Raw genomic sequence first — 72,089 nt, 5'->3', positions numbered from 1 at the left:
TAAAATACCCAAACCTACTGGATATAAACAAGATAATTAGATACAAGGAATTAGTAAATGAACAGGGAAATCTGAAAACAAAACTAGAATTGGAACAAGATATTGGCAGAGAGATTGACTGGTGGACATTTACACAAATTCAATCTAAATATACAGAGGACAAAAAATTATATGAAATACAAAAAGAGCCGCAAGAATTGGATAAAATTATACATGGAACAGAAATAAAATTAATTAGCAATTTATACAAATACCTATTGAGATATAAATTGGAAGACGAGGTTGTCAAAGACACAATGATTAGATGGGCAAAAAAATTTGGATATAATATAGAATTGGAGAAATGGGAAAAAATATGGGAAATAAATATAAAATTGACTATGTCGGCGGCATTCAAGGAAAACCAGTTGAAGATGTTTTACAGATGGCATCTTCCACCAGCAAAGCTTGCCAAGATGTTCTAGAACAATTCGCCGACATGCTGGAAATGTAAAAAAGTACATGGAACATATTATCATTTATGGTGGACATGCCCAGTTGCGAAAAAATACTGGACTACAATAAGAAAATGGATCGAAGAAATAATAGACCAACCTGTAGACTAGAAACCAGAGATCTTTTTGTTGGGTATTTTAAACAGAAAATATAGTTAAGAAATATGGTACTTAATTTTACATATAATAACGGCGGCAAGAATAGCATATGCACAATGCTGGAAAAATGAGAATATACCATCAGAGGAAGAAGTAATAAGAAAAATCCTGGACTGTGCTGAGATGGACAAATTAACAAAAGAAATAAAAGAAAAGAAAGACACAGAGTATTATCTAATATGGAACAAGTGGTATGACTGGTTGGAGACTAGAAATAATAGAGGAGAATAAATATGGAAAGGTCAAAAGTGAAAATATGTGTATAATAATGTATAATAATAATAATATGAATTATTCTTAGTAAGAAGTAGAATATGAAGGAAGAAAAATGTAAATAAGAAACAACGGGGCAATAAGGACAAATAGTCTAAAGAAGAATAAGGGGGGGGGAATGTAAATAATAGAAGATTACCTTTATGTAATCACTGTAAAAAAAGGGGGGGGGAGGAGTATATACTCTGTGTGTGTGTGTGTTATGTTTTGCTTTGTTTTGGTTTGTTTTGTTGGTTAAAAATAAAATAAAAAAATAAATTAAAAAAAAGAGGTAGGGAGGGAGGAGGAAAGAGAGAAGAATAAGGAAAGGATAGGGGAAAATGGAAAGAAGGAAGAAAGGAAGGAAGGAAAGAAGGAAAGGAAAGAACAAAAGAACAAAAGAAGAAAAAGAGAAGGATAGGGAAGTGCTGGGGAAATGGAAGGAAGGAAAGAAAGAAGGAAAGAAAGAAAGATGGAAAGAAGGAAAAGAGAAGGATAGGGAAGGGATAGGAAAAAGAGAAGGCAGGAAGGAAGAAAGGAAAGAAAGAAAGAAAGAAGAAAGAAAGAAGGAAAAAAGGAAGAGAAGGATAAGGAAGGGATGGGAAAAAGGAAGGAAGGAAAGGAAGGAAGGAAGGAAGGAAGGAAGGAATATGAACAAGAGTAAGGGAAGAAAGGAAGGAAAGAGGGAAAAAGAGAGTGAAAGAAAGGAGGGAAGGAGGGAAGAGAGAAAGGAAAGAAAGAAGTAAGGAAGGGAGAGAGGGAGGGAGGGAGGGAGGGAGGGAGAAGAAAGTTCATGGTTTGTTCTGAGCTGGGTTCCAAAGAGCTCCAGGACAAATTGCTAGAAAGAGAAGATGGTTTTTTGGATAGTGTTACAGACAGAATAGCTATCAAAAGCAGCCACAGGTTGAAAAGGCAGTTACAGTAATCTTCTTTATATATTTGTTGCTTGTTTGTGAAGTGTGTGGACATGCTTGCTGGTATATTTGCCTCAGAAAAATTTGCAGGATCCAGTGTTAGTGTATATGTGTGAAATGCAGTTTTCTCACCTTCCAGAATAAATGGCTATGTGTCCAGCTGTTGAATTTTGGATGTTGAATTTCCCTTCGTGTGAGTTTGTGTGGGTAAAGGATTTCCATATCTTGAGGGGATTAAATTGCCAGTGTTTGCCAATTTCCTAATGGGAGATGCACTTAGTTGGTTTCAACTTACAGTATATGTCAATACAGAAAGACTTTTAGGCGGTGTTTTGTGTTATTGATTGTGGTTCAGTAAAAGCTCTGAAGGTGTCCAATGTTTGTGAATGAAGTGGATGGCATGGGGGTATATGTGCATCTTCATCAAGGAAGGGAGGGAGGGAGGAAGGAAGGAAGGAAGGAAAAGGGAAAGAAAAAAGAGGGAGGGAGGGAAGGAAGGAAAAAAGAAAGGAAGGAAGGAAGGAAGGAAGGAAGGAAAGAAGGAAAGGGAGAGAGAGAGAGAGACAGTAGGGGAGAGGAAGTAAAAAAGGAGGGAGGGAGACCGAGAATAAAGAAGGCAGACCAAAACAGGGACAGAGAGAGGAAGGAAGGAAGGAAGGAAGGAAGGAAGGAAGGAAGGAAGGAAGGAAGGAAGGAAGGAAGGAAGGAAGGAAGGAAGGAGAGAGAGAGAGTAGGGAGGAGGAAGTAAAAGAGTAGAGAGAGAGACAGAGAAGAAGGAAGGCAGAACAAAACAGAGAGAGAGAGAGAGGAAAGAAGGAAGGAAGGAAGGAAGGAAGGAAGGAAGGAAGGAAGGAAGGAGGGAGGGAGGGAGAGAAGGAAGGGAAATTAAGAGAGAGAGAATAGGGGAGAGGAAGTAAAAGAGGAGGGAGGAAGAAGGAAGGCAGACCAAAACAGGGGGAGAGAGGGAGAGGAAGGAAGGAAGGAAAGAGGAAGGAAGGGAGGGAAGAAGGGAAGGAAGGAAGGAAGGAAGGAAGGAAGGAAGGAAGGAAGGAAGGAAGGAAGGAAGGAAGGAAGGAAAATGAAGGGAGGGACAATTTTGTCCATTCTTCCTTGGGCATAAATAGAAATCCAGAAATCTGCTCCAAGTCTTTAAATCGTCCAGATCTACTTCCCCAAAAGAAATTCTGTGAATGGATTGATTGATCCTTCAGAATGACCACTCATCACCTAGAGGAGAAATAAAATGTTGACGCTGCTGCCTCTGAGCAGTCCAGTATCCTTGACTTACGACCACAACTGAGCCTAAAATTTCCATTGCTAAGCAAGACATTTGTTAAGTGAATTTTGTCCCACTTTCTTGCCACAGTTGTTAAGTAAATCATTGCAGTTGTTAAGTTTTAACCTAGTTGTTAAGTGAATCTTGTTTCCCCACTGACTTTGCTTGTCAGAAGGTCGCAAAAGGGGATCACGTGATCCCGGGACATGGCAACCGTCATAAATATGAACCAGTTGCCAAGCATCTGAATTTTGATCACCTGACCATGGGGATGTTGCAACGGTCGTAAGTGTGAAAACTGGTCATAAGTCGCTTTTTCAGTGACGTTATTTTGAACGGTCCACAAATGAATTGCTGTAAGTTGAGGACTACCTGCATTTGAATGTAAAATCTGTTAGGCATTTTAGGGGATCCTACACTTATTTTCCTGCACCCATGAGAATCTATCAACCTTGCCTCCATCCGTGGTGTCCCTCCTGTGGCAAGGCCACTTTCTGTGTCTACTCTGAGTTAAAAACACCTTCTTTTAAATCAGTGGTTCTCCACCTGTGGGTCGGGACCCCATTTGGGGTCGAACGACCATTTCACGGGGGTCGCCAAACAACGCAGTCCGCCATTTTTTTCCCCTTTTCCTTAGCTGTGCTCCTCCCTTTTATTCTATTGGCTTCTGAAAGCCAATAGAAGAGACTCTCTTGAATAGAGTCTAATTCTATTGGCTTTCAAAAGCCAATAGGAATTGTCCAGGCTGTGTCTGCCCTGCTGAGCCCGCCAAAAGTCCCATTCTGCAAACGGTGCTGCACCAGTTGAGTAGTCCTCGACTTACGACCGGTTGAGTAGTCCTCAACTTACGACCGGTTGGGAGTCGCGGCATTAAAAAGGTTGAGAACCACTGTTTTAAATCAAGTCAGATAGATAACTCAATAGAAATGGTTTCATAACAAAAAATATATTTCAAACAGAAAGATTAGAAAGATCACTTGCATTCATGCTGTGGTTGTTACTTCTGGAAAATACATCTTTTATCCATTCCTACAGGTAAAAAAATGATGCTCTCTTCCATACCATCTTTATAACGGCTCAGGCTCATCAGGTGACATCTGAGGAACATGCTTCTTTCAGACAAAGATATTCCAATCTGGCTTGTGTCCAGGAATTCTCCCAATGCCCTTTAGAAACTCATCTTACTGACCCATCAACATACCCAGCATTTAACCCAATAACTGCCAGATGTTTTAACATACTGAAACATGCTCACTAGTTAGGGTTACATAGACAGTGGTTCTCAACCTTTTTAATGCCGCGACCCCTAACCGATCGTAAGTCGAGGACTACTCAACTGATGCAGCACCGTTTGCAGAATGGGACTTTTGGCGGGCTCAGCAGGGCAGAGACAGCCTGGACAATTCCTACTGGCTTTTGAAAGCCAATAGAATTAGACTCTATTCAAGAGAGTCTATTCTATTGGCTTTCAAAAGCCAATAGAATAAAAGGGAGCAGCACAGCTAAGGAAAAGGGGGAAAAAATGGCGGACTGCGTTGTTTGGCAACCCCCGTGAAATGGTCGTTCGACCCCCAATGGGGTCCCGACCCACAGGTTGAGAACCACTGACATAGAACTATACGAGTTTACATAGAGCTATATGATTCAGAACAGTGTCCTCAGTTAGCAGAAGCAAATTCAAATCTTAGCCCAGCACTTCTTCTCTCAGAAAAAGAAGTTGGAATTTCAATGCTCCCCCCTTTTTTTTCCTCCCTTGCCTGACTTTTCTACTCCGCTTCCCCATCTTTTCCGCGATTTGCTTTTGCGTTTCCCTTGCATTGTATATTGTAACCAATAAAACTTTCAAAAGGGAAAGAAAAAAAAAATGGAAGCCACTAAATATTGGCCTTTTTTCCTGAATCTTCGAGGAAAGGAGTAAGTCACGCTAAGCCATCGTGAGCTGCCCTTCAAGGTCTCCATCTCGATGTGGTTACCTGGACGAGAATAAAGCCTCTGTAGAGATGCTTAAAAAATGTCCGTGGAAACGGATGAGGAAAATAAAATTTAAACGCTTGAGTAACAACAGAGTAATAGAGTAATACACCTTATTGTCAATTTTCTGTGTACACAAGGGCACACATTAAAATGAAATTCCAATGTCCAAAATGGCAATAAATGAGTAACCGAAGTTCTTGCTCTTTTGCTCAAGATTTCCTAGGGAAGTAAATTTATTCCTTGGGTCTTTCAGAAAAGTAATGTTGCATCCACTTTTGGCCACCATGATCTAAAAAAGATGTGGAGACTCTAGAAAGAATGCAGAGAAGAGCAACAAAGATGATTAGGGTGCTGGAAGGTAAACATATGAAGAACGGTTGCTGGAATTCAGATTGTCTAGTTCAGGGGTCCCCAACCTGCGGGCCGTGGTCGGGTAGTAGACTGTGGCCTACTGGCCACTGGGCTATGGGACAGGCTGGCCAGTGTGCATTCGTTTGGCTGCACACCCCCTAAATTGTGCTAGCGCCATAGCCGTGGGGCGCAAAAACAGAACATCACACCACAGGACACAAAAATGGGCCACCAATGCTGCAAGGCGCAAAAATGGATGCTGCCATGCCATGGGACGCGGAAATGAGCCACTGCCACACCATGGGACATAAAAGCAGGCCACCGTTGCATTGTAGGGCACAGAAACAAGGTGCTGTGCCACACAAGAACGGGGCAAAGTTAGCAAGCATCCTATTTGTGACATGCGTGTGCTCATGGCCCATGCCACACATGCACACATGCATGTAAAATGCTTGCCCCTCCCTTTTCCTCTGGTCTGCCAACTGACAAAGGTTGGTGACCTCTGGTCTAGTTTAATTAAAAGAAGGATAGGGGTGACAGGATAGCAGTGCTCCAATATCTGAGGGGCTGCCACAGAGAAGAGGGAATCAACTTATTCTCCAAAGCGCCTGAAGGCAGGACAAGAAGCAACGGATGGAAACTGATTAAGGAGAGTCCCAAAGATGCATTTTTAAGGAAGTAACTGGACTTTCTTGTTTTTCTTTTGAAGATGTTTCGCTTCTCATCCAAGAAGCTTCTTCAGCTCTGACTGGATGGTGGGGAATAGAAGGATTTATACTGCTTGCAGACCGCCGGTCATTTGCCTTCTTTTAGAGCAGTGGTTCTCAACCTTTTTAATGCCGCGACCCCCAACCAGTCATAAGTTGAGGACTACTCAACCGGTCGTACGTCGAGGACTACTCAACTGGTGCAGCACCGTTTGCAGAATGGGACTTTTGGCGGGCTCAGCAGGGCAGAGACAGCCTGGACAATTCCTATTGGCTTTTGAAAGCCAATAGAATTGGACTCTATTCAAGAGAGTCTATTCTATTGGCTTTCAAAAGCCAATAGAATAAAAGGGAGCAGCACAGCTAAGGAAAAGGGGGAAAAAATGGCGGACTGCGTTGTTTGGTGACCCCCGTGAAATGGTCGTTCAACCCCAAATGGGGTCCCGACCCACAGGTTGAGAACCACTGTTTTAGAGGGTCATTGAGGCCACTTGAAGGTTTACCTGTGTCCTCAGGGTCACCTGAGTGATGCAAATGGGTGTAGAGCCATCTTGGTTGAAGGATGTTTTTCTGCCCAGGATCCCTTTCCTGTTGAAGACAGGCTTTTGGGGATGAGTCTGTGTGGTCTGCACCTCAAACTGAAGCGCCAATGGTTCCTGGAGTCTGCCATGTTTTCTGGAAATCCATTCAGCCTTCTGCGAACATTTGAAGGGTGTTCATCCCAAAGTGCGTAGCTAAATGATCACTTTGCGCTCCAGTCTGAGATGCAGACAACACAGACTCATCTGCAACAGGGAAGGGGCCCAGGGCAGAAAACTTCCTGCAGCCAAGAAGGCTCCATACCCATTTGCACCACTCAGGTGACCCTGGGAACACAGGTAAAACTCCAGGTGGCTTCAATGACCCTCTAAAACAGGGCTTTTCAACCTTTTCACCCATTCTACCACTTTTAGGATATGGCAACATCCGAGTACCACCAGTCGCCTAGCGAGGTGTCAAAAACTTGATGACCAAAAAAAAAAAAAAAAGGAAAAAAGTGATAAAGTACAGGTAGTCCTCAACTTACAGCAGTTCGCTTAGTGACTGTTCGAAGTTACAATGGCACTGAAAAAAGTGCCCCCCCAAGCCACAGTCGAGCAAGACATCTGCCTGCCCACCCGGCGGTGCTCTTTCTCCTGTCTGAGGTTTTCATTGTTGTGAGCATTTCTGTTGAGGATTGGCAGTAGGGGTGGGGTGGGGGGGTGTTTGGTTTTTATTTCCCCCCGTCTGCTGGGTGGTTGCAGCAGGTTTTGGTCACTTCACATGACCCTGGGATACTGTGACTGTCATAAATATGAATCAGTGGCCAAGCATCTGAATGTAAATCATAAGACCCTGGAGAGGCTGCATCCACCCCCCAGGCCTTGTGTTTGACATGTCTGTGCTAGAGAATTCCTGGAAACCTGGCACTCAGACAAATCAGACATCAACAAGCACATAGAGACAAATGACGTCTAGAAGGATTCAAAAGAGGCACTCAGTAAGCAAAAAAGGAAACAAAAAGACCAAAACCTCCTTGCAGGCAATCAATGTCCATAAGAACAGAGAGTAACACTAGACCAACAATCAAAAAGTAAACAATACTCCAATCAAGAAACTCAGACAGACAAGCTAAAAAACAACAGCATGGTCCTTTGGCTCTCTGACCTTGGAACTTTTCTTGCAGATGTTTCATGACCCATCTAGGTAACATCATCAGGGCTAGAAGGGAAGGAGGAAGAGGAAGAGGAAGGGGAGGAGGAAGAGGAAGAGGAAGGGAAGGAGGAAGAGGAAGAGGAAGGGAAGGAGGAAGAGGAAGAGGAAGAGGAAGGGGAGGAGGAAGAGGAAGAGGAAGGGGAGGAGGAAGAGGATTGTGAGGTCCTTAGTGCTCTCTGAGCTTGGTTGTTTTCTTGCAGATGTTTCATGACCCAACTAGGGAACATCATCAGGGCTAGAAGGGAAGGGGGCTTGTGGGGAGGAGGAGGAGGAGGAGGAGGAGGAGGAGGAGGAGGAGGAGGAGGAGGAGGAGGGTGGAAAAAGAGGAAGGGGAAGAGGAGGAGGATTATGAGGTCCTTGATGCTCTCTGAGCTTGGTTGTTTTCTAGCAGACGTTTCATGACCCAACTAGGGAACATCATTAGGGCTAGAAGGGAAGGGGGTTGTGGGGAGGAGGAGGAGGAGGAGGAGGAGGAAGAGGAAGAGGAAGAAGAAGGAGAGGAGGAGGAGGATTGTGAGGTCCTTGGTGCTCTCTGAGCTTGGTTGTTTTCTAGCAGATGTTTCATGACCCAACTAGGGAACATCATCAGGGCTAGAAGGGAATGGGATTTGTTGGGAGGAGGAGGAGCAGGAGGAGCAGGAGGAGCAGGATGATAGAAAATAGCCCTTACATGTCAGTTTCTGGGAGAATATCTGAGAATTATAACTCAATTCAGCTTGGTTCTAGCAAACTGGTTGTTTTTTTCCCAAGTTACAGTTGATCCTTTGTGATTCCACATTCACCTGAATAAAACATGTAATTTGTGCAATGATTGTAAAGTGCACAATTAAAAGCTGGGGGTGGTGGGCAGTCAGGAAGAATCAGGGATGATTTGGATGTGGGCGGTCCACTGAGACGATGCTGATGGGGTGCAGGCGACCTGCTAGCTGTATCAGCAGCTACAGGTAGAAAAAAAAATACTAGGAATATTGTGTGAAGTTACATGCAACTATTAATAAAGGAGAATATTTGCAGCTGGTACACCGTGAGCTTGATTGTTTCCTTGCAGACGTTTCATAGCCCAACTAGATAACATAACCAGTGTGAGGGAGTGTGGGGTTTTCTCCCTTTTTATACATAGTTGCTTGTCCAAGCAATGTTGGTGGAGCTTTTTCCTTGATAATTCCTTGATTAAAATATTGTTTTCTGCTTGGTTGTTTGTCTAATGTTAATCCCTGCTTATCTGGGCTTCTTTTTGACCTTGGTTGTTTTCTTGCAGACAATTCATGACCCAAACTAGGTAACTATTTTGCAGACTACACATGGTGCAGCAGCCATGAAGGCCTAGATCAGGGGTAGGCAACCTTGCCTCTTTTATGACTCGTGGATTTCAACTCCCAGAATTCCTGAGCCAACCATGCTCAGTCCATGAGTCATAAAAAAGCCAAGGTTGCCTATCCCTGGCTTAGATGAAGATCTTCAGATGTTATCACATGTCCTACAAAGATCAGAACAAGATAAGCCTTGGTGTTTCCCATGACACTTAACTGAAGTGAAAGTTGAACTTCAAAGAAGCAGAACAACATTAAGATCTTTGAACTGTGGAGAAGATCCCTGAGAAGAGATTCAAAAAACAAATTGGTGGATCATTGAACAAATCAATGCAGAGTTTTCACTCCAGGCACAAATGAGTAGACTCAAATTATCCTAGTTTGGTCCTCACCTAAACTCTCTGGAGAAGGAACTAATGGTGGGAAGGATGGAAGGAAAGAGAAGAAGACAGAATCTGCGGAAGATGGATGGACTTAGTTACTGTGATGATGGGTGCCCTATTGGTAGATCTGAAGGACCAGGTTGGGAACAGGTCAACCTGGAGAACTTCTGTTTGGACAAATCAAGACTTGACATCAGATTGATGGCCAATAACCAATCCACACGGGAGAAAACCCAAACAACCAAAGACCTACATACAAACACCCGCGAAAACCTCAGAAAACATATATATATATATATATATATATATATATATATATATATATATATATATGATAGGAAATAAAATGATCACCAGGGTAATAAAACTATAAAATTTATTTAATAATAAATAAATAATAATAAAAATTTATTTAATAAATTTTATAGTTTTATTACCCTGGTGATCATTTTATTTCCTATCATGAACACTCCCAGGGTTCACGTTTTTAATTTTCTTAAACGCGAATATATATATATATATATATATATATATGTAGGTCTTTGGTTGTTCGGGTTTTCTCCCGCGTAAAATTGGAAGTGTCTTGGCGATGTTTCGACGAAGTCCCATTCGTCATCTTCAGGCTGGTGTTTTCAGCTTCGTGCTTCGAGCGAGCATTGCTGCTCGAAGCACGAAGCTGAAAACACCAGCCTGAAGATGACGAATGGGACTTCGTCGAAACGTCGCCAAGACACTTACAATTTTACACGGGAGAAAACCCGAACAACCAAAGACCTACATACAATAAGTGCATGCATTGAAGAACATAAGAACTCAGTCAAAAAAGAGGAACCAACATCTTCCCTGGTCCAACACCTTAAAGCCACAGGACATGAAATTGACTTTAAAAATACCAGAACCATTGCCAAAAGTGAACATTTTAATAACAGAATACGTCTTCCTCCTCCTCCTCCTCCTCCTCCTCCTCCTCCTCTTCCTCCTCCTCCTCCTCCGCCTCCTCCTCCTCCTCCTCCTCCTCTCCCTTCTAGCCCTGATGATGTTTCCCAGTTGGGTCAAGAAATGTCTGCAAGAAAACAAGCAATCTCAGAGAGCACCAAGGATCCCACAGTCGTTGTCGTCGTTGTCCTCCTCCTCCTCCTCCTCCTCCTCCTCCTCCTCCTCCTCCTCCTCCTCCTCCTCCTCCTCTTCCTCTTCCTCTTCCTCCTCCTCCTCCCCCCCTTCCTCCTTCTAGCCCTGATGATGTTTCCCAGTTGGGTCAAGAAATGTCTGCAAGAAAACAAGCAATCTCAGAGAGCACCAAGGATCCCACAGTCGTTGTCGTCGTTGTCCTCCTCCTCCTCCTCCTCCTCCCTCCTCCTCCTCCTCCTCCTCCTCCTCCCTCCTCTTCCTCTCTCCTCCCCCCCTCCTCCTCCTTCTAGCCCTGATGATGTTTCCCAGTTGGGTCAAGAAATGTCTGCAAGAAAACAAGCAATCTCAGAGAGCACCAAGGATCCCACAGTCGTTGTCGTCGTTGTCCTCCTCCTCCTCCTCCTCCTCTTCCTCCTCCTCCTCCTCCGCCTCCTCCTCCTCCTCCTCCTCCTCTCCCTTCTAGCCCTGATGATGTTTCCCAGTTGGGTCAAGAAATGTCTGCAAGAAAACAAGCAATCTCAGAGAGCACCAAGGATCCCACAGTCGTTGTCGTCGTTGTCCTCCTCCTCCTCCTCCTCCTCCTCCTCCTCCTCCTCCTCCTCCTCCTCCTCTTCCTCCTCCTCCTCCCCCCTCCTCCTCCTTCTAGCCCTGATGATGTTTCCCAGTTGGGTCAAGAAATGTCTGCAAGAAAACAAGCAATCTCAGAGAGTACCAAGGATCCCACAGTCGTTGTCGTCATTGTCCTCCTCCTCCTCCTCCTCCTCCTCCCTTCTAACCCTGATGATGTTCCCTAGTTGGGTCATGAAATGTCTGCAAGAAAACCAACAAGCTCAGAGAGCCTCAAGGACCCCATTGTTGCCCTACTTCTTCTCCTCCTCCTCCTCCCCTTCAAACAATGGATGATGTTACATAGTTGGGTCATGAAATGTCTGCAAGAAAACCCAGATAGTGTCTTATATCGATCCCAGCTGATTTAATGTTCTCCCTAGAGAGACCCACCCAATACCCCACTGCCATCTCTCTCTCTCTCTCTCTCTCTCTCTCTCTCTCTCTCCCTCTCTCTCTCTCTCTCTCTCTGCAAAGTGTTCTTATTGTTGTGTAAATCCAAGAATCATTTTTAAATCTTTGTTCTCCGTTGAAACAATTTTTCGTCTTACCTTCCTTATCTTTAGTTTTTCATGAACGCCCATTTTCAATGGCTAGGGAAGGGAGGGAGACCAGTAGACACCATTTGTGTCTGCCACAAAAAAGGGGCCAAAATCGCAACATTTCCATTGCCACATAGGAGAGGAGGCCGACATACGCAACACTAAGCATCCTTTGTCTGTGAGGTTGCCAGCATCGTCATCAGCACAATTACAACCACAGCAATAAACTAAGCCGGCTTGTTTGAGTTCATAAAATTTCATCATCCAGAACTCGTCTTGAGTACCATCTGTGTTGTGCATGAATTTATGCGCACCTTAAACAGGTAGGCCTTCAACCTATCCATATGCAGCTGAGGAGCAGGAATACTAAATCGGCTTTTTCACAACTTTGGAGGGACATTTTTGCATAAAAGCCATCCCTCGGTGGGAACAGTTTGGCTCCTGGCCTTCACTTCGCTCGAAAACAAATGTGGTCCAAATGTTGTTGTTGTTGGCAAAACACAGAGAGACCCGTGTATGTTTTCGGAGTGGAGAAATTTGGAAATAGTCCCACAACTGCTAAACAGGTCATTTGAATCACGCTCATGTTTGGCAGTAAGATACCGGCCCAGGTTCAGCTGCTGCATGCAAAACAGCTCCCTAACGGAATAACAGAAGGGTCCCTGGAGGTCATCTAGTCCAGCCCTCTGCTCAAGCAGGAAACCCCATCCCATTTCAGACAAAATGGGATGTTCAATCTCTTCTTAAAAACCTCCAGGAATGGAGCACCCACAATAGATTAACAGAATAATAGATTGATAGGATAATGGAACTGCAGAACCACAGAATAGCAGAATAACAGAACAGCAGAATAACAGAATAGCAACAGAGTAATAGAATAACAAACAGAATTACAGAATAACAGAAGAGTTGGAAGGGACCTTAGAGATCATCTAGTCCAGGGCTTTTCAACCTTTTCACCCATTGTACCACTTTTAGGATACGGCAACATCTGAGTACCACCAGTCGCCTAGCAAGGTGTCAAAAACTTGATGACCCCTCCCCCCAAAAAGGAAAAAAGTGATAAAGTACAGGTAGTCCTTGACTTACAACAGTACGCTTAGTGACTGCTCGAACTTACAATGACACTGAAAAAAGTGCCCCCCCAAGCCACAGCCGAGCAAGACACCTGCCTGCCCGCCCAGCGGCGTTCTTCCTCCTCTCCGAGGTTTTCATTGTTGTGAGCATTTCTGTTGAAGATTGGCAATGGGTGGGGTGGGAGGTGTTTGGTTTTTATTCCCCCCCCCCCCGTCTGCTGGGTGGTTGCAGCAGGTTTTGGTCACTTCACATGACCCTGGGACACTGTGACCGTCATAAATATGAATCAGTTGCCAAGCATCTGAATGTAAACCACAAGACCCTGGAGAGGCTGCAACATTTCAGCTGATCGGCACTTCTGGGCTCAGCAGAATCACCAGGATCAGTGCTGCTTTCCAGCTGATTGGTGCATCTTCAGGGCTCAGCAGAAGCACCAGGATCAGCTCCGGGCTCCAGCTGGAGCCTGGCGCTGATCCTGGTGCTTCTGCTGAGTCCTGACAGCCCTGCAGCTCCAGCTGTCTCTCGCTCAGGCTTGTGCGGTGCTGCTACCGGTTCAGCTCATTCCTCTCCCCCACTATCACTTTTCTAGGATGGTCGCGTACCACCTACCAGGTGCCAATGGACCACAGCTGGTACCCGTACCACTGGTTGAAAAGCCCTGACCTAGTCCAACCCCCTGCTCAAGTAGGAAACCCTACACCATTTCAGACAAATGGCTGTCCAGTCTCTTCTTAAAAACTTCCAGTGTTGGAGCATTTACTGCTTCTGGAGGCAGGTTGTTCCACTGGTGAATTGTTCTCACTGTCAGGAAGTTTCTCCTTAGTTCTAGGTTGCTTCTCTCCTTTCCGTCCATTGCTTCTTGTCCTGCCTTCAGGGGCTTTGGAGAATAGCTTGACCCCTCCCCCCTTTTCTTTGTGGCAGCCCCTCAATTATTGGAGCACTGCTATCATGTCACCCGTTGTCCTTTGCTTCATTAAACTAGACATACCCAATTTCTGCAAGGCTCCTTAAGTTTTGTTGTAGTGAGAAACAGTGGTCAAGCATTTGGATGTATTTCCCAAAATTTAAGGTTGTCATTTCTCATCAGATTTGACCAAAAATCTTAGGAAAATAACAATGTCTGTTCATAATAGTCTGAATATCTGGGGGATAACACTCATCCCCCAATATCAAACAGGCCCTGATCCAATTTCAGGTAGTCCTTGATTTACAATCATTTGTTAGTGACTGTTCAAAATTACAACTACATTGAAAAAAGGGATTTAAGAGCAATCCTCATGCTTAAAACTGTTGCGTAGGGGGTTGGACTAGAAGACCTCCAAGATCCCTTCCAACTCTATTATTATTATTATTATTATTATTATTATTATTATTATTATTATTATTATTATTATTATTATGGATCATTGCCCAGTCAGCCAGATGTTCAGACTGGATTTGGCATTTTTGTCCACCTATTATTATTGTTGTTGTTGTTGTTGTAATATATTTTATTGATTTTAAAAAAAACATAAATCACTTAATAATTGGTGAACAGTGTATTGTCTGGGTTACATTTGTAAAACAATCATTAACAATTAATTTCTATAATCCATATTCCACATAATAATTTTAATTGATTTCTTCTTTCCCCAAAATATCCTCTTTTGCAAACATTGAATTAATACAATTCTTATGTTTTGATACAGTAAATAGCAATTGAGTATATGATTTTTTCCCCAATATTCCTAAAAATAATAATCATATCAGTATAATATTTCTTTTCTATTCAGTCACTCTGGTTGCCTTATCATAGATCCTCTTACAGTCCTTATTTTAGTTTATTTCTCCCACCAAATTCTAGATATTCTTACTGGTAAAGATTATTATTGATCATTGCACAGTCAGCCAGATATTCAGACTGGATTTGGCATTTTGTCTACCTATTGAGTCCTTAACAAGGACCTGGGATAGGCAGATGTGGATGTTTGATGTTATCGTTGCAGGATGGAGGCAGCTCCTAGTAAGGCCGCCTTTTGCAATTGACTAATGGCAAATTTGTCAATGCCGATGGTGTCCAAGTAGTGCTCCAGTTGTTTTGAGATTGCACCCAAGGCGCTTATTACTATTGGTACTACTCTTGCTTGCTTTTGCCACAGTCTTTCTATTTCTATTTGTAGGTCTTTGTATTTTGTTATATTCTCCAGTTCTTTCTCATCTATTATTATTATTATTATTATTATTATTATTATTATTATTATTATTATTATTATTATGGTAAAGATTATTATTGATCATTGCACAGTCAGCCAGATATTCAGACTGGATTTGGCATTTTGTCTACCTATCGAGTCCTTACCCAGAACCCGGGATAGGCAGATGTGGATGTTTGATGGTATTACAGGTATCGTCGCAGGATGGAAGCAGTTCCTAGTAAGGCCGCCTTTTGCAATTGACTAATAGCGAATTTGTCAATGCCAATGGTGTTCAAGTGGTGCTCCAGTTGTTGTTTTTTATTATTATTATCATTATCATTATGATGATGATGATGATGATGCATCCCCACAGTCATGTGAGCAAAATGGCACGTGTTTATAATAGGGTGCCATCTCAGGCCTTCCTTCTGACAAGCGAAGTCAATGGGGCAAGCTGGATTAATGACTACCTGATTCACTTAACAACTGTACTGATTCACTTAACAACCTTGACAAAAAAAGTTTGCAAGGCCATTTAGTGGAAATTCTGGTTCCGTTTGTAGTCGTATGTTGAGGACGGCTTGTATAATAAACTTAGCCAAACGAGATCAAAAATTAAATTTGGAACCGACTCAACAATCTTATGACAAACATAATAAGATGTTTCTGATGTAAATTACAGCTTCATGAATCTCTTACATATTCACCCGCCTGCCATCTGCTTTTTTGGGATTTAGGATTGCTAAACCCGGTTAAGTATCTTTGGTTGGATTGCAGCCTGTTCTCCCAGTCTCCCAGCCCCACAGGCGCAAACATCAAAGGGAAAGCAATAATTTTATTTTAATTATGTATCAAGCTAGCAGATGTGTCTTGATGAGATGGGGACCGAGTAACTGGTGGCTGATTCGAGGAAACGCTGAATAGGAAGCTTCAAGTCACACTTAGCTGAAAATAGCCGCTGTACGCAAAAAATAAATATTTATGCTTGGGCTAGGAAAAACACAAAGAGAGACGAGAGAGAGAGAGTTTGTGCTTGCGCATTCCAGCTTCCAGCTTGTTTTCATTCTTTGCAACCACATCAACTCTTTGCCTTCATGGTTCCAGGTTCCTGACACTTTGCTTTGTAAATTTCCCAACTGGTGCTTCTGTCTCCCCCCCCCTTCTCTCTCTCTTTCTCTCTCTCTCTCTCTCTCTTTTCCTGTTTCTGTCTGTCTGTCTGTCTCTCTATCTGTCTATCTTTATCTACCTATGTATCTGTCTGTCTGTCTGTCTGTTTGCCTCTCTGTTGTCTCTCTCTGTCTATCTTTCTATTTCTCTGTTTGTTTATCTGTCTATTTGCCTATCTCTCTCTTTGTTTATCTGTTTGTTTGCCTGTCTGCTCTCTCTCTCTCTCTCTTTCCATTTCTCTGTCTCTGTTTATCTGTCTATTTGCCTGACTTTGTCTCTCTTTCTCTCTTTCTCTCTTCCTGTCTTTCCCTCTCTCTCTCTCTCTTTTTGTTTATCTGTTTGCCTGTCTGTTGTCTCTCTCTCTCTCTGTCTATCTTTCTATTTCTCTGTCTCTGCTTATTTGTCTATTTGCCTATCTTTGTCTCTCTTTGTCTCTGTCTGTCTGTCTGTCTCATATTAAATTACAGTTGTTGTATACTTCATTCACGTGCGAATGATGAAGACACATGGCGATGCTGAACAAACACTTTATTCTCCTTCTAACAATTAAGCGAAAGCAAAAGGCTCGCAGGCCTTTTTATATGGCCAGAAGCCCGGACAGTGACAACCAATAGAAACAGAGCATTTTCGCGCCTTGCACATGCGCACAAGGCCGGCGCTGCTCTGTCTGGTCACGGACAGCTTTTGGAATGCCCGGGACCAATGCAACGTCCCGAGCCTGCTTTTGCAGGCTCAGGACACAACAACAGTGGCACTGAAAAAAGGGACCTTTTTTCATACTTTTTCACACTGATGACTGTGGCACCATCCCAGCAGTCACATGATAAAATTCAAGTGACACTTAGCAAGTGACTCCTATTTATGACCGTTGCTGTATCCCAAGGTCATGCGGCCTTCCGACAAGCAAAGTCAAGGGTGAAGCCAGATTCACTTAACAACCGTGTGACTAACTTAACAAGTGCAGTGATTCACTTAACAACTGTGGCAGGAAAAACTCATTTAACAATTGTCTGGCTTAACAACTGAAACTTTAGGCTCAGCTATCAGGATTTGATTGGTCCGCTTATGAAGAGCTTTGCAGTTTTTCAAAGATAGAATAAGATATTTTCTTGGGGGGGGGAATCCTAGATTGAACCATTATCTATTATATGAAATAATCAGATTTTGTGCTGCTGGGGAATGAGTGTGAGTCAAGTACATTGCAGATTTTGAGAGAGGGGTTGTGTTCCAGTTGGCCACCATCCGCAACACAAGCAACCTCTTGATTCTTTTAGTCCCAACAGGTAGTTCTCAACTTACAACGATTCATTTGGTGACTGTCTGAAGTAATGAACAAATTATCAGGCTTCACACTTTTATGAGCATGGCTGCATCCCCATGGTCATAGGAACAAAATTCAAGTATTTGGCAACTGACATGAATTTGTGACAATTGTAGCATCCTGGGATCACGTGATTGCCATTTGCAGCCTTCCCAGCCAATTTCTGACAACAATGGAGGGATTCCCATTCACTTAATGATCAGGTGATTCACTGACTTTCGTGCCGAAAGTGGGACTAGAACTCACAGCCTGGTGGTGATTGGCCCAAAGTTACTCAGCCAGCTTTCATGCTGAAGGCGGGACTAGAACTCACAATATCGTAGTGATTGGCCCAAAGTCACTCAGCCGGCTTTCATGCCTAAAGTGGGACTAGAACTCATAATCTCCTGGTGATTGGGTGAAAGTCACCCAGCCAGCTTTCTGCCTAAGGTGGGACTAGAAGTCACTGTCTCCTGGTGATTGGCCCAAAGTCATTCAGCCAGCTTTCATGCTTAAGGCAGGACTAGAACTCCATAATCTCCTAGTGATTGGCCCAAAGTCACTCAGCTGGCTAGAACTACTACTACTACTACTACTACTACTACTACTACTACTACTACTACTGCTACTACTACTACTACTACTACTACTACTACTACTGCTACTACTACTACTAATAATAATAATAATGTTGGAAGGGACCTTGGAGGTAATCTAGTCCAACCCCTTGCTCAGGCAGGAAACCCTATACCACTGATGGCGAACCTTTTAGAGACCGAGTGCCCAAACTGCAATCCAAAACCCACTTATGCATCGTCGAGTGCCGGGTGGGTATGGCCAATTGGATGGGTGTGGCCAATTGGATGGGTGTGGCCAATTGGATGGGGGTGGCTGCAGTGATAATGGCAGATTGGGTGGGACTAAAAAGTTCAATCAATCAATTCCAACTTTGCAAGATCTTTTTTTTTTCTGTGAGAAGTTGAAATTGACTGATTGAACCCTTTTTTTTTTGCACACGGCGGAGGCCTAAAGCGAAAAGGTTTTATAAAACCCAGCTGAAGGCCCAGGACTGAAGCGATGGCGCGTGTGCCCACAGAGAGGGCTTTGAGTGCCGCCTCTGGCACCCGTGCCATAGGTTCGCCACCACTGCCCTATACCATTAGAAGGGACCTTGGAGGTCATCAAGTCCAACCCCCTGCTCAGGCAGGAAACCCTATGCCATTTCAGACAAATGGCTGTCCAGTCTCTTCTTAAAAACTTCCAGTGTTGGAGCATTCACCACTTCTGGAGGCAGGTTGTTCCACTGGTTAATTGTTCTAATTGTCAGGAAGTTTCTCCTTAGTTCTAGGTTGCTTCTCTCCTTGATTAGTTTCCATCTGTTGCTTCTTGTCCTGCCTCAGGCGCTTTGGAGAATAGCTTGACTCCCTCTTCTTTGGGGCAGCCCCTGAGATACTGGAAGACTGCTATCATGTCCCCCCTTGTCCTTCTCTTCATTAAACTAGACATCCCCAATTCCAGCAGCCGTTCCTTATATGCTTTAGCCTCCAGTCCCTTTGATCATCTTTGTTGCTCTTCTCTGCACTCTTTCTAGAGTCTCAGCATCTTTTTTACATCGCGGTGACCATGAACTCAGCATCTGCTGGTGAAAGAAAGATCTTCAATGGCAAAAGGACCCCTTTGGGTGTCTCTCCAGAAACCAGGGATAGAGACCTTCCTACAAAACGCTCAGATTGTGCAGTGAGACTCAGATCTCTGGAAATAGTATGCACCATGAAAGAATGGATAGTGAAGATGATAGAGTTTGTAGAGATAGCTAAACTGACAGCCTTGATTAAAGACACTATTTAAGTTTAGTACTGACTAGAAATCTCTTTTGTACTTTTTTTGTGTGAAAATGCAGAGATGCAGGTGAGAGGAAAAACATGAGTTATGTTGTAACCACAGAGTAAGAGTTTAATTTATATCTATAGTTGTTTTAAAAGACAATTTCAATTCAACCTTTTGTTTTCTTTTTTCTGCACTTCCCTCCCTCCCTCCTTTCCTTCCTTCCTTCCTTCCTTCCTTCCTTCCTTCCTTCCTTCCTTCCTTCCTTCCTTCCTTCCTTCCTTCCTTCCCTCTCTCCCCCTTTTCTTTCTCTTTTCTTTTCCTTGTTTCCTCTCTCCCTTCCTCCTTTTTCCTTCCTTCTTCCCTCCCTCTTTCCCTCCTTCCCTCCCTCTCTCCTTCCTTCTTCCTCCCTTCCCCCTTTTCTTTCTCTTTTCTTTTCCTTTCCTTCCTCCCTTTTCCTTTTCTTTTTCCTTCCTTCTTCCCTCCCTCCCTCCTTCCTTCCCTCTCTCCTTCCTTCTTCCTCCCTCCCCCCTTTCTTTCTCTTTTCTTTTCCTTATTTCCTCCCTCCCTTCCTCCTTTTTCTTTTCTTTTTCCTTCCTTCCTTCCTTCCTTCTTCTCTCCCTCCCTCCCTTCCTCCTTTTTCCTTCCTTCCTTCTTCCTCTCTCTCTCCCTTTTCTTTCCTTTCCTTTTCCTTGTTCCTCCCTCCCTCCCTTCCTCCCTCCCTCCCTCCCTTTTCCTTCCTTAATCATTAGTTTCTGTTAATTTTGACCTTTCTTATTTAAAAATCTAATAACTTTATTAGTAGAAAAAAAGGGAAAGAAATACTCAGGTGGAAAGTATAAGGTCTCCTGCCTTAGCCAAGGGGTTGGACTGGAAGATCTCTAAGGCCCCTTCCAGCCTCTGATTCTATATCTAAATATAAAAGTAAAACACCACTGAAGTTCCCTCAGGAAAGTAATGTTTGCTGATAAGCCACACCAATTCGTCCCCAGCTCAGTTTGCTGTGTGTGTGTGTGTGTGTGTGTGTGTGTGTGTGTGTGTGTGTGTGTTTAAGGTCCTCTGATCAAGCAGTCTCTGTTCTGTGTGTGCTTGGGGAAGTTGTCTAGCTTCAGATGACACCTGTTAACTCAACCAGGTTTGTTTGTCATCCCCTGATAGTTTATTCATGCGATTTTAGAAGAAGCCACCCACTCTCTTTGCAAGTAACAGCAGCGTGTCTAACACAACAGCAGGTGGACAGTCAGTCAGCTGCAGGTCAGGGAGTTGTGAGTAAGACCTCACACCCTGCTTATCCCTGACGTTCTTTGAGTTACAAAAAAAAACCTCACCCCATTCCTCATATTAGCAAGGGACCAAGCCAGAGTGGAACAAAATTCTTTTGTGTTGACATGAAGTCTTCAAAGCAAGGAGGCTCCTGTGTTTTAATCCTGCTGATTCTGCCATCTCTGGTAAGTTTTAAATTGCATCTTTCATTCTCCTTTTTTTTTCCCCTCGTGGATCTGTTTGCAAATATGTGTAAGAGTATAATATTTCAGTGGGTATAATTATTGAGGGGGGGGGACTCAGAGAGGCTGTTTTGGGGAAGAAAAAAAAAGGGAAGATGAATTTGGATGGTCTAGGAACTCCTGCATAGCGAGAAATATTTTGAACAATGCCAACTGCAAAAAATAAGATAGGTTGCCACGGAGTGAGAATGTGGTAAATTGAGATGGTTGGATGCTTAGAATTTTACTGCTAATTTAGCACTTAAAAGAGAAACTATTTGCCTTGCTGGTCAATTTAGAGGAGGAGGAGGAGGAGAAGGATATAATAGGGGGTAAAAGCTTTCTTTCTGATAAGGAATATAGATATAGAGGAACAGATGCCCAGTCCTATATGCTTTCTTTCTGATAAAGAATATAGATAAAGACGAACACATGCCCAAAATAGGCTGTATATCTGAAATATCAAAGAAACAGACTCCCCCTTTGAAGAAGACAGGTGGTTCAGAGATGTGAAGGATAGATAAATAAAATACTATGCGCCACAAAAACATACACTTGGAATATTGCATCCAGTTTTGGTCGCCACGATGTAAAAAAGATGTTGAGACTCTAGAAAGAGTGCAGAGAAGAGCAACAAAGATGATTAGGGGACTGGAGGCTAAAACATATAAGGAACGGTTGCTGGAATTGGGTATGTCTAGCTTAACAAAGAGAAGGACAAGGGGGGACATGATAGCAATCTTCCAATATCTCAGGGGTTGCCCCAAAGAAGAAGAAGTCAAGCTATTCTCCAAGGCGCCTGAAGGCAGGACAAGAAGCAACGGGTGGAAACTAATCAAGGACAGAAGCAACCTAGAACTAAGGAGAAACTTCCTGACAGTGAGAACAATTAACCAGTGGAACAACCTGCCTCCAGAAGCGGTGAATGCTCCAACACTGGAAGTTTTTAAGAAGAGACTGGACAGCCATTTGTCCGAAATGGTATAGGGTTTCCTGCCTGAGCGGGGGGTTGGACTAGATGACCTCCAAGGTCCCTTCCAACTTATTATTATTATTATTATTATTATTATTATTATTATTATTATTACTACTACTACTACTACTACTATTATAGAACTAAGGAGAAACTTCCTGACAGTTAGAACAATTAACCAGTGGAACAATCTGCCTCCAGAAGCCGTGAATGCTCCAACACTGGAAGTCTTTAAGAAGAGACTGGACAACCATTTGTCTGAAATGGTATAGGGTTTCCTGCCTGAGCAGGGGGTTGGGCTAGACTAGAGGACCTCCAAGGTCCCTTCTATTATTCTGTATTTCTCTATTATTATGGTTGGTTGCACAGTCAGCCAGATTTTTACTCTAGATTTGGCATTATATATTGTAGGGGGTAATAAGCTTTTTTTCTGACAAAAAATACCAGAGATATAGGCGAACACAGGAACAATCCTCTTTTTTTTTTGTAAAAAGTTTTTATTTTCGATTTTTCATTACATTCATAAAGAGTACTTTTAAGTTTACTAATTATACAATAACCAAAATCATACTAACCCTTAACTCTCTTCAAACTTTAACATCATAATTTTATAAACAAATCCATTACTCATAAAATAAATGAAACTTTGTAGTTCCATATTTCTTCTGAACCTATTCTATCCATCTTCTCCATACAATAACATATCTCTCTTGTGAATGGTCCTTTAAATAAGCAGAAATTTTAGCCATTTCTGCTAAATTAGAAATCTTAAATACCCATTCTTCTAAAGAAGGCAGAGAGTCTTTCTTCCAATATTGACCCACCAATAATCTTGCTGCTGCTATTAAATTCAACATTAAAATAGTTTCTTTAGCATCAAAATCCACAAAAATACCCAAAAGAAATAATTGGGGAGTAAACTTAATCTTCCTTTTAAAAACCTTTTGAATGTTCCACCAAATCATAATCCAAAAAGCTTTAATATTTTTACAAGTCCACCAAACATGAAAATAAGTTGCATCAAAGCTACCACATTAAAACATTTTATAAAAATTTTCCCTCAAATTTTGACCCTGCGTAAATTTAACATTTCTAATCCAAATTAACTCCCATAAATCCAATAAAATCGGTTCCTGAATATTCTGAGCCCATTTAATCATACAATCTTTTACTAACTCTGTTTCCGAATCCAATTTTATTAACTCATTATAAATTCTTTTAATATGAGCATATTTCTGATCTTTAATCTGAATTACCAAATTTTCATCTGCTAAAGTGATTCCCACTTTCTTATCTAAGATCTACCTCTCCACTATTTGCAAATATTGAAGCCATGACTGTAAAATATTTTCTTGCCTTAACAAATCTAAAGACTTTAGTTGCCAATCAGTACCACACCAAATAAGTAATTCTTTATACGAAATATTATCAAAATTCACCCCCTTAGAAACCCCCTGAATTGTTTGTCCAGGAATCTCCCAAATAGATATTTTATAATTAACTTATAATAATCTCCACAACAACTTCCTACTTGTCTAAAAATAGGCTGTATGGTTGAAATATATCAATGAAACAAGATTCCCTCCTTGAGGGAGATTTGGGTGGTTCAGAAGTGTAAAAGATAAACAAACAAACAAACACAAATAAAAAAAATAAAAAATACCATGCACAAGGAAAACGTGGAGCAACTATTTTTGACAAACTGTACTTTCCTATCTACTTAGGTTGAATGAAAAACAAGAACAGTTCAAAATTCAGCTTTTGTGGGGTCCCCCCCCCCGTGGGGTTAAAGTTAAATATTGAAGGAGGGAAAAATTGTTGAAAATCAACATTTGGTTTTTTTTTTTAACTTCTCCATTGGGGGGGGGGTAGAGGCTGGAAGGGGGAAAAAGTTGTTAAAAATCAGAATTCAGGGTTGGGGTTTTTTTTCCCCAGTGGGGGCAAAATTGACGGTTGAAGGGGGGGGGGAATGTTGAAAATCAGAATTCAGGATATTTCCCCCCCCCCATGGGAATAACATTAAGGGCTGAAGGGAAAAAAGTGTTTGAAAATCTTCCCAGTGGTCCTCCCCCCTCCCTCCCTCCTTCTCTCTCTCTCTCTCTCTCTCTCTCTCTCTCTTTCTCTCTCTCTCTTTCTCTCTCTCTCCCTCCCTCCCTTTCTTCTTCTTCTTCTTCTTCTTCTTCTTCTTCTTCTTCTTCTTCTTCTTCTTCTTCTTCTTCTTCTTCTTCTTCTTCTTCTTCTTCTTCTTTTCTCTTCTTCTTCTCTCTCTCTCTCTCTCTCTCTCTCTCTCTCTCTCTCTCTCTCTCTCTCTCTCTCATTCCATATTATTAGATATCTTTACAATTCATGTTGTGGGCTTGAAGTTTGATTTGTTCACTGAGCACATCTCAACAAGTCAAAAATAACAGGAAAATCTTCTGACAGACACAAATTGTCATTAACATTTTTTTAAAAACCAAATTGCAGTGATGTAACATATGGCTTGAATTTTAGCTTTTTTTGGGGGGGGAGGGGGCTCTCTGTCCAGATAATATGGGTAAAAAAATAATCAGAATGCTTCAATACTTTTTCCTATTTTAGTTTGTGTTTACCAGCTTTGCCACATTGTACATTAGTCTGTCTTGAAATGTTAGGGGGAGAAAAAGGAAGCAAGTGTCATCTTGGGCATTGTGATATTATTATATGCAAAAGATGCAAATGAATTGCAACACCTTCTATCAGATGACTATGTTGGGGGACCGGCTTTCTTCACTAGTGTTGTCTATGTATGGGACAACTGACCAAGTAAGATCTGATGGAACATCATGATGATGTTCATAAGATGTGTCCTTTAGACATGAGACAACTGGCCAAGAAAGATCTGATGGGACATCATGATGATGTTCATAAGATTGTCCTCCAGACATGGGACAATTGGCCAAGAAAGATCTGATGGAACATCATGATGATGTTCATAAGATGCGTTCTCCAGACATGAGACAACTGACCAGAAAAGATCTGATGGAACATCATGATGATGTTCATAAGATGTGTCCTTTAGACATGAAACAACTGACCAGAAAAGATCTGATGGAACATCATGATGATGTTCATAAGATGTGTCCTTTAGACATGAGACAACTGGCCAAGAAAGATCTGATGGAACATCATGATGATGTTCATAAGATGTGTCCTCCAGACATGGGACAATTGGCCAAGAAAGATCTGATGGAACATCATGATGATGTTCATAAGATGTGTCCTGCAGACATGAGACAACTGACCAGAAAAGATCTGATGGAACATCATGATGATGTTCATAAGATGTGTCCTTTAGACATGAGACAACTGGCCAAGAAAGATCTGATGGAACATCATGATGATGTTCATAAGATGTATCCTCCAGACATGGGACAATTGGCCAAGAAAGATCTGATGGAACATCATGATGATGTTCATAAAATGACATTAAAAAAATGATATGGAGGAACAGTCATCATCCATCAGTCTAATCTTCCTTATAGTAGAAATATGAAGATAACAAAAAAGTAATGAAAGTTTCATATTTATCCTGGGGTCAGGTGATCACCATTTGTAATTTTCCCAGCCAACCTCTGACAAACAAAGCCAATGGGGGAAGCTGGATTCACTTAATGACTACATGATTTACTTAACAACTGTAGTAATTCACTTAACAATCTTGGCAAAAAAGTTCATAATATTGGTGTGACTCATTTAACAACTGCCTTATTTAGCAATGGAAATTCTGGTCACCATTTGGTTGTAATTTGAGGACTACCTGTAATTGGATTTTGGGGGGTTTCTTTCTTTCTTTCTTTTTTTTTTTGAGTGCTGAAGTCTAAATATTGTTTACAGATAGGATTGCTGAATAATTTTTTTCTTTAGGAGAAACCCACAGAGATTTTATCATTTCTCTTCTTACACCAATTTTCCAAATCACCCTTGTTCAAATTTCAAATACACTCTAGTTCTTGATAATTTATATTCCAGCAGAAAGAAAATATCCTTGGACCAGGGGCTCATGGGTAAAATGTATACAGGTAGTCCTCAAGTTACAATAGTTCATTTAGTGACCGTTCAAAGTTACAACAGCAGTGAAAAAAGTGTTTTATGGTCGTTTTTCACACTTACAACCATTGAGCATCCCCATGATCATGTGATCCAAATTTAGAAGCTTAGCAACTGGTTCATATTTATGACAGTTGCGGTGTCCCGCAGTCCTGTGATATCCTTTTGCGACCTTCTTCCAAGCAAAGTCTCAACATCCATCTCAAGAATCAAAAAAACCTTCAGGTTCATTTCATTTCCGAAAAGCTTGCTGTTTATTGAATACACAGCTTGGTTATGTCAAAGAAAAACTAACTCTGAGGTTCCAACACCAATTCACAGACTTAATAATTCTCCCAGCCAACCCCCCCATCTTACATAATTCAGATCAACAAGCTCACTTTGTTATGGGAACCATCTGCTTTAAATCCACACCTGTTAGGTGACCTTGACAAGGCTTCAAGCTCTCATAGTCTGCAGCTGAATCAACCAGTTTTAGTTTCTCCATTTAATCCACTTGAAAGTAACTCCCTGCCCTCCTCCCATTAATCCAGTGGTTCTCCACCTGCGAGTCGGGACCCCATTTGGGGTCGAAAGACCGTTTCACGGGGGTCGCCAAACAATGCAGTCCGCCATTTCCCCCCCCCCCTTTTCCTTAGCTGTGCTACTCCCTTTTATTCTATTGGCTTTTGAAAGCCAATAGAATAGACTCTCTTGAATAGAGTCTAATTCTATTGGCTTTCAAAAGCCAATAGGAATTGTCCAGGCTGTCTCTGCCCTGCTGAGCCCGCCAAAAGTCCCATTCTGCAAACGGTGCTGCACCAGTTGAGTAGTCCTCGACTTACGACCAATTGAGTAGTCCTTGACTTATGACCGGTTGGGGGTTGTGGCATTAAAAAGGTTGAGAACCACTGCATTAATCTAAAGGTAAGATGAAACGCAGAGGCATCTAGCTGTCAAAGTTTCATCTCTGACACAAAGTCATTGGGGAAGCCAGATTACACTTAACAACCATATTACTAACTTCACAATGGCAGTGATTCAATTAATAACTATGGCAAGAAAGGTCGTCAAATGGGGCAAAATCCACTTCATAACTGTCTCGCTTAGCAACAAAAAGTTTGGGTCGCAAGGCACGACTACCTGCGATGATTTAAATTGCTTTTATTCTTTCCCCTGCCTGCGTTGAATTTTAGGATAAGGATAGGAATGTCAGCTTTTTTCCTTTCATCCTGTTCATTTACTTCTAGGTGGCTGGAATGCTTCAGCCCGACTGTGTCCCCATCACAGAGTGGAAACAGAATGAGACCGAGTGCTTACAAGAGATTCAGCTGCACGTGAACGAAACCGCAGGTACAACCATTGATCTGAATTATGTAAGATGGGGGGGGGGTTGGCTGGGAGAATTATTAAGTCTGTGAATTGGTGTTGGAACCTCAGAGTTAGTTTTTCTTTGACATAACCAAGCTGTGTATTCAATAAACAGCAAGCTTTTTGGAAATGAAATGAACCTGAAGGTTTTTTTGATTCTTGAGATGGATGTTGAGACTTTGCTTGACAGAAGGTCGCAAAAGGATATCACAGGACCCTGGGACACCGCAACTGTCATAAATATGAACCAGTTGCCAAGCTTCTAAATTTGGATCACGTGATCATGGGGATGCTCAATGGTTGCAAGTGTGAAAAACGGCCATAAAACACTTTTTTCAGTGCCATTGTAACTTTGAACGGTGGAAATGGGAAAAGCAGGGAATCTGCATTGGCGGTTTCTCTTACGCCAGTGGTGGCGAACCTATGGCATGCGTGCCAGAGGCGGCACTCAGAACCCTCTCTGTGGGCATGTGCGCCATCGCCCCAGCCCTGCTACTCCCTCATCAGCAGCCACCCTCAGAGGAGAGTCGCCCCTGGGCATGGAGCAGCACAGCCAAGCACAAGGCAGCTGGGTAGCAGGGACAAGACTCCGCCCTCATGCCCTGTTGCGTGCAGATCATGCTGTGGGGCGCGGATGGAGAGTGTGTCCACCATAGCACTGCAGGGCTGCCTGAGAGATCTGCAGCGGGCCGTGGAGGCAGTGGGTGGCCCAGCAGGTGGGGTGGGGTGGAACAGGCAAGCCGGAGTGACAGGGGTGGAACAACAGGTGGGGAGACGGGGTGGTTTTGGGGGACTCGGTCTCTAAAAGGTTCGCCATCACTGTCTTACACTATTTTATTTTGCGATGTAAACATGTTAGAATCACTGGAGGTCTACAATGTTGAGCGTCACTGCTATATTGACAGTAGAGAATATATTGTCAATAGAAGAATGCTCAGTGCCTGTGAGCTTGGTTGTTTGCTTGCAGACGTTGCATGACCCAACTAGGTAACATCATCAGGGCTAGAAGAGGGTGGGGTTTGCTGAGAGGAGGAGGAGGAGGAAGAGGAGGAGGAGGAGGAGGAGGAGGAGGAGGAGGAGGAGGAGGAGGCGGCGAATTGTGGAGTCCTTAATCTTTTCTGAGCAGTTTCCTTGCAAATGTTTTGTGACCCAACTAGGTAACATTATCAGGACTAGAAAAGAGTTTGGATTTTAGGATTAGGGTTGAGACTTTGGATTAGGTTTAAGACTATATCTACTAAGGCTTGTCCATGTTTTAGGATCAGATTGTGGACAATCAATCCCTGTGTGTCTTATACCTGTTTTTAAAGAAATAGTCAGAGGAAGGAAGGAAGGAAGGAAGGAAGGAAGGAAGGAAGGAAGGAAGGAAGGAAGGAAGGAAGGAAGACCTTTTCACAACTTGAGAACCCCTAAAAAAACAAACATCAACCTCAAAATTCATAGCATGAAACATCGTAGTATGGTCTCCACCGATGACCAGGGCAGCTTCATATATTTTCATCCTCCACCCGCTGTATTTTTTTACTGCATACAATTAGAAATTTCGTTTACTACACCTACTCTACCCGTAGTCCTGAAGGGTGCATTCCACTCATTAAGGGGCAATCTTAAAGTTCATTCAATGCGCTGATATACTTTGGGCTCTGCTGTTGGGTTTCTCTTTCCGAGAATAATGGAGAGCTTTTTTTTTAAAAAAAATTCTTTTCTTCCATTTGCAAGGTTGTAAAAGATTATGGGACCAGCTTCTGTGTTGGCCCGATGCAGATCCCGGAGACACACTTTCCTTCACCTGTCCAGGTATCATCTTCCACTTCACAAAGAAATCAGGTGAGGAACCAGTTTGTTGGTGAGAAACACCTTCCTTCCTTCCTTCCTTCCTTCCTTCCTTCCTTCCTTCCTTCCTTCCTTCCTTCCTTCCTTCCTTCCTTCTTTCCTCTCTCTCTCTCTCTCCTTTCCTTCCTTTCTCCCTCCCTCCTTCCCTCCCTCCTTTCCTTCCTTCCTTCCTCCCTCCTCCCTCCCTCCCTCCCTCCCTCCCTCCCTCCTTCCTTCCTTCCTTCCTTCCTCTCCTTCCTTCCTCCTTCCTCTCCTTCCTCCTTCCTTCCTTTCTTTCTCTCTCTCTCTCTCTCCTTTTCTTCCTTTCTCCCTCCCTCCTTCTCCCTCCTCCTGTCCTTCCTTCTTCCTCCGCCCTCCCTCCCGCCCTCCTCCCTCCCTCCGTCCTTCCTTCCTTCCTTCCTCTCTCTCTCCCCCTCCCTTCCTCCCTTCCTCCCTCCCTCCCTTCCTTCTTTCCTTCCTTCCTTCCTTCCTTCCTTCCTTCCTTCCTTCCTTCCTTCCTTCCTTCCTCTCTCTCTCTCTCCCTCCTTTCCTTCCTTCCTCCCCCCTTCCCTCCCTCCCTTCCTTCCTTCCTCTCTCCCTCCCTCCCGCCCTCCTTTCCTTCCTTCTTCCCTTCCCCCGCCCTCCCTCCCTCCCTCCCTCGAAATTAACCCTCCCTCCCGTCCTTCCTTCCTGTACTTCCTCTCTCTCTCCCCCTCCCTTCCTCCCTTCTCCCTCCCTTCCTTCCTTCCTGTCCTTGGGGTTTTTTTTTTTTTTTTTTTTCCCTCTCCCTCCCTCTCTCCCTCCCTCGCTCCCTTTCCTTCCTCCCTCCCTTCCTCCCTCCCTCCCTCCATTACTCCCTCCTTCCTTTCTTCCTCCCTCCCTCCATTCCTCCTTCCTTCCTTCCTTCCTTCCTTCCTTCCTTCCTTCCTTCCTTCCTTCCTTCCTTCCTTCCTTCCTTCCTTCCTTCCTTCTTTAGATTCATTGGTCCAAACCCCTGTGTTTCTATTTTAGTCTTTGGCATTTGTTTCCTTAGTATTGCTAAGGTACACGTGGTCCTTGACTTACAAGCACAACTGAGCCCAATATTTCTGTGGCTAACCAAGATAGTTGTTAAGTGAGTTTTGCCCCGTTTTACAAACTTTCTTACCACGGTTGTTAAGTGAATCTGCCTCTCCCATTGACTTTGCTTGACAGAAGGTTGAAAAAGGGGATCACGTGATCCTGGGACGCTGCGATCGTCATAATACATGCCAAGCATCCACATTTTGATCACGTGGCCACTGGGATGCTGCAATGGTTGTAAGTGTGAAAACAGTCATAAGTCACTTTTTCCAGTGCTGTCGTAACTTCAAACGGTCACTAATCGAATGGTTGTTAGTCAAGGACTACCTGTATATGCTTCTTGGTTTGGTTTTCACACTTTTTATTGAATCAGTTGTGATTACAGGTAGTCCTTTACTTATGACCCCCAACTCACCATAATTTGCTATGCAAGGCTGTTGTAAAGTAAGTTCTGGCTGAATTTGCAACCTCCTTTTTGCTACTGTTGTTAAGTGATCCACTGCAGTTCTTAAGTGAATTAAATGGTCATTAAGCAAATCCCCCCTTGACTTTGCCTGTCAGAAGGTCGCAAAGGGGGATCATGTGATCCCGGGCCACTGCAGCCGTCATAAATATGAACTAGTTATCAAGCATCCAGATGCAAATCACGTGACCATGGGAATGCTGCAATGGTCGTAAGTGTGAAAAATGGTCATAAGTCACTTTTTTCAGTGCTGTTGTAACTTTGAATGATCATTAAATGACTGGTTGGAAGTCGAACACTACCTATGATTAGGTTCACACTTCACAATAAGCCATAGTGTGACACTAGGGGTGTATATGTGCCTGTGACACTCCAAAAAGATCCGGCAAAGATAAACATTAAATTTTGTTCTTTATATAGTAATAATAATAATAATAATAATAATAATAATAATAATAATAATAATAATAATAAGTGCCCCCAGTGAGGCACTACCTTGACGTGGTTGTGGGGCTTGTGTACTCTGAGGAAGATGAGAGCTATGCCAGAGGTTCAACCATACTGGACAGGTCTCATCAGAGGAGTCAGACAAAGAGTGTCTCTCCCATAAAAAATATGGTGAGACGTAAATTTCAGAATGCCATACCGGCTCGGACGTCGCCCGGTTGCCAGCAGCTGCAGAACTACTGGAAGAAAAGGTGTTTACCCGTCGCAGATACACAGTGATGGAAAACAAAGAAATAATGATCTGTTACTACAGATCAAGTCCAACAAGAAGAGGATATCTAAAACGAATGCACCAGTTCTGGAAAGAACAACATCAGAATCAGAAATAACAGAACAGAGACTAGCAGATCAACGCCGATTTATAACACGAAATAAATATTCACAGAAACAGAATTGGACGAACTGCAAAGGTTTACCCAGGGCAAAGAAATCAAAGCCTTACCAGAAGTAATTCAGAATGTAGAGGCAAACCAGGGGGAGTTGGCAGTGAAGGAATCTAGCAGAGATATACAACTGTTTTCTCATTTGGAAACCAGGCCTCTACCTCGGAAGGAACAAAACCCTCTAACTAAAGAAATAAAAGAATTGAAACAAAGAATAACTGAGCATCTAACAGCACAAAAACAACAGAATAAGGCTCCTGCATTGAAGCTTGTTCCAAAGAAACAGCTAGCACAAGCATTAAAAGATGCAAATACTGCAATATCAAGTATAAGCACCAATTCACTGCAAGAAACAAACCAACTAATGTACAGCACAGCTGCAGTTATAACAGAATACCTGGGATGCAAAATCAACAAAGAAGAAAAACAAACAAACAGTGCACCAGAAAAATGGAAGGTTAGACTAGAAAATAAGATCAGCAAGTTTAAAGATCACATGCAAGCAAGCTAGAACAGATGAAAGAAAAGAAGCTGAAGAACAAGAAGACCAAAGAATACCTAATCAAGAAATACCACTTAGAAACAAGGAAGATCAAGGAAGCACTGGAAATAATAAAGCAACAAATAACAGCTATAGCCAGGAAAATCAGTAGATATGAAGCTCGAATTGCAAACTACAGGCAGAACCTCCAATTTCAATCCGATCAGAAACGTTTCTACCAATCCATCAATGGAGAAACTGCAAGGAATCAGTCAGTACCTGACAAGGAAGAAACAGTGCAGTTCTGGAAGCAGATATGGGATAACCCAAAGAAATACAACAAGGATGCGGCTTGGTTAAAAGAGGTGGATGCAAATAAAACAGAAGTTGAAATGAAAGAACTAGTAATAACAACAAAAATGGTAGAAAAAAGAGCAAGGAAAATCAAAAATTGGTCAGCACCAGGTGAAGATGAACTGCATGGGTTTTGGTTGAAACATCTAACTGTTATACACCCACTCATTGCCAAACAGTTCAACAATATACTACAAGGAGGAGAAATTGAAAAGTGGCTAACAACTGGGAAAACCTACCTAATAATGAAAAATCCAGCAAAAGGGGCAACACAGGTAACTACAGGCCAATTACCTGCTTACCAACAACTTTCAATTACTACTGGTGTAGTAGCTGATGCAGTGCAACAACAGCATCTAGTTGAAAACAATCTCTTTCACCTGATCAGAAAGGAAACCGCCCCAACAGCAGAGGAACAAAAGATCAACTCCTAATAGACAAAATGATCTTGGAAAACTGCAAGAGAAGGAAGACCAACCTGAATGTGGCATGGATTGACTACAAAAAGGCATTTGACTCTCTGCCACATGACTGGATAATAAAGTGCCTAGAAATAACAGGAGTCAGTAGAAACATCAGAAAAATTGTGCAAAGATCGATGGCACAATGGAAGACACAGTTGCAGATCAATGGTGAGAGGCTGGGAGAGGTTAATATCAAGAGAGGAATATTTCAAGGAGATTCATTATCACCATTACTATTTGTTATTGCACTGTTTCCTCTGTCAACAATACTGAATAACTCAGGACATGGCTATCAAACATCAAAAACATCTGCCAGACTATCCCACCTCCTTTATATGGATGATCTGAAGCTGTATGGAAAAACATCATCTGAAATAGAATCGCTGCTCAACACTGTCCGTATATATAGCCAAGATATTGTAATGGAGTTTGGCTTGGACAAATGTGCCACACTTACTATCAAACAAGGAAAAATAATGAAAACTGAAGGAATCAAGATGCCCCACGAAAATAACATTAAGAGTCTGGATGAGGAAGAGTACTACAAATACTTGGGTATCCTTCAAGCTGACAACATCAAGCACACTGAAGTCAAGAAAAAGATTAGAGGTGAATACATCAAGAGAGTGAAGAAGATCTTAAATCCAAACTCAATGGAGGAAATACCATAAAGGCAATCAACACCTGGGCAATCCCAGTCATTAGGTACACAGCTGGAATAGTGGACTGGACTCAAGCAGAACTAAAAGCAATGGATAGGCAGACCAGAAAAATAATGACAATGAATCATGCCCTTCATCCACGCAGTGACATTGATAGACTTTATCTACCAAGGCAAATAGGTGGCGTGGAATGCTACAAGTACATCAGATGGTTGAAGAAGAAAAAATGGCTTTGGAAGAATATCTGAAGAACAATGATGAGATGCACTGAAATTAGTATATCAGGAAGGCTTACTAACTACTGGAGAGACCAAACTGGCCTTCAAGAAAGACCAAATGAAGAACAGAATAGAGGCATGGGAAGACAAAGCACTACATGGCCGATACATGAAAAAAATAGCTGGGAAAGCAGATAATAATAAAACCTGGCAATGGCTAAGAGCAGGAAAATTGAAGAAAGAGACCGAGGGACTAATTCTGGCTGCACAAGACCAAGCCTTAAGGACAAATGCATACAAAGTCAAAATTGAGAAGACAGCAACAGACAGTAAGTGCCGCCTATGCAAAGAAGCTGAAGAAACAGTGGACCACTTGGTAAGCTGTTGCAAGAAGATTGCACAAACTGATTACAAGCAGCGGCATGACAAAGTAGCAACAATGGTGCATTGGAAGATCTGCAAAAAATATCATTTGCCTGTAAGCAAAAACTGGTGGGATCATAAAATAGAGAAAGTCATAGAAAATGATAAAATTAAACTGCTCTGGGACTTCAGAATTCAAACAGACAAGCACCTGCAACATAACACCCCAGACTTAACAATTGTCGATAAGAAAGACAAAAAAGTCTGGATAGTGGACGTGGCAGTGCCTGGAGACAGCAGAATAGACGAGAAAGAACTGGAGAAGATAACAAAATACAAAGACCTACAAATAGAAATAGAAAGACTGTGGCAAAAGCAAGCAAGGGTAGTACCAATAGTCATAGGCTCCTTGGGTGCAATCCCAAAACAACTGGAGCACCACTTGAACACCATTGGCATTGACAAATTCGCTATTAGTCAATTGCAAAAGGCGGCCTTATTAGGAACTGCTTCCATCCTGCGACGATATCTGTAATACCATCAAACATCCACATCTGCCTATCCCAGGTCCTGGGTAAGGACTCGATGGTAGACAAAATGCCAAATCCAGTCTGAACATCTGGCTGACTGTGCGATGATCGATAATAATATAATAATAATAATAAGGCAGCCTTACTAACTGCTTCCATCCTGCGACGATACCTGTAATACCATCAAACATCCACATCTGCCTATCCCAGGTCCTGGGTAAGGACTCGATAGGTAGACAAAATGCCAATCCATCTGAACATCTGGCTGACTGTGCGATGATCGATAATAATAATATAATAATAATAATAATAATAATATAATAATAATAATAATAATAAGGCAGCCTTACTAGGAACTGCTTCCATCCTGCGACGATATCTGTAATACTATCAAAGACCCACATCTGCCTATCCCAGGTCCTGGGTAAGGACTCGATAGGTAGACAAAATGCCAAATCCAGTCTGAACATCTGGCTGACTGTGCAACGATCCATAATAATAATAAAGTTGAAAGGCACCTTGGAGATCTTCTAGTCCAACCCCCTGCTCAGGCAGGAAACCCTATACTATTTCAGACAAATGGCTGTCCAGTTTCTTCTTAAAAACTTCCAGTGTTGGAGCATTCACCACTTCTGGAGGCAGGTTGTTCTACTGGTTAATTGTTCTCACTGTTAGGAAATTTCTCCTTAATTCCAGGTTGCTTCTCTCCTTGATTAGTTTCCATCCATTGCTTCTTGTCCTGCCTTCAGGTGCTTTGGGGAATAGCTTGACTCCCTCTTCTTTGGGGCAGCCCCTGAGATATTGGAATACTGCTATCATGTCCCCCCTCATCCTTCTCTTCGTTAAACGAGACATACCCAATTCCTGCAACCGTTCCTTATATGTTTTAGCCTCCAGTCCCCTAATCATCTTTGTTGCTCTTCTCTGTAATATATTTAAATATATATTTAAACTTGATACGATTAGACTAAAATCTTGATTTTTACCCCAGTGGAATAGGATTTTGGTTTTAAGAGATACATTTGTGATTTGATCTTAATTACCCCATAAAAGATACCACCTCTTCTTTCTAAAGTGGGTCAATTAATATAATTGTCGTCACTTGCCAAAATTGACATAATTAGATTGTTTGGGTAAATTTGCATCACTTATGTCATTTGCACTGGGCAAGTGACGTGAATTTCAACAAATGACATCGATTACGTAATTACTCAGATAAATAAATTGATCCCAGTGGCAGACATTTACACGAATGGTGTAATTCTGCCAATTATGCACACTGGGATTTAATGAGCATCCTTTATATATTAATTTAATAGACTTATTTGGCACCCTTCTTGCCTTGAAGTGACACTGGGTACTTAGAAAGAAACCTAATAAATAAATTTCCTGGCCTTGGGCTGCCAAGTTGAGAAATTAAAATAACAGAGTCATTCCCAGGTTATTAAGTATCTCTTTGATTCCAAATTATTATAAAACAATAGTGAGAGGCTCTAGGAGACCATAGTAAAAATTTAGGGGGACAGGTTTGATATTTAAATTTAAATCACAATGAAAGTGTGTTGTCCTCAAGGGAATTGCATCAACAGGGAGGGAAGTGTGTAGGCGGATGCCCCAGGGCTCTGTTCTAGGCCCAGTGCTCTTCAATATCTTCATCAACGATCTGGATGAAGGGATAGATGGGGAACTCATCAAATTCACAAATGACACCAAATTGGCAGGAATAGCCAATACTCCAGAAAACAGGCTTAGGATACAGGAGGATCTGGACAGACTTGAACACTGGGCGCTACCTAACAAAATGAAATTCAGTGGTGAAAAAAGTAAGGTTCTACATTTAGGCAAGAAAACCCAAATGTACAGGTATAGTATAGGGGGTACCTTGCTCAATAGTAGTAACTGTGAGAGGGACCTCGGAGTCCTAGTGGACAATCACCTAAATATGAGCCAGCAGTGTGCTGCAGCTGCCAAAAAGGCCAACTCAGTGCTAGGCTGCATTAACAGAGGGATAGAATCAAGATCACGTGAAATGTTAATACCACTTTACAATGCCTTTATAAGGCCACACTTGGAATCCTGCATCCAGTTTTGGTCACCACGATGTAAAAAGGATGCTGAGACCCTTTTCCTGGTTTTCTGGGAAGTAGAAGGGGAGGAAGGGAGAAATAATCTCAGCCTTGCTAAATTCGTTGAATACAGTTAGTCCTCAACATATGACCACCATTTCTGTTGCTAAGTGAGACAGTTAAATCAATTTTGCCTGGTTTTACCATCTTTCTTGCCACAGTTCTTAAGTGAATTACTGCAGTGGTTACATTAGTAACGTGGTTGTTAAGTGAATCGGGCTCCCCAATGGACTTTGCTTGTCAGAAAAAGCAGATCACGTGACCCCCGGGACACTGCGACCGTCATAAATATGAACCAGTTGCCAAACATCCAAATTTTGATCACGTGACCATGGGGATGCTATAAAGGTCGTAAATGTGAAAAATGGTTATGTCATTTCTTTCAGTGCCGTTGTGAATTCAAATGGTCACTAAGTGAACTATTGTAACTCGAGGACTACCTGTATGCTTACAATTAAGATACTCCTGGTCCTGGTCCTTGTCTGGACTACCTCAAAGGGCTAACACCCTGAGTTGTTGACCCTGGGGCCCCATCACTTGGATCAGTCCAGCTCAATCTAATTTTGCTGATTTTAATTTTTCCTAGGTGTGGTGAAACGAAGTTGCACAGATCAAGGCTGGTCTGATCCGATTCCACCTTATTCAGTAGCATGTTCAATGGAAGATGATGTCTCTCTGGATGAAGTGAGTTTGGGGGGGTGGGGGATAAAGACAGATACTCCACAGGCATAGGGGGAAAGTTTGATACCTCTTAATAGGCTAAACTATAAGAGAAACAACCAGGAATTCTGCTTCATGAATGTGGTCTCTGTCTTTCTACCATCCATCTACTCATCTCTCTCTTTCCCTCTTTCTCTCTCTCTCACCCCCCCCATCTATTTCTATCTACCTATCTGTCTATCTACCATCTCTCTCTCTCTCCCCCCCTCCCTCCCTACCTACCTAGCTATCTCTCTACATATTTACCCACCTACCTATCTCTCTATCTATCTGTTTGTCTATCCATCCATCCATCCATATCTATCTATCTATCTATCTATCTATCTATCTATCTATCTATCTCTATCCTATCATCTGTCTCTCTCTCTCTCTATCTATCTATCTATCTATCTATCCATCCATCCATCATCCATCCATCCATTCATCCATCCATCCATCCATCCATCCATCCTTCTATCCTTCTGTCTGTCTATCTGTCTGTCTGTGTATCTATCTATCTATCTATCTATCTATCTATCTACCTACCTACCTACCTACCCACCCACCCTCCCTCCCTTCCTTCCTTCCTTCCGTCTGTCCGTCCGTCCATCCGTCTATCTATCTATCTATCTATCTATCTATCTATCTATCTATCTATCTATCCATCCATCCATCCATCCATCTATCTATCTATCTATTTCTGTATCTATCTATCTATCTATCTATCTATCTATCTATCTATCTATCTATCTATCTATCTATCTATCTATCTACCTACCTACCCATCCACCCACCCATCCTTCCTTCCTTCCTTCCTTCCTTCCTTCCTTCCTTCCTTCCTTCCTTCCTTCCTTCCTTCCTTCCGTCTGTCCGTCCATCCGTCTATCTATCTATCTATCTATCTATCTATCTATCTATCTATCTATCTATCCATCCATCCATCCATCCATCCATCCATCCATCCATCCATCCATCCATCCATCTATCTATCTATCTATCTATCTATCTATCTATCTATCTATCTATCTATCTATCTATTTCTGTCTATCTATCTATCTATCTATCTATCTATCTATCTATCTATCTATCTATCTATCTATCTATTTCTGTCTGTCTATCTATCTATCTATCTATCTATCTATCTATCTATCTATCTATCTATCTACCTACCTACCTACCTACCTACCTACCTACCATGTTTCCCTGAAATTAGGACCTGGTCTGATATTTTTTTTGCCTCCAAAAGGGGCTTTAGGTTTTATTTTCATGGCATGTCTTAGTTTTTCCACTGTCTCACCTCATGGCAGCAACACCAACAGCCCCATCTAACAGGAGCCCTGTGGCCGTGGCCAGCCCACTTCTGCAGCCACTTCCCTCTGCTTGTGCACGTCAGCCCCGGCCTCCATTTCTCCAGCAGAGGCCTTCACTGGCTGCAAAAAAAGTGGGCCAGTGGTGGTCATGTGGGTTCCTGCTTGACAGGGGTTGGTGCCGCCACTGTGAGGTGAGGCAGCTGGCACATGGGAGACCTGGCTGTGGCGGTCCTGAGGTAAGTAGGTGTGGGTCGCGTAGGGCAGCTCCACCTCCCCCCACTCTATTTTTATTATTATTATTATTATTATTATTATTATTATTATTATTGATTATTATTATTATATCATGTCTCACTTCATGCAACCAGATGGTGGGACAGAGTGGGCGGGGTCTTAACTTTTGGGAGTAGGGCTTATATTAGGTGCACATGTAAAAACAAAGCTAGGTCTTATTTTCAGAATAGGTATTTTTGGGGAAACACTCCCTCCCTCCCTCCCTCCCTCCCTCTCTCTCTCTCTCCCCATATATCTATCTATATCTATATCTGTATCTATCTCTGCCTCCATCATCTATCTATATCTCTATATCTTTCTATCTAATCCTAAATCAACCTAATCCTAAATAATTAAAGCATAAATGTGAATCATGGTGAATTCCCCCCCCCCCCGTATTCTCCTCTGCAATTTACAGATGGTCCTGACTTACAAACTTACACAGGGTTAGCAACCATTCAAAGTTACAATAGCAGTGAAAATAGTGACTTATGACTGGTTTTCACACTTAACGACTATTGCAACGCCCTTATGGTCACATAATCAAAATTCAGGGCAACTGACTCCTATTTATGATGGTCGCCATGTCCTGGGGTCACTTGATCGCCTTTTGCGAGCTTCTGACAAGCAAAATCAATGGGAAAGCCGGATTCACTTAACAACTGTGCCAGTAATTCGCAACTGAAGGGATTCACTTAACAACTGTGGCAAGGAAGGTCATAAAATGGGGCAAGGCTCACTTAAGCGGTGTCTCATTGAGCAACAAAAATTTGGGGCTCTGTTGTGGTTGTAAGTTGAGCATCATTGATCATCCTTTGTAACTTTCCCAGCTGGCTTGTCGCATGCAAAATCAATGAAGGAAGGCAGACTCATTTAATGACCGCCAACAACAGAGGCAAAAATGTTATGAAACGGGGCCATGACTCTCTTAACAGCTGCCTCGCTTAGCAGCAAAAATCTGGGGCTCCGTTGTGGTCCTAAGTCAAGGACTACCTGTATTTTAGTGTCGAGCGGAGACATTCTGCTGCCTTTTGTTTTTTGTTTTTCCTTTTCTTTCAGACTGGGTAAAAATAAGTGGCATCTTTTTCAGAGGAGACAGGATGCTGGTGAAGTTCTCAATTCATAATAGCAAAATAGAATTTCAAATGCGAACAGAGCATCACCCTCTGTGGGGTGACCGACTCGTATTTATTTCATGATAAGTGGGAGAGAGACGCGGCATTAACCCCCGTTGTCCATCCTCGCTTTTCAACAGTGAACAGTGGGACTTTGCAATCTTCTGAGTGGTGCTTGACCTTGAGGGAGGTTTGAGTGAAGAGTCTCTCCACAGGCCACAAATTGGCCCTGCCTTCCTTTAATCATTGGGCACAACCAGGCAACCATCTCAATGCTCATTTTTTCCACGTCCTTAGCTCATGAATTGGGTGACGCTAGTATAAATTGTAGTGCCCCCACCTTCAAGCTATTAATAGACTGAAGAGGGGGACCAACAAAGTAGGCTATCATGAGATAAGGGTAAACTGAGATAAACAACATCTGCATACTGGCCACTAAGAGCAGGGGATACGTATAGCTCAGGATGGAAGTGTGCAGTCTGTTGGTGCTGTCTGAGCTTGGTTGTTTGCCTGTAGATGTTTCATGACCCAATTAGATAACATCATCAGTGGAAGAAGGGAGGGGGGTTGGCAGAGAGGAGGAGGAGGAGGAGGAGGAGGAAGAGAAGGAGAAGAAGAAGAAGAAGAAGAAGAAGAAGAAGAAGAAGAAGAAGAAGAAGAAGAAGAAGAAGAAGAAGAAGAAGAAGAAGAAGAAGAAGAAGAAGAAGAAGAAGAAGAAGAAGAAGAAGAAGAAGAAGAAGAAGAAAAGAAGAAGAAGAAGAAGAAGAAGAAGAAGAAGAAGAAGAAGAAGAAGAAGAAGAAGAAGAAGAAGAAGAAGAAGAAGAAGAAGAAGAGGAGGAGGAGGAGGAGGACAATGACGACTGTGGCGTCTTTGATGCTCTCTGAAGTTGGTGATCTTCTTGAAGGTGTTTCATGACACAACTAAGGGACATTATTAGTGCTAGAAGGGAAGAAGAAGAAGAAGAGGAGGAGGAGGATGACGACGACTTGGTGCTCTCTGAGCTTAGTTGTTTTCTTGCAGATGTTTCATGATCCAACTAGGTAAAATCCTCCTTGCTACAAACTCCATTCCCTTGAACTGATAAAACTCCCTAGATGGGTCATGAAACATCTGCAAGAAAACTATCAAGCTCAGAGAGCGCCAAGGACCCCACACAAAACGAAGTTTACTTGGTATCTCTGTGCTTCAGCTAACTAAAACTGAGGATAGCACTGATATGATTCTGCAGCAGGAAACAACCAATCTGAATTTCTTTCCATGCCCATTTCGTGACCTTATGGATTAGCACCACTTGGTTTCCAAATTTGTTTGTCATTGTGACTCCAGGTGTGAAAGAGCTTTAACACTCATGCCATGTGGGGCTTTAACACTCATGCTGTGTGTAACTTCTGTTGAAGGAAAAATCTTCATCAGAATCCAGTCCAAGCTGGGAATAAACAAAATGGAGACTGCTTTAGAAAGAAGGTTGCAGTTTATTGGAGAGGAGAGCCAGACAGAAAGATGCTCTGAAAAAAAAAAACCCATTTTATACCTTCTTGAGCTTTTGTTTGGAGTTGTTCCTGTGGCATGAACTTTGACCTGAGTCGGAGTGTGCCTTTCTGGTATTCTGATGGTGGTGGGTTAATCCTATTATGTTCCAAAGATCACAGCCTGCTTCCCTGGGTCTATGGCTGGTGAGTGTTGGGTTTTTTTGGTGTGAGGGATTGTAGATTCTAGGGATCTTTCTTTCCAATCCCAGCTTCCTGGCTCCGATCTTTCTGACAAGATTATCACATCTGCATTTCTGCGGACCTGGTTCCTGTTTAGGGCAGAGAGACTTGTGTGTATGTGTGAGGGGTTGGTTTCTGCCTTTAAAATCCTTTGGGGAATATATATTCGGCCTTTTTAATATTTCCCAAAATATTTATGTCTCTGGATTCTTCCCACACTTCAAAGGGAGAGTCATGGGAGATACAGATGTAAAAACTATGGGATTATCCCAGGGGTCTTCAACCCTTTTGGCTTTGCAGACCAGTGGGGGGGGGGTTAGAGGGGATGTTGTGCACCCCAGCTCACACAAGCAGCTCCATTTATGTAAGGGTCAGGTGCGTGCACCCGTCGCTCACAAAAAAAGAGCTGCAAGCATTCACCCATTGCTTGCATGGCCTGATACCAAACCACGGCCCAGGGGTTGGGACTCCTAGATTATCCTGTCCTTTATGGTGTGGCCGTCTTCTGGCTAGCTTGCTTTCTCTCTGGCTCTCATCCCACCAGTTTAAAGAAAATAGAACTAACCTTGAGCAATTAGGAAGGCCTGGATGAGGTGTTAAGAAGAGGTTTGGAGGGATTTTGATGCTAAAGAAACTATTTTAATGTTGAATTTAATAACAGCAGCAAGATTATTGGTGGGTCAATATTGGAAGAAAGACTCTCTGCCTTCTTTAGAAGAATGGGTACTTAAGGTTCCTAATTTAGCAGAAATGGCTAAAATTTCTGCTTATTTAAAGGACCATTCACAAGAGAGATATGTTATTGTATGGAGAAGATGGATAGAAAAGGTTCAGAAGAAGTATGGAACTACAAAGCTTCACTTATTTTATGAGTAATGGATTTGTTTATAAAATTATGATGTTAAAGTTTGAAGAGAGTTAAGGGTTAGTATGATTTTGGTTATTGTATAATTAGTAAACCTAAATAGATTATGTTTAATAGGTTTGTATAACCCTGTACTTGGCTCTGGGAAGTGGGGGGGGGAAGGGGGCAGGGGGAGTGGGGTGGGGGGAGGATGGGTTGAAGGTTAAATAGCTCAGATAAGTAGAAATAGTTTTATTGTATATAATATTGATGTTTTAGAGAGGAATTGCTCGGGCATTTCCCCTGGACCGTATCCGGAGTGAGAAGATAGGAGGCAGGGGAGAAGCAAGTAGGAAGGTTGAGGAGAAGGAGGAGAGGGGGAGAGTGAGGAAGAAGAGGGAAAGAAGGAAGTGAGAGAAGAGGGAAAGAGGGTGGATGCGGTTTGGGGGGAAATGGGTGAGCAATACCGAAAGTGGTGTGTATAAATTTATTTTACTCTTTATCTGAAGTATTTTTTATGAATGTAATATAAAATTGAAAATTAAAAATTAAAAAAAAAAAAAGAAGAAGAAGAGGTTTGGAGGACACACACACAGCCTGGAGAAAGATAAAGTTGTGAAAAAGAAATTCAGCACAACCCTGTCTTGATTTTATTTGGCCTAGGAGAGGCAGGGAGATTGGGACAGCCCTTTGAGGTAGGCCAAGTCATGAAAGAGGCAAGGGAGGGATTTAAAGAATATTCCTGGATCGTTGTAGAGTAGAATCCGGGACCTGTTCCAAAAGCTCAGCTGAAGGGTTGATTTGCTTTTCATTCCAGCTTTCCTTCTTTTCAACCATCCAGACCATCTACACCGTGGGTTACAGCATCTCAACTATCTCGCTTGCCGTCGCAATCCTGATTCTTCTTGCATTCAGGTAGGTCTACAGCAGTGTTTCCCAAACTTGACAATTTTAAGGCATGAGGACTTCAACTCCCAGAATTCCACAGCCAGTGCTGGCTGTGGAATTCTGGGAGTTGAAGTCCACATGCCTTAAAATTGTCAAGTTTGGGAAACACTGGTCTACAGGAGCCTGGGAAATAGAACAACATTTTCATCCCACTCGTTGTTATTATTATTATTATTATTATATTTTTCCCCCAGCCTTTATTCATTTTACAAATAAGTCAAGGCCGTGAACATAGTTATACGCTTTCCTTCTCCTATTTTCCCCAGAACCATAACCCTGTGAGGTGGGCTGTGTGGAAAGAGAATGACTGGCCTAAAGTCACCCAGCTGGTTTTCATATGTAAAGCGGGACTAGAACTCATTAATAATAATAATAATAATAATAATAATAATAATAATAATAATAATAATAGTAAAGTTGGAAGGGACCTTGGAGGTCATCTAGTCCAACCCCCTGCTCGGGCAGGAAACCCTACACCATTTCGGACAAATGGCTGTCCAGTCTCTTCTTAAAAACTTCCAGTGTTGGAGCATTTACTGCTTCTGGAGGCAAGCTGTTCCACTGATTAATTGTTCTCACTGTCATGAAGTTTCTCCTTAGTTCTAGGTTGCTTCTCTCCTTGATTAGTTTCCACCCGTTGCTTCTTGTCCTGCCTTCAGGCGCTTTGGAAAATAGCTTGACTCCCTCTTCTTTGGGGCAGCCCCTGAGATATTGGAATACTGCTATCCTGTCCCCCCTTGTCCTTCTCTTCGTTAAACTAGACATACCCAATTCTCGCAACCGTTCCTTATATGTTTTAGCCTCCAGTCCCCTAATCATCTTTGTTGCTCTTCTCTGTACTCTTTCTAGAGTCTCAACATCTTTTTTACATCGTGGTGACCAAAACTGGATGCAGTATTCCAAGTGTGGCCTTACCAAGGCATTGAAGAGTGGTATTAATACTTCGCGTGATCTTGATTCTATCCCTCTGTTAATGCAGCCTAGTACTGTGTTGGCCTTTTTGGCAGCTGCCGCACACTGCTGGCTCATATTTAACTGATTGTCTACTAGGACTCCGAGGTCCCTCTCACAGTTACTACTATTGAGCATGGTGCCACCTATGCTGTACTTGTGCATTTGGTTTTTCTTGCCTAAATGTAGAACCTTGCTTTTTTCACCATTGAATTTCATTTTGTTAGTTAGTGCCCAGTGTTCAAGTCTGTCCAGATCCTTCTGTACCTGAAGCCTGTCTTCTGGAGTGTTGGCTATTCCTGCCAGCTTGGTGTCATCTGCAAATTTGATGAGTTCCCCATCTATCCCTTCATCCAAATCGTTGATGAAGATGTTGAAGAGTACTGGGCCCAGAACAGAGCCCTGGGGCACCCCACTACACACTTCCCTCCATATAGATGCAGTTCCATTGAGGACCACTCGCTGAGTACGGCCGGTCAGCCAGCTACGGATCCATCATTGTCTCCTCTTGATTGGCCCAAAGTCACCCAACTGGCTTTTATGCCTAAGGCGGGACTAGAACTCCCCGTCTCCTGGTGATTGGCCCAAAGTCACCCAGCTGGCTTTCATGCATAAGGCGGACTAGAACTCATTGTCTCGTCTTGATTGGCCCAAAGTCACCCAGCTGGCTTTTATGCCTAAGGCGGGACTAGAACTCCATCGCCTGGTGATTGTCCCAAAGTCACTCAGCTGGCTTTCATACATAAAGCGGCACTAGAACTCATTGTCTCGTCGGGACTAGAACTCCCTGTCTCCTGGTGATTGTCCCAAAGTCACCCAGCTGGCTTTCATGCCTAAAGTGAGACTAGAACTCACAATCTCCTGGTGATTGGTCTAAAGCCACTCAGCCGGCTTTTGTGTCTAAGGCAGGACCAGTACTCCTTGTCTCCTGATGATTGGTCTATTGTCCCCCACTAACCTTGTGTCTGCTCTCTCTCCCTGCAGGAGACTCCGTTGCCCCAGGAACTACATCCATGTCCACCTTTTCATCACCTTCATCTTGAAGGCCATTTCCATCTTCATCAAGGATGTGGTTCTCCTCGAGAGTGAAGGCAGCGATTACTGCACCTACTCCACGGTATGGGATGAAAAGAACAGAGAACGTAGAATCCTAGGGCTAGAACGGACCTTGGAGGTCCTCTAGTCCAACCTCCTGCTCATGGAATAACCTGCCTCCAGACATTTTGAATGCTCCAACACTGGAAGTATTTAAGAAGAGACTGGACAGCCATTTGACCGGGATAATATAAGGTTTTCTGCCTGAGTAGAACTCAATTTCATTGAGGGCCGCATCAGCATTGTGGTTGCCCTCGGGGGGCCGGGTGGGTGCGGCCAGGGTGGGTGCGGCCTACTGGGTGGGCGTGGATGTAATGGGCGTGGCCTGATGGGTGGGCGTGGCCAGCTCTACATCATTCATGTTAAGGGGGCCTGTGGGGGCCTGGGCAGGAGTGGGACAGATCTGAGGGTCTCTGGCAGAAGGGGGGGGGGACCAAGGCAAGCACCAAGGCATGGTCCATTTTGTCATTCCTCACAAAGGGTGACACCTCCCCAGCATGCACCCAGGGGTGGGGCCGACATAGCAGGGGCTGGTTCCTCGCTGTTTCTAGACGGCCTTGTGGAGCTAAGACTGAATACGTTTCAGCATAGAGGGCCACCACAAAATTGTACATTGGCTCCCAGCCGGCCTGGGCCAGGGCCAAGATAGAGGGGGCTGTTCCCTCACTGTTTCCAGGATGGCTTTGGGGGCCACATGAAACCACTTTGTGGGCTGCATCCAGCCCCCAGGCCTTGTGTTTGACATGTCTGGACTAGAACACCTCTAAGGTCTCTTCCAACTATGCTATTCTAATTTGTTCTGTTCTGTTCTGTTTTGTTCTGTTCTGTTGTGGGAGACCTTATATCATCCCGGTCAAATGGTTGTCCAGTCTCTTCTTAAAGACTTCCAGTGTTGGAGCATTCACAGCTTCTAGAGGCAGGTTGTTCCACTGCTTAATTGTTCTAACTGTCAGGAAGTTTCTCCTTAGTTCCAGGTTGCTTCTCTCCTTTGTTAGTTCCCACCCATTGCTTCTTGTTCTGTCTTCAGGCGCTTTGGAAAATACCTTGACTCCCTCTTCTTTGGGGCAGCCCCCTCAAATATTGGAAGACTGCTGTCATGTCCCCCCTTGTGCTTCTCTCCAATGGGCTAGCAACCTTGTCTCTTTTATGACTCATGGACTTCAACTCCCAGAATTCCAGAGCCAGCATGGCTCAGCTTGGATACCTTTCCCTTTCCCCTCAGCATGGCTGGCTCAGGAATTCTGGGAGTTGAAGTCCACGAGTCATAAAGTGGCTTAGGCCTAGACCAGGGGTAGGCCACCTTGGCTCCTTTATGACTCGTGGACTTCAACTCCCAGAATTCCTGAGCCAGCCATGCTGAGGGGAAAGGGAGAGGTTTCCAAGCTGAGCCATGCTGGCTGAGGAATTCTGGGAGTTGAAGTCCACGAGTCATAAAAGAGCCAAGATTGCCTTACCTGGCTGGACATATCTAGGTCCATCAACAGTTCATCCTACAATTTTAACCTCCCTCCATATTATCTTCGTTGCTCTTCTCTGCACACTTTCTAAGATTCCATCTCTTACTGGGGTGCAAAGAATCATGGGAGGTCTAGCTACAGCTAGACCTTGATCTACAGCCATTCATTAATGAATGTTCGAAGTTGCAAGAACATTGAATAAAACGACTTATGACCATTTTTCACACTTATGACTGTTGCAGCATCCCCATGGTCTGATGATCAAAATTCAAATGCTTGGCAACTGACTCGTATTTATGACGGTTGCAGTGTTCCGGGATCATGTGATCCCCTTTTGTGACCTCCTCGCAAGCAAACTCAATGGGGAAGCCAGATTCACTTCACAACCGTGTGACTAGTTTAACAACTGCAGGGACTCATTTAACAACAGTGGCAAGAACGGTCATAAAATGGGGCAAAACTCACTCAACAGCTGTCTCGCTTAGTGATGGAAATTTTGGGCTCAATTGTGGCCATAAGCCGAGGACTACTTATAAATAATTATGGGCAGTTGGAATGTAATATATGTCCTTCCTAGTTATTTAGGTCTTCTCCCATCCTTCAGTGTCATACGACTGAATTACAACATTCAAAGACAGTAGCCGAAGAAAGCAATTAGATATGCAGAACGGAAATATATTGATTTAAATTGGTGTAAAGGAACTAATTTAACGCCTCAGCATCCCTTCTAATTTCAAATTTACAGATAATCCAATTGTGATTGTGTTCCAGTCCACCCAGAATTAGAAACACAGTCCCTTGTTCGTTAGGCCAGACCACGTGTAGTCCTCGGCCGGAAGATTGATCTCCACTTAGGAAACTCTCAAATCACTTGAGAAACCCTCAAAGACGAAATAAGGATGAGAGTTATTTTCAGAAAACGAGGAACGGTGCCATTTCTGACACAGGAGCCAACTCCAGTGTTTGTCTCCTAACAAAACAAAGCTCTCAGCTGGATATCAGGAGAATCCATTTGATGACATTGATTGAATGCACCAAGAATGGACATGTTAAGTGATCTCTCTGCTCATACTTCTCCGCACTATTTTGTAACCTTCTCTTGTCTTCAGAGAATAATCTGCATCTTCTGGGCATTGAGAGTTTGCCAGAGTTGCCCAATAGGAAAATAACTTTGTGTAGATCTTTCAAGGTTGGGTGGTATGGATGACTTTGATTTATTGAACAGAACAGAGTAGCAGAGTTGGAAGGGACCTTGGAGGTCATCTAGTCCAACCCCCTGTTCAGGCAGGAAACCCATTTCAGACAAATGGCTGTCCAGTCTCTTCTTAAAAACTTCCAGTGTTGGAGCTTCCACAACTTTTGGAGGCAGGTTGTTCCAACTGTTTTCTGTCAGGAAGTTTCTCCTTAGTTCTAGGTTACTTCACTCCTTGGTTAGTTTCCATCCTTTGCTTCTTGTCCTGCCTTCAGGCGCCTTGGAGAATAGCTTGACTCCCTCTTCTTTGGGGGCAGCCCATGAGATATTGGAAGACTGCTATCATGTCCCCCCTTGTCCTTCTCTTCATTAAACTAGACATACCCAATTCTAGCAACCGTTCCTTATATGTTTTAGCCTCCAGTCCCCTAATCATCTTTGTTGCTCTTCTCTGAACTCTTTCTAGAGTCTCAGCATCTTTTTTACATCGTGGTGACCAAAACTGGATGCAATATTCCAAGTGTGGCCTTACCAAGGCCTTGTAAAATGGTATTAATACTTCGCGAGATCTTGATTCTATCCCTCTGTTAATGCAGCCCAGAACTGTGTTGGCTTTTTTGGCAGCTGCAGCACGCGGCTGGCTCTTATTTAAGTGATTGTCCACTAGGATTCCAAGATCCCTCTCACAGTTATTACTACTGAGCAAGGTTCCCCCTATGCTATACCTGTACATTTGGTTTTTCTTGCTTAAATGTAGAACCTTACTTTTTTCACTATTGAATTTCATTTTGTTAGATAGCGCCCATCTGTATCTTGAGCCTATCTTATGGGGTCAGCTATTCCTGCCATATTTTTCTTTGCCAAGATATTATTTGCCAGGATACTGTTTGGAGATAGGATTTGAATGAACCCATGCCAATGAGAAGGTTGCTTGAGATATCTCCTTGCTTCTTCCGCAGGCTGGATGCAAGATCTCCATGGTGCTCCTTCACTACTTCACCATGGCCAACTTCATGTGGCTGTTAGCAGAAGCTCTGTACCTCAACTGGCTGCTTCTTTCCTCCTTTCCCCATGGAAGGAAATACTACTGGTGGCTTGTCCTCTTTGGATGGGGTAAGTCAAGCTGACTTCTTGAACTGCCTTCTTCCTCATTTGTTTAAAAGAAATGCGGTTAAATCACCATCAATAAAGGGGTGTCATCAGAAGGATGCAAAGAGCCAGTAAGGAATTAGGCTAGAAACCAGAAGACTGTGAGTTAATAATAATAATAAAGTTGGAAGGTGGATTGTAATGTGGGCTGGCTTAGAGAAGATGAAAATCTTTTTAAACAAGTAAAGGATCAAAAACAAACTCACATTAAGAGGGTTTATGGGGTTCTAGTGGAATTGGATTCAGAATCTGAATTAATTAAAGACTGTATGATTAAATGGGCACAAAATTTTGGTGAGCCAATCCCACTGGATACCTGGGAAATTATCTGGGTGAGAAATGTTAAATTTACACAAGCCCAGAACTTAAGGGAGAATTTTTATAAGATGTTTTATAGATGGCACCTTGATCCACAAAAAATGTCTCTTATGTACCCTGATTTACAGCCTAAGTATTGGAGATGTGGCTGTTTGGATGCCACTTATTATCATATCTGGTGGTCGTGTAAAAATATAAAAGCTTTTTGGATTAAGATATGGTGGAATATTCAAAGAATTTTTAGAAGGAGGGTAAAATTTACTCCGCAATTATTTTTGTTAGGTATTGTTACTGATTGTGATGCTAAGGAGGTTATATTAATGTTAAATTTGATTACAGCCTCAAGGCTGTTAGTAGGGCAATATTGGAAGAAGGAATCTTTGCCTACCTTGCAAGAGTGGTTTTTTAAAGTTTCTTATCTGGCAGAAATGGCAAAGATTTCGGCTTTTTTAAAGGCAATCGCAAGAGAAATTTCTTGTTGTATGGGAAAAATGGATAAATTTTATACAATATAAATTGGATATAAAAAAATATTATTTAGCCTTTTTGTAACTTGTATATAATTTTTGATATTTTATAGATTGTTTTCTCTTTTTTTTCTTTTTCCTATTTCTTTTTCTCTTTCTTTCTTTTTTCTTTTTTTCTCTTTTTAAGTATTTTTTTTCCCTTAACGTTTATGTCATATATATTTTATTATTAACTATTTTATAAGTTGTAAAAATTTGTTTAGGTTTCTTAAAATTTTAATTAAGCCTATATTCAGCTCCGGGAAGCTCAGGGGGGGGATGGAGGGGGTGGTTTGGGAGGGGTTGGGTGAGGGTTGTTTTGTTCTGTTTTTCTTGTTTGTTGTTGTTTTTTTGTTGTTTTTGGAAAAACTTTTAAAAATTTTCAATAAAAAAAATAATAATAATAAAGTTGGAAGGGACCTTGGAGGTCATCGAGTCCAACCCCCTGCTCAGGCAGGAAACCCTATACCATTTCAGACAAATGTCTGTCCAGTCTCTTCTTAAAAACTTCCAGTGTTGGAGCATTCACCGCTTCTGGAGGCAGGTTGTTCCACTGGTTAATTGTTCTAACTGTCAGGAAGTTTCTCCTTAGTTCTAGGTTGCTTCTCTCCTTGATTAGTTTCCCTCCGTTGCTTCTTGTCCTGCCTTCAGGCGCTTTGGAGAATAGCTTGACTCCGTCTTCTTTGGGGCAGCCCCTGAGATATTGGAAGACTGCTGTCATGTCCCCCCTCGTCCTTCTCTTCGTTAAATTAGACATACTCAATTCCAGCAACCGTTCCTTATATGTTTTAGCCTCCAGTCCCCTCATCCTCTTTGTTGCTCTTCTCTGTACTCTTTCTAGAGTCTCAGCATCTTTTTTACATCGTGATGACCAAAACTGGATGCAGTATTCGAAGTGTGGCCTTACCAAGGCCTTGTAAAATGGTATTAATACTTCACGAGATCTTGATTCCAAGTGTGGCCTTATCAAGGCATTGTAAAGTAGTATTAATACTTCACTTGATCTTGATTCTATCCCAATTCCAGCAACCGTTCCTTATATGTTTTAGTCTCCAGTCCCCTGATCCTCTTAGTTGCTCTTCTCTGCACTCTTTCTAGAGTCTCAGCATCTTTTTTACATAGTGGTGACCAAAACTGGATGCAGTATTCCAAGTGTGGCCTTACCAAGGCCTTGTAAAATGGTATTAATACTTCACGAGATCTTGATTCTATCCCTCTGTTAATGCAGCCCAGCACTGTGTTGGCTTTTTTGGCAGCTGCAGCACATAGCTGGCTCCTATTTAAGTGATTGTTCACTAGGACTCCGAGATCCCTCTCACAGTTACTACTATTGAGCAAGGTACTACCTATACTAGTCCTGGAGCCACTTGGGTGACTTTGAATCAATCACCAGAAGACTGGACATTCTAGTCCTGCTTATGGCATGAAAGCCAACTGGGTGACTTTGGACCAATCACCAGAAGACTGGGAGTCCTAGTTCTGCCGTAAGCATGAAAGCCAACTGGGTGACTTTGGACCAATCACCCAGAGACTGAGTTCTAATCTGCCTATGGCATGAAAGCCAATTGTGTGATGTTGGATCAATCATCAGGAGACTGGGAGTCCTAGTTCTGCCTTAGGCATGAAAGCCAGCTACGTGACTTTGGGCCAATCATCAGGAGATAGTGAGTTCTAATCCCACCTTTGTGTCAGTTTCTTTTTCTCAGCCCAACCCACCTCACAGGGTTGTGATCGTGGAGAAGATAGGTGGAGGAAGGACATGTTAGGCACCTTGAGTTGTTTGTAAAAATAACAAAGCCAGTGGATGCACATTAATAAACAAACAAACTCAATATGCTGCATCTAGAACAGGGGTGGGCAACCTTGGCTCTTTTATGATTTGTGGACTTCAACTCCCAGAATTCCTGAGCCAGCATGGCTCAGCTTGGAAATTCTCCCTTTCCCCTCAGCATGGCTGGCTCAGGAATTCTGGGAGTTGAAGTCCACGAGTCATAAAAGAGCCAAGGTGGCCTACCCCTGATCTAGAATTATCTCTCTTTGCCCCCTTCAGCCATTCAACCAAGGGGGGCAGAAGGGATACTCAGAGCCACTTTTACTCATGGGTGGAAAGCGTTTTCTCTAGTTGGGCTTCAGCATATAAAATCCATACTTTTGCATCACCCTGTGGAATCTCAGGAAAAGAAAAATCTGTTTTTAAAATGTTCCCCATTTTTTCCAAGTGCAGATTCATTTAACCTGCTTCTGTTTAGCCCGAACTACTACTACTACTACTACTACTACTACTACTACTACTACTTCTTCTTCTTCTTCTTCTTCTTCTTCTTCTTCTTCTTCTTCTTCTTCTTCTTCTTCTTCTTCTTCTTCTTCTTCTTCTTCTTCTTCTTCTTCTTCTTCTTCTTCTTCTTCTTCTTCTTCTTCTTCTTTTTTTTTTTCTTCCTATTATTATTATTATTATTATTATTTTAAAAAAAGGAGAGCTTGTAGAAAATAAGTGCAGATTCTCACACACGTTTGGGTACAGCTGTAGTCCTCAACTTATGACCCCAATAGGGAACACAATTTCTATTGCTAAGCAGGGTAGTTATTAAGGGAATCACACCCGATTTTCCGACCTTTTTTGTCACAGTTGTTAAGTGAATCGCTGCCGTTGTTAAGTGAATCACGTGGTTGTTAAGTGAAACAGGATTCTTCCATTGCTTGTCAGAAGCTAGCTGGGAAGTTCATAAACGGTGATCACGTGACCACAGGGATGCTGCGATGGTCGTAAGTGCGAGAACTAGTCCTAGGTCACTTTTTTCAGTGCCACTGCAACTTCAAATGGCCGCTAAATGAATGGTTGTAAGTTGAGGACCATCTGTATAGGTAGTCCTTGACTTGCGACCACAATTTCTGTGGTTAAGTGAGACGTTTGCTTTGCCCCACTTTACCACCTTTCCTGCTGCGTTTGTTAAGCGAATCACTGCAGTTGATAAGTTAATAATCCTGGTTGTTAAGTGAATCCAGCTTCCCCCATTGACTTCACTTGTCAGAAGGTCGCAAAAGGAGATCACATGACTGTGGGGACACTGAGACCGTCATAAGTATGAGCCAGCACTGTATTCAGGGTAAGATCATGCAGGTCTGAGAGAGGACAGGCAAACTGTTTTAAAGTATTGATTCGGTTTGAAACCTTGGATCAAAAGGAATTAAATGGAACAGATGAAACAAAGAGAGACTGGTTCAGTGAATCACTGCAGTCGTTAAGTGAATCACATGATTGTTAAGTGAATCGGGATTCTCCTATTGCTTGTCGGAAGAAAGCCAGGAAGAAAAGTTGTAATGCAAACCATAGTTGTAATAATAGTAGACACTGCAGTCCCTAGAGATAGCAGAATGCAGGTTGTCCTCAAGTTACAACAGTTCGTTTAGTGACCAAAGTTAAAATGGCACAGAGAAAAGAGATTTGTGTTACAGGCAGGCCTCGACTTACAACCAATCATTTAGGTATTGACAAAAAGTGACTTATGACCGTTTTTTATACTTAACGGCCATTGCAGCATGCCCTTGGTCACGTGATCAAAATTCAGAGGCTTGGAAACTGACATGTACTTATGACTGTTGCAGTGTCCCAGAGTCATGTGATCCCCTTTTGCGACGTTCTGACGAGCAAAGTCAATAGGGCGTCCAAGATTCACTTATTAACTGTGTGACTAACTGAAGAGATTCACTTAATAACTGGAGTGAGAAAGGTCACAAAATGCAGCAAAGCTCACTTAGCAACAGAAATTTTGGTCTCAGTTGTGGTCCTAAGTTGAGGACCACCTGTAGAAGAGAAAGGAATTGGGGAAAAATTGCAAAATACTGTACAAAGACCTGCAAATAGAAGTAGAATGACGGTGACAAAAGAAAGCAAAGATAGCTCCAACAGTAGTAATAGGTGCCTTGGATTGGAAAACATCTGGAGCATCGTTGGAACACCATCGGCACTGACAAAATCATAATGGGTCAATTGCACAAGGTTGCTCCATTTCCTGCAACAAGACATTTAACACCATCAAACCTCAACATCTGCTTATCTCAGGTCCTTGGGAAGAACTAAAAGGCCAAATCCAGTCTAAACATCTGGCTGACTGTGCAGCAAATCATAATAAATAATAAATATCTGGCTGACTATCTGAGCAATCATAATATAAGCAACAAAAGGCTAGGATAAGAATTGTGCTAGGAGAAGACTCTGGGCCTTTTAATAACATTAATTTCCCCAATTATTGATCAATGCATTTTTTAGGCTGAATCAGAAACTATCCTTTTGCTAGTAAGTAGCTGGATTAAAGAAATCGTTCAAGTCAGAAGACATGACGAAAAGTCCTTAATTTCACAACACACAGACAAACTGATCCATAGTTTCAACTGGGAAACTGTGAATATCCTAGACCAATTCCAAAACCGTGAGAGAATTCCTGGAAACTTGGCAATCAGACAAATTGGCTATCGACAGGCACAGAGACATAAACAATGGTGTACACACCATTCAAAAGAAACAATAAAAAAAAACTCCAAAAGGAACCAAAAAAGACCAAAACATCTCCTCACTAGCAATCAACACTCATTTGAGTTTAACACCAAGATTAACACTAAATCAACAATCAAGAAGTAAAAAATATCTCTATCAAGCAACTTAGACAAACAAGCTAACAGTCTACAAGGAAGGTGGGTAGTTAAGAAGAGAAAAAAAGAAAAAGAAAGAAAGAAAGAAAGAAAGAAAGAAAGAAAGAAAGAAAGAAAGAAAGAAAGATGGAGGGAGGGAAGGAGGAAGGAAGGGATAGAGAAAGTTAGAGAAATCTCAATGAAAATTATGATAAAACCAGTCCTCGACTTATGCTCACAACTGAGCCCAAACTTTCTGTTGTTAAACGAGTCTGTTGTTAAGTGAATTTTACCCCATTTTTAACAACCTTTCTTGCCCCAGTTATTAAATGAATCACTGCAGTTGTTCAGTTAGGGACACGGTTATTAAGTGAATCTGGCTTCTCCATTGACTTTGCTTGTCAGAAGTTCCCAAAAGGGGATCACGTGACCCCGGGACCCTGCAACTGTCATAAGTACATGCCAGTTGCTGAGCCTCTGAATTTTGATTACATGACCCTGGGACACGGTCCTGTAAAAAATGGCCATAAGTTACTTTTCCCAGTGCCGTCATAACTTAAAACAGTCACTAAATGAATAATTGTAAGTCGGGGATTACCTGTATTTTGTACAAAACCATCCCTGTTTGATAAACTAATTGAATTTGGGGCTCTAGATAGTTCTGGAGATAAATTTGCAAAGGTCAAATTGTAGGGTGTCGATTTATTATTATTTTTTTCCTCCTTGTTTATCACTGAAAATTTAGAATTGCTGTGTGAATCCCCAGGAAGGCAGCCACCCAGCCAGCTGTGAGCAGAATTGAATGCATTCACCAATTCTCTTTTTTCTTCTCTGATTTCTCAAGGTGTCCCGACATTCTTCACCACGTTGTGGGCAGTACTCAAACTGCATTTTGAAAATGATCTGTAAGTCAAAGCTTATTTCTCACATTGCTGCAATGTATGTGTGTGTGTGTGGGGGGGCGATTTGGGCAGGGAAACATCTGGATTTGGTGTCTAAGTCAGGAGTGGTTTTAAGTTAAGGCTGACAGTATACTGGCCAAAACTGAAGGGGTGTCAAGGCACCCCATTACAGGTATACTTACAACAGTGACTGTTGAAATTACAACAGCACTGAAAGAGAGAGAAGGAGAGAAAGAAAGAGAAAGAGAGAGAGAGAAAGAGAAAGGAAGAGAGAGAGAGAGAGAGAGAGAGAGAGAGAGAGAGAGAGAGGGAGGAGAAAGAGAGAGAGAGAAAGAGAGAGAGAAAGAGAGAGAAAGAGAAAAAAGAAAAAAGAGGAAGAGAGAAAGAGAAAGAGAGAAAAAGAGAAAAAGAGGAGAGAGAGAGAGAAGAAGAAAGCTATCTGAAGAAGAAGAAGAAGGAGGAGGAGGAGGAGGAGGAGGAAGAAGAAGAAGAAGAAGAAGAAGAAGAAGAAGAAGAAGAAGAAGAAGAAGAAGAAGAAGAAGAAGAAGAAGAAGAAGAAGAAGAAGAAGAAGAAGAAGAAGAAGAAGAAAGCTATCTGATTTGTCAGATTTGACTCAAAAGAATCCCAAATTGTCAATGCTGGAATTAGACAATTCTAATTCCTGAGTCAAACTGAAGATCTGCATAGAAGTTCATGGTACAAATTAATTTATCATCCCACAGAATGAAGCTCTACATTTTTTCACCTTTGAAGCTGGGCTGGTGGGACTCCTCAAAACCTAAATTGATGAGCATCCCTAGCCTTTCAAAGCCCAGGCAGTTCCCAAGGGCTTCACAAAGTTTTTATTAATAAAATCATATGTGGGATAGAATAACAGAATAACAGAGCTGGAAGGGATCTGGGAGGTCATCTAGTCCAACCCCCTGCTCATTCAGACAAATGGAGGTCCAATTTCTTCTTTCAACCCTCCAGGGATGGAGCATCCACAACTTCTGGAGGCAAACTGTTCCACTGGTTAATTGTTCTCACTTAGTTAATTTCGCCTTAGTTCTAGGTCAGATCTAGTTAATCACCCCAGAGTAGTAATCACAATAATCAGATTGTGACAATGCTCTGCTTGTTACAGTAATGTTCCACAAAATGCCTTCAAACTTGTGTGAACATGAACGGCAGTTCCTCTCTCCAGGCGGACATACTCAGAAAAACTGCAGTCCAGAAACAAATCCGAGAGAAAGGGAGGAAATATAAAAAAAATATCTGTTTATAAGCATTAACCATCATAGCTCTCTCTCTCTCTCTCTCTCTCTCCCTCCTTCCCTCCCTCCAGGTGCTGGGACACGAATCAAGGTTCCCCTTACTGGTGGGTCATCCAGGGCCCCATCATGCTCTCTGTTGGGGTCTGTATCTGGTTTCCAGTTTGCTTTATATCAGTGGTGGGAATTGCAACTGGTTTTGCTGCCAGTAGATCTGAGCAAGGAGCCTATGGTGGTGATGGCCCAGGATTCTGTGAGGAAAGGTCAGAAAAGTCAAGATGGCGGCCACCACCTCGTCATTGGAGCCCCTCCCTTTTTGAGGGAGGGGGTTATTTTTATAATTGTTTAATTATATAATTATAACCCTGATTATATATTACATATATATTATGTAATTATAACCCTGATTATACACTTATATATTATATAATTATATATTATATAATTATAACCCTGATTATACACTGACTTATATATTATATAATTATAACCCTAATTATACACTTATATGTTATATAATTATAACCCTAATTATACACTTATATGTTATATAATTATAACCCTGATTATACACTTATATGTTATATAATTATAACCCTGATTATACACTTATATAATTATAACCCTGATTATACACTTATATATTATATAATTATAACGCTAATTATACTTAAATGTTATATAATTATAACCCTGATTATTCACTTATGTTATATAATTATAACCCTGATTATACACATATATGTTATATAACCCTGATTATATACTTATATATTATATAATAACCCTGATTATATACATATATTATATAATTAAAACCCTGATTATTCACTTATATGTTATATAATTATAACGCTGATTATACCCTTATATGTTATATAACCCTGATTTTTATATATATATATATATATATATATATATATATATATATATATATATATATATATATAAAATAATTATAACCCTGATTATATATTTTCATATTATATAATTATAACCCTAATTATACACTTATGGTATATAGTATATAAATATAACCCTGATTCTATATTTATAAGATGGTGGTTGTGGCCACCATCTTGACTTTTCTGACCTTCTTGGACTCTCCTGATATGGGCAAGGATTGGGTTAAGTCCAAAATGACAATTCTTGTGCTGGTTATTCTAGTTTTGAGGTTAGGACCTAAGCAGAAAGGAGGAAAAGAAAGGATTTGGAAGGAGTTCTTGAGGGAGAGGGGAGATGGGTGAAAAAGTCAAGATGGCCGCCCTAACAATGGAGTTGTAGCCCTCTGCCTGGGAGAATAGAATGAAGCAATTTAATTTCTAAGTTACTCAGAATTGTGGCAGATGTGGGGTAGCCTATAAATTCAGTACAGGCAGCCCATTTGTTTAGTGACCGATCGAAATTACAAAGGCGCAGAACAAAGTGACTTACGACCAGTCCTCACACTTACAACCATCACAGCATCTCCATGTTGATGTGATCAAAATTCAGGTGCTTGGAATCTGGCATGTGTTTATCACGGCTGCAGCATCCTGGGGTCACATGATCACAGCTAGCTTCCAAGCAAAGTCAGTGAGCGAAACCTGATTCCCTTAATGACCGTGCAAATCACTTAATCACTGCAGCAGCTGGCTTATTTCCCGTGGCAAAAAATGGTCATAAAATTGGACTTGATTCACTTTACAATCCTTTCACTCAGCAACAGAAATCCTGGTCCCAACGGTGGTCGTAAGTCGAGAACAACATGTAAATAAATACATGCAGAGCAGAGAAAAAGCTCATTTTTGTTGAGTTGAGCCGAGCAGATATTTGGGGATATTCCCAGGGTGAGTGCTGCCTATTGACAAATATCTAGTGACAAATAATTCAAGGATTGGAACGAGCAGAATAAAGGGAAAATGGGAAAGAAAATTCAGTTTGAGAACAATCCATTAGCCAGGGTTTCGCAACCTTAGTCGTTTTAAGATGTGTGGACTTCAACTCCCAGGGTTCCATGCTTCTTATGTGGACTTCAACTCCCAGGGTTCCATGCTTCTTATGTGGACTTCAACTCCCAGGGTTCCATGCTTCTTATGTGGACTTCAACTCCCAGGGTTCCATGCTTAGGTAGATGTGGTGCTCTCAGCTTGGTTGTCTTCTTTCAGGCATTTCATTACCCACAATCCCAAGCTGGCTGGGGAATCTTGGGAGTTGAAGCCCACCCATCTTAAAGTAGCCAAGGTTGAGGAACATTGCATTAGTCCAGGGGTCTTCAAAGTTGGCCACTTTAAGACTTGTGGACTTCAACTCCCAGAATTCCTCAGCCAGCCAGGCTGGCTGAGGAATTCTGGGAGTTGAAGTCCATAAGTCTTAAAGTGGCCAACTTTGAAGACCCCTGCATTAGTCACTGTTATTTCAATCTATCTCACAAGTCCACACATCTTAATGTCGACTTCAAGCCACTGAATTCCCCAGCCAGCCTGGGAAGTTGAAGTCACATTTCTTAAAGTTGCCAAATTTGAAAAAAAACAAAAAAAAACCAGCTTCATCTCTTATTTTTTTTGCAAACCATACATTCTTTTTTTCTCTTCCTTCCACAGATCAATTTCATTCTTTTCATCAATATTCTCCAAATCCTGCTGAAAAAACTGAATCCCAGAAAAATCAATTTGAACAGCTCATTTCAGTACAGGTAAGACAGTGGAGGAGGGGCTGTAAAGCAGGTTGGAGAATTATTTGTCTCCCCCCCCCCACACACAAAATCTGTTCTTGAACAGGAAAATTTGGAAGAAAACTGAAAGTGCTTCTGTTTCCATTTTCCAATTCATTTGATGTTACTGTGCATGTTTTTCTTTCAGTTGTAGAGTTTGGAGCATTCTCTATTATAAACCTCCCCCCCCCCATTGAAAATTTTCAATGCACAGTATGAATAAATCAATAAAAAATGATGAATAGAAGAGACAATCGAGAAATATTCTTGGCATTACCATCCAAAGTTTGGGTGAAGGTTTAGGGAGGGAGGGAGGGAGGGAGGGAGAAAGGAAGGAAGGAAGGAAGGAAGGAAGGAAGGAAGGAAGGAAGGAAGGAAGGAAGGAAGGAAGGAAGGGAAGGAAGGAAAAGCAGGTAGGAATCAAAACAGAAAAAAGAAAGAGGAAGGAAGGAAGAAAGGAAGGAAGGAAAGAGGGAGAAAGGAAAGGAAGGAAAGGAAGGAAGGAAGGGAAGGAAGGAAGGAAGGAAAAGCAGGTAGGAATCAAAACAGAAAAAAGAAAGAGGAAGGAAGAAGAAAAACAAACAAAGAAACAAACAAAGAAAAAGAAAAGGGGAGGGAGGGAGGGAGGAAAAAGGAAGAAAGGATGAAAGGAAGAAAGACAGAAAAGAAGAATGGAAGAAAGGGAAGGAGGGAAGAAAGGCAAGCAGGCACGAAGGAAGGAAGGAAGACAGTGGGAGGGAGGGAGTAAGGAAGGAAAAAGAAAGGAAAAATGAATGGAAAGAAGGAGGAAGGGAGGAGAAATTAAGGAAGGGAGAAGGTAGGAAACAAAAGAAAGAAAGAAAGAAAGAAAGAAAGAAAGAAAGAAAGAAAGAAAGAAAGAAAGAAAGAAAGAAAGAAAGAAAGAAAGAAAGAAAGACAGCACAGGGCTTTAACCAATGAAGACAAATATGCAGGATGGTCCCATAGAGAAGACTATGCCTTCTCCATCAGACAGCATGAGTGCCCTCTAGTGGCCATTGCTACTTATATTTCCTTTAGTTCTGTAAACTTTGCTTTTTCTTCCCTCCACATTTCTCCCCACCCTCATCCCGCAACTCCTTCCTTAGACGCCTCTCTAAGTCAACCCTGCTCCTCATACCCTTGTTTGGGACTCATTACATCATCTTCAACTTCCTGCCCGAAAACACCCAGGTGGGAGCCCGTCTCTTCTTGGAGCTGTGCATTGGATCATTCCAGGTGAAGTATGGTGGGATGGCGGCCATCTTGCTAAAAAAACAACAACAATATTGTTATGGGGGGTGCTTTTAAAAAAGAATGGGGGAGACTTCTTGGCCCTGTGAGGCACAAGTAGGCCTCAACGTACAACCAAAATTAAGCCAAAATTTCCATTTCTAAAGCAGACAGTTGCTAACTGGGTTTTACCCCACTTTACAACCTTTCTTGCCACAGTTGTTAAGTGAATCACGGCAGTGATAAAGTTAGTAGTACAGTTGTTAACCAAAAATTAACCTGTTGTTAAGCAAGGCAGTTGAGTGAGTTTTGCCCCAATTTTACAACTTTTCTTGCCTCAGTTGTTGTGAATCACTGCAGTTATTAAGCGAGTCATGTGGTCACTAAGCGAAGCATGTGGTCACTAAGTGAACCTGGTTTTCCCCATTACTTTGCTTCTTTTTTAAAAATATATTTTATTAAGTTTTTAACGTAATCATCTTAATGTTTGGTAAACAGTGTGTTTTAAAAACAATCAATAACAATTAATTTCTATAATTCCATAATCCACATAGTAGCTTTCCTTGATTTTGTCTTCTTCCAATAATATTCTCTTTTATCAATCTTGAGTTAGTACATTTCTTAGTATTTTGATAACAATTGAATATAAACATTTTTCTAGTATTTCTATAAGTAACAACCACATCAATATAAAGCTTCTTTTCTAATTGATCATCTTAATTACCTTGTCATAAATCCTGTTTTCAGAGTTCTTATTTAGATTTGTTTCCCTCGCAATATTCAAAACATTCTTACCAGTTAAGATTTCCTCAGAGCTAATTACACTTAAGTATTTAAATCTTTTTCCTCATACGAGCCATATCCCAACAATTTTACATTTCTCATATCCTAAAACCAAAACAAAAAAGAGAAGAAAAAAAGAAAAAGAAATAGCATATTACTTGAGAAACATGTCCCTCTTAAGCTAAAATACATTTATATCCAACATTTTTCTATTCTTTTTAACCCTATTGAAACAAATGTTTAATCTTTAAGTATTCCATCTAATAAATCCAATCATCTAATCTTTTAAATCTATTCAAAACATTCTTATCAATTGAAATTTTCTCAAAATCAATTACACTTAAGTATCTAAAACATTTCCCTCATATAAACCATCCCATCATTTTTATATTTCTCATATCATAAAAAAAATACTATGTTACTTGAGGGGCCCATGCCTCTTAAACTAAAATTCATTTATATCCAGAATTTTTCTATTTCTTTAACCATTTTCAAACAAGTGTTTAATCTTTAGATATTCCATCTGATAAATCCCATCATCTAATTTCTTGATTCTAACTTTAGCCTTTTTTTTTTTTTTTTTTTGCCAAACATCTTTCCTAATCAGTAGGCTCTGCTGGACCAGAAGGTCTTCCCATAGTCTTGTAGATGTTGTAGGTACAAGAGACAAGTCAAGTATGCTGTTTTTGTAGGAATGTTTCACCCCTTCGTATTCATTGAAAATCTTTTTCTTTCTTTCTCTCTTAATTTCTTTTAGCATTTTTTGTCTTTCAAGTTCTCGTAGTTCTCCTGACAGTTCTATAATCCATTTTGTCAAATCTTTTTCCTTATCCTCAGACTTATTGAAGTTGTAGGTTATCTTTTTCATGTCCGATATTTCCTGCAAGTTTTTCTCCACCTGGGTTAAGTCATAATTCCTCCCATTGTTGGATTCCATCTTTAAATCTCTTTCCTCTGGGTTATGTTCAATTGTCTGCTTTATTTGATTGCTCTTTTTTTCTGAGAGTTTTTTTGTTGTTGTGAGGTTAAATTGAAGATGTGTTTATTGACTTTGCTTCTTGAAAGCTGCCTACGAGGGTTACAAATGGGGATCACCTGATAGTGCGGTTTTCGTAAATATATGCCATGTGTCAAGTGCCCAAATTTTGATCACATAATAATAATAATAATAATAATAATAATAATAATAATAGTAATAGTAGTAGTAGTAGTAGTAGTAGTGGTAGTAGTAGTAGTAAAGTTGTAAGGGACCTTGGAGGTCATCTAGTCCAACCACCTGCTCAGGCAGGAAACCGTATATCATTTCAGACAAATGGCTGTCCAGTCTCTTCTTGAAAACTTCCAGTGTTGGAGAATTTACTGCTTCTGGAGGCAGGCTGTTCCACTGATTAATTGTTCTCACTGTCAGGAAGTTTCTCCGTAGTTCTAGGTTGCTTCTCTCCTTGATTAGTTTCCACCCATTGCTTCTTGTCCTGCCTTCAGGTGCTTTGGAAAATAGCTTGATTCCCTCTTCTTTATGGCAGCCCCTGAGATATTGGAATACTGCTATTCATGTCCCCCCTCGTCCTTCTCTTCGTTAAACTAGACATACCCAATTCTAGCAACCGTTCCTTATATGTTTTAGCCTCCAGTCCCCTAATCATCTTTGTCGCTCTTCTCTGTACTCTTTCTAGAGTCTCAACATGACCGTGGGAATGCTGTATTGGTGAAAACTTATTTTCAGTGCTGTTGCAACTTTGACTGGTCACTATATGAGCAGTGGTGGGATTCAAATAGGTGAACAACTGGTTCTCTGCATGGATGCCACTTCCGGACGTCCATTCTGGGTCTGGGCAACAAAAAGTTAGCTACCGGTTCTGCTGAACTGGTGACAACTGGCTGAATCCCAACACTGTATATGAGTGATTGTAAGTCATGGATTACCTGAACAAATCATAAATAGCATTGCTAGAAAGAAGGAATTAAAATATTCATTTGCGTTTGTATTACAAACGATGTACAATCGTTCATTTAGTGACTGAAAAAAAGTGACTTTGACAGTTTTTCACGACTGTTGCAGAATCCTCTTGGTCACACAATCAAAATTTGAATGCTTGACAACTGACTCGTATTTATGACGGTCACAATGTCCCAGAGGTTACGTGATCCCCTTTTGCGACCTTCTGACAAGCAAAGTCAATGGGGAAGCCAGATTCACTTAACAACCATGTTACTAACTTAATAACTGTAGTGATTCACTTAACAAATGTGGCAAGAAAAGTCATAAAATGAGGCAAAAATCACTTAACAAATGTCTCACTTAGCAACATAAATGTTGTGCTCAATCGTGGTAATAAATTGAGGACTACCTATATATCTTTACACATAGTGAAATCTATGAACTTCCACTAATCTACCAATGTTCTTTCCAATTTAGGGTTTCATCGTTGCTGTTTTATACTGTTTTCTGAATCAAGAGGTAAGGAACTTAATAGTTGTTGAGATCCCTGTGGCTGCAAAAGAGAAGCCATGATGTCTTTTTCCCAGGCCAACATAGCCCTCTGAGGTTTAATACCCTCTGGAGAGATCAAGGCCTGGAGGAACTTGGCGAATTCAGGGTGAATTAAATTGTCTTTAATTTTTTTTAATTGTCTTTTTAAAATGGCACTCAAAATAGAAGGAGAAATCAATGTTCCTCAGTTACAACTTTAAGATGTGTGGACTTCAATTTCCAGAATTCCCACCCAGCCATGCTGTCAGTCAAAGTCCACACATGCTGGCTGTGGAATTCTGGGAGATGAAATCCACACATGCTGGCTAGGGAATTCTGGGAGATGAAGTCCACACATGCTGGCTGAGGATTTCTGGGAGTTGAAGTCCACACATGCTGGCTGGGGAATTCTGGGAGATGAAATCCACACATGCTGACTGTGGAATTCTGGGAGATGAAATCCACACATGCTGACTGTGGAATTCTGGGAGGTGAAATCCACACATGCTGACTGTGGAATTCTGGGAGGTGAAATCCACACATGCTGGCTGAGGAATTCTGGGAAATGAAATCCACACATGCTGGCTGGGGAATTCTGGGAAATGAAATCCACACATGCTGGCCAGGGATTTCTGGGAGATGAAATCCACAGATGCTGGCTGGGGATTTCTGGAAGATGAAGTCCACACATGCTGGCTGGGGAATTCTGGGAAATGAAATCTACACATGCTGGCTGGGGAATTCTGGGAGATGAAATCCACACATGTTGGCTGGGGAATTCTGGGAGATGAAATCCACACGTGCTGACTGTGGAATTCTGGGAGATGAAATCCACAAATGCTGGCTGGGGAAGTCTGGGAGTTGAAGTTCACAAATCTTTAAGTTGCCAAGGTTGAGAAATATTGCTTTTTTTCAATGTTTTGAGTGCGTCTTTCCGGAACTTGAGATGGACGGATGAGTCAAGTTTGGTAGCTCTCAAACGATGTTGTCATGCACAAAATCTATTTATGGGGTTGCTAGGAGTCGAAAATGACTTCTGAACACATAACGCATCAATCAATCTGTCTTGAGGAAGGCTGAACCGAAACCGCAGTGGGGAGAGGTTTAAGAAAATGCAGATCCATGGGAAAAAAACTATTATAAACTCCAGAGTGATTTGGGTGGCATATACAGTTAGTAAATAATACAGGAAGTCCTCAACTTAGGACTACAGCTGACTCCAAAATTTCCCTTGCTAAGCAAGAAAGATGTTAATTGAGTTTTGCCCCATTTAAGGACCATTCTTGCCACCGTTGCTAAGTGAATCACTGCAGTTGTTAAGTTAGTCACACGGTTGTTAAGTGAATCTGCCTTCCCCATTGACTGCTTGACAGAAGGATTAGGTGACCCAGCAACTGTCATAAATATGAGTCAGTTGCCAAATGTCCAAATTCTGATCACATGATCATGGGGATGCTACAATGGTCGTAAATGTGAAAAACGGTCATGTCACTTTTTTCAGTGCTGGTTACCAAATGAACTGCTGTAAGTCGAGGACTCCTTGTATTTCATTATTAACTTTGGTACCTATTTTTAATTATATCAACCATTCAATTAGTGGCCAGCACTGAAAAAAAGATAGTTATGACCAGTCCTCACACTTATGACCAATAACCCTTATGACCACCACCCCATTTTTAATTATATCAACCACTCGATCAGTGGCCAGCACTAAAAAAAAGATAGTTATGACCAGTCCTCACACTTATGACCACCACCCCATTCTCCACATATGTGATCAAAATTCAGTTGCTTGACAACTGACTCATATTTATGACAGTTGCAGCGTCCCGGGGTCACGTGATCCACTTTTGTGACCTTCTGGCAAGCAAAGCCAATGAGGAAGCCAGATTCTTTTAACAACCGTGTTATTAAATTAATAACTGCAGTGATTCATTTAACAACTGTGGCAAGACAGGTTGTAAAATGGGGCGAAATTCACTTAACAACTGTCTTGCTTGGTAGCAGAAGTTTTGGGCTCAGTTGCGGTCATAAGTCGAGGACTACCTGTAAAAAAAGAATAAATGATGATTTTTCCAGTAATGGCTGCTGTTTTGTTTTTTTTGTTTCTTTTTCAAGGTACAAACAGAAATTTGCCGGAAATGGCAAGGCAACAATTATGAATTTATGATGCCTTCTTGGAAGAAGAAGCCAAAATGGGTGATGCCCTCAAGTTCAGGAATCAAAGTAGCCACCTCAATGCTTAAGAATTAATTGAGATCAGCGATTCTGAATTCTGTTTGAAGATGGGCGGACTTCAATTCCCAGAATTCCTCAGCCAGCAAGGCTGGCTGAGGAATTCTGGGAGTTGAAGTCCACGCAGGTTGGCTGAGGAATTCTGGGAGCTGAAAATCCACACAAGCCAGCAGGGGAATTCTGGGAGCTTAAGACCACACCTCTTCAAGCAGCTAACATTGATCAACATTGATTGTGTGAATAGCAAACCCTGATTTTGGGGGGGTGAAGGGGGGAGGTGTCTGCGAAAGTACAAAGCTTCACCCAGATCGAACTCCAAGTTCGGAAATTCCTCATTGTTTCTTCAAGGCTACAGCTATCATTCACAGCGGAATCATCTCACCCCATTTTCGATGTTGTGATATGTTAAATATTGTGCAGGGTGCACACAACTCTACTCCCCTCATGTTCTTCAGAGGAGCGTGTCGCTCTGTGGTGCAACGTAGAGTGAGTACAGGGCTTCTCAATTTGCAACCAGTCGTTTAACGATGGTTGGAATTTATAGCAGCCCTGAAAAAGGTCCTCGCACATACGACCGTTGTGGTCACATGATTAAAATCCGGTGTATTTAGGAGGGATGCAGGGTTTTGAGGTTGCCTGATCGCCATTTGCAGACTTCCCTGTTGGATTCCAACCAGCAAAGTCAATGGGGGAAGCCTGATTCATTTAATGACTGTGTGACTCACTTAACAGCTGGAATGATTTGCCTAACATCTGTGGTAAAAAAAAAGGTAATAAAATCAGATAAAAACTTAAAAAACACCTTGCTTATTAAAGAAAATTCTGCTGCCGACTGTGGTCATAACCCGAGGACTACCTGTAATGAGAAGTCAGCATTTATTGGTAAGAATTTGAAAATACAGATAGTCCTCGACTTACGACCACAATTATGCCTAAAATTTCTGTTGCTAAGCCAGCCAACTGTTGAATGAGTTTTGCCTCATTTTACCTCAGCTTTCTTCCCGCAGCTGTTAAGTGAACGGATACAATTAAGATAGTGACGTGGTTGCTAAGTGAATCTGCCTTTCCTATTGACTTTGCTTGAGGGAAGGTCGCAAAAAGAACACCGCAACCGTCATACATATAAGTCAACTGCCAAGCATTCCAGTTTTGATCATGTGACTGCAAGGATGCTGCAATGGTGTGAAAAACACTCAGTCACTTTTTTGAGTGTCGTCGTAACTTCGAACTTCGAATAGTTGTAAGCCAAGGACTACCTGTATGCTTTGCTCAACCCTCCTAACATGTAGCCTCGGTTATACGTAGACCAGTGGTTCTCAACCTGTGGGTCGGGACCCCTTTTGGGGTCGAACGACCATTTCACGGGGGTCGCCAAACAAGGCTGCCCGCCATTTTTTCTTTGGCCACGCCCCTGGCACCCGGTGATGTATAAGTGGTTGGGGGGTCACCACAACATGGGGAACTGTATTATGGGGTCGCGGCATTAGAAAGGTTGAGAACCACTGACGTAGACAATCTGGTTGTGTTCGGACAGTTTTGGCATTGTGTTTTAACCACGTGGAGGTGCTCACCATTGCCTTGTTAAATATTCCTCACCCATCTGCACCCAAATGGGTGTGTAATTGCTTTCCATGAGCCTCTGCTGTATTATTGCTCTCTATAGGTGCTTTGGTACAAAACATTGCCCAACAGTCTTGACGTATCTTGCAAATCCTCGTTGCGTGAAGAATGTCTTATGTGTAGTGCTAAATTTAAATTTACCGGTAAAGAATTAAAGGGAGATCGGTATAGCTATTTAGAGCTACTTAGCTCTCATCAGCTAGCCATTCCCTTCTGTGTTAGTGTAGTGTAGTGTTTCAACAATGAAGACCTGGTGTGTCACGTTTTGGGTTGCTAAATGCTACAAACGCACAAAACCGGTGGTATCAAAAATACCCCTCAAGTCAGGGGGCAGATAGCCGTGACAGTTCTACAGGTATTTCTCATGATTGTCTTTGACAATAATGATCATAAGTCATGGCAGTCGTAAAGCAGATCATCAGGCAACCAATGCAATTTTATCATTTTTTTGTTAAGTGAATGCAGGGATCATGATTGTTCAGTAAGTGGCATGGTCATTAAGCGAAACCATATTTAGCTATGGGTGATTTTGCTAGAAACCAAAGTCCATATCTGTTTTGGGCAAAACCTTTATAAGTTGTGGTCATGTGATCGCAGGACGTAAATGTAGGTTAGTTACAAAGACCCAAATGCATTCATATGACCGGGCAGGTAACTGGATATTGTAACTTTGTAACCAGTCATAAGTACCTTTTTTGGGATCTGTCGTAACTTTGAATGTTTACTAAGTGACCGGTCATAAGTCAAGGACTACCTGTAGTTCATTAGGTTGAATACTAGGTTATTTAATATGGACTAGAAAAGGGACTTATCATAACACAAGGACTATCTGTGTTTTATTAGGATAAACACTAAAGTCATTTAATGTGAACCAGAAAAACAACCAGTCGTAAATCAAGGACTATCCGTATTTCATCAGGACGAACACTGCGGGCATTTAATACGCACCAGAAAAATGACTGGTCATAAATCAAGGACTAACCATGTTTCAATAGGATGAACACTAGGGGCCCGTTTAATGTGAAGCAGAAGTTGGCCAAAAGATGGTCAACTTAGAGCAGTGGTTCTCAACCTGTGGGTCGGGACCCCATTTGGGGTCGAACGACCATTTCACGGGGGTCGCCAAACAACGCAGTCCGCCATTTTTTCCCCCTTTTCCTTAGCTGTGCTTCTCCCTTTTATTCTATTGGCTTTGGAAAGCCAATTGAATAGACTCTCTTGAATAGAGTCTAATTCTATTGGCTTTCAAAAGCCAATAGGAATTGTCCAGGCTGTCTCTGCCCTGCTGAGCCCGCCAAAAGTCCCATTCTGCAAACGGTGCTGCACCAGTTGAGTAGTCCTCGACTTACAACCGTTTGAGTAGTCCTCGACTTACGACCGGTTGGGGGTCGCGGCATTAAAAAGGTTGAGAACCACTGACTTAGATGGTCTCCTTTGTAGCTTAGATATTGTCACTCCTGGCTGCCCTAGAGACAGATAAGCAAAGATGGTGTGACAATCTGAATCATGGGTCCCATAAATGTATATTCCAGGACAGGAAGAGGTCATGTGCACATCATAACACAACCCTATGGAGACTTGCATTCTTCTGGTCTCCTGCCTTCTGCAAAGTTGTCTTGGAAGGCTTCAGAAGACACATCAAAAGATTTCTGAGTCATGGACACAGAGCAGTAGGTTGAAAATCAGCACAAACAAGTTCTGGGGCAATCAAAGATACGGATAAAAGAGAGGATTTGCAGTTCAGGTTGAATTGTGGGGTCCTTGGTGCTCTCTGGGCTTGGTTGTTTTCCTGCAGATGTTTCATGACTCAACTAGGCAACATCATCAGTGCTAGAAGGGACGGGGTGTGTGGATAAAAGAAGGAGAAGGAGGTGGAAGAGGAAGAGGAAGAGGGGGGAAGGAGAAGGTCAATGTCTGTGGGGTTCTTGGTGCTGTCTTGGTGATTTTCTTGCAGGTGTTTTATTACCCAGCTAGGTAATATCAGTGCTAGAAGGGAGTGGGGTGTGCAGAGAGAAAAAGGAGAGAAGGAGGAGGAAAGGAGGAAGAGGAGGAGGAGGAGGAGGAGGAGGAGGAGGAGAAGTGTGGCGTCCTCTGAGCTTGTTCATTTTCTTGCAGACATTTCATGACCCAGCTAGGTAACATCATCGGTGCTAGAAGGGAGTGGGGTGTTCAGAGAAAAAAAGGAGAGAAGGAAGAGGAGGAGGAAAGGAGGAGGAGGAGGAGGAGGAGAAGGAGAAGTGTGGCGTCCTCTGAACTTGTTCATTTTCTTGCAGACATTTCATGACCCAACTAGATAACATCATCAGTGCTAGAAGGGAGTAGGGTGTGCAGAGAGAAGGAGGAGGAGGAGGAGGAGGACAACTGTGGTGACCTCTGAGCTTGTTCGTTTTCTTGCAGACATTTCATGATCCAACCAGGTAACATTATCAGTGCTAGAAGGTGGAACTTTCTCCTTCTGTTACCTAGTTGGAATGTCTGCAAGAAAACAACCAAGCTTAGACAGCATCAAGGACCCTTCGAATTAGAGCTATGGACTATTAAGGTACTGCTTCGTTGTGAGGAATTTGGGGGCTTAGGATGGGCCAAAGTTAAGAATACCTCTAGCCATGAAGTCAAGAAGCCCTCATAAACCTTTGTTTGTGAGCATATTGCCTTAAAATGAATAAACTTCCCACAGTTCTGATCACCCTGTGTGGTTTCTCACTTATTAAAAAGTGTGGAATAGCCAACTCTTGGTGTGAAGAAGTATCTGGTATATCTTCTTACCGTCTGATTTGATGGGTTGCATCTCAAAGTTGTTATGGAAACTTCATTCTTTAGTGTCCTCCAAAGAATTCTGGTTTGTCTCTAGAAAGGATGCAACCACTAATCACAATTGAAAAGGTGGAAAATTGACATCTATGGACGCCTGGAAGACCAAATGTAAATCGTGCTGGTGGAAAGTGTTAGATTGATCATATTCATGCGATTATCTTGAAGGAAAAAAATAATAATCAAGTTTTCCTGACTCTTGTTTAATGGAATTAAAGCTAGGGAGCTTGTCAGATTAAATCTGTGCCCTCCAGCCATTAATTGAGTTTTCAGCCCTGCAAAGAGAAATTACCCAACTTTAATATGATTATTTTTTTCCCACGCTGTTGTGTTACAACTAACAGCTTGACAAGGTCCAAATTGTTATAAACCCATCTGAATGTAGAGCAATGCCTGTGCGGCTGGGCATGAGTTTGCCTGTAAAATGCGACACAATTTAATTTGTGTGTTTCAAGTAGCATAGAACTGTACCTGGTGATCACATGAAGTGTTAGTACCACTTTATAAAACCTGAGTAAGACCATACCTGGAATACCGCATCCAGTTTTGGTCACCACAAAGTTAAGACTTTGGAAAAAGTACAGAGAAGACCAATTAAGATTATTAAGGGCCTGGAGACTAAAACATATGAAGAACAGTTGCAAGAAATGGATATGGCCAGTCTAGAGAAAAGAAGGATTAGCAGTGACATGATAGCAGTATGCTAGTATTTGAGGGGCTGCTACAAAGAAGAGGGGGGGGTCAATTTATTTTCCAAAGCACCTGAAGGCAGAACAAAGAAGCAACAGTTGGAAATTGACCAAAGAGAGAAGCAACCTGGAATTAAGGAGAAACTTCCTGACAGTGAGGACAATCAACCAGTGGAACAGCTTGCTACCAGAAGTTGTGGGTGCTTCATCCCTGGAGGTTTTAAAGAAGAGACTGGACAGCCATTTATCCAGAATGGTATAGGCAGGGGGTTGGACTAGAACAGTGTTTCCCAAACTTGACAATTTTAAGGCATGAGGACTTCAACTCCCAGAATTCCACAGCCAGCAACACTGGCTGTGGAATTCTGGGAGTTGAAGTCCACATGCCTTAAAATTGTCAAGTTTGGGAAACACTGGACTAGAAGACCCCCAAGGTCCCATCCAGCCCCATTGTTCTGTAAACTCTGATCTTATTTTTGCACACATGTGGCTTTTTTCTCTCTTTTAAACAGAATTTCTGCTGCCTTTAGTAGAGCTC

At 42.0% G+C, this 72,089-nt stretch overlaps 1 protein-coding gene across 1 annotated transcript; it reads left to right on the top strand.

The window, feature by feature from the left end:
- Positions 1 to 24,733: 24,733 nt before the first annotated feature.
- Positions 24,734 to 66,449, top strand: GHRHR (growth hormone releasing hormone receptor). Its single transcript, XM_039366752.1, has 13 exons — positions 24,734 to 25,261; positions 27,127 to 27,229; positions 28,967 to 29,074; positions 37,259 to 37,356; positions 43,441 to 43,538; positions 45,507 to 45,639; positions 49,226 to 49,379; positions 55,710 to 55,770; positions 57,096 to 57,165; positions 59,604 to 59,695; positions 60,820 to 60,949; positions 64,143 to 64,184; positions 66,315 to 66,449. The coding sequence occupies exons 1-13, from the start codon at positions 24,734 to 24,736 to the stop codon at positions 66,447 to 66,449; spliced, it is 1,752 nt and encodes a 583-aa protein (XP_039222686.1).
- The last annotated feature ends 5,640 nt before the right edge of the window (positions 66,450 to 72,089 follow it).

The sequence above is a fragment of the Crotalus tigris genome, unplaced genomic scaffold (assembly GCF_016545835.1).
Source record: "Crotalus tigris isolate CLP2741 ecotype Arizona unplaced genomic scaffold, ASM1654583v1 scf7180000020352.946698, whole genome shotgun sequence".
Taxonomy (NCBI): Eukaryota; Metazoa; Chordata; class Lepidosauria; order Squamata; family Viperidae; genus Crotalus; species Crotalus tigris.
This window is presented reverse-complemented; position numbering and strand designations above follow the sequence as displayed.

Excerpts from the sequence above, each read along its gene's own strand:
- GHRHR (XM_039366752.1), top strand. The coding sequence starts at position 24,734 with ATGGGACAATTGGCCAAGAAAGATCTGATGGAACATCATGATGATGTT. Across the intron at positions 37,357-43,440 it reads ATGATGTCTCTCTGGATGAA|CTTTCCTTCTTTTCAACCAT; the intron begins GTGAGTTTGGGG and ends TTTTCATTCCAG. Across the intron at positions 57,166-59,603 it reads CCATCATGCTCTCTGTTGGG|ATCAATTTCATTCTTTTCAT; the intron begins GTCTGTATCTGG and ends TTCCTTCCACAG.